Source organism: Pinus tabuliformis, chromosome 2_2 (genome assembly GCF_031772625.1).
Source record: "Pinus tabuliformis cultivar Carrire ecotype Pingquan chromosome 2_2, CPIR1, whole genome shotgun sequence".
Taxonomy (NCBI): domain Eukaryota; kingdom Viridiplantae; phylum Streptophyta; class Pinopsida; order Pinales; family Pinaceae; genus Pinus; species Pinus tabuliformis.
In genome coordinates this window covers 511,840,620-511,912,708 of record NC_142300.1, presented here as the reverse complement: position 1 = coordinate 511,912,708, position 72,089 = coordinate 511,840,620, and positions in this window count along the sequence as shown.

Genomic DNA, 72,089 nt, shown 5'->3' with positions numbered 1-72,089 from the left:
ATTCATTTTACATTCATAATATCCCGTTATTAGCCATCTTTATTGGGCATATATTAGAAGATTTGGCTATATATGATCTTATCAAATCAAAACTTTTTACTAACTAATGGAGATCCAATGGCACATTCGGTCAAAATTTATGATACATGTATTGGTTGTACCCAATGCGTACGAGCTTGTCCCACAGATGTATTGGAAATGATACCTTGGGAAGGATGTAAAGCTAAGCAAATTGCTTCTGCTCCAAGAACAGAAGACTGCGCAGGTTGTAAGCGGTGTGAATCCGCTTGTCCAACAGATTTCTTGAGTGTACGTGTTTATTTATGGCATGAGACAATGCGCAGTATGGGTCTAGCTTACTGATCAATATGCACAATAAAAAAGGTTAAATCCATTTCATATTAATATTTTTTTTTATCCACTGATAAAAACCCATACTTGATCCAAGATCTCAAGTATGGGTTTTTATCAGTGGAGATGCAAAGTATCTTCTATAATGAGCGAATTACCTTGGCTCGCTCAACTATAATTGTTGGTTTGCCTATATCTGGGGTTCCTTAGTCCCATTATTTCCCACCCATAGAAGGAGGGAATGATCTGATTCGATGGTATACTCTAGGTATTTGTTTACTCTAACTCCTTTTCATTATATATACATTCCGTCCATTACCATTTCCAATTTGATAAATTATTGATCCAATTGAAATAATAAAGAGTATAATTGGACTTATTGATTTTTATTGGAGAATGGGAATGGATAGATTTTCCATCGGACCTATTTGACAGGATTTGTTACCACTTTGGCCATTTCAGTTGCTTGGCCAATTACTCAAAATCCTCGATTGTTGCATTTACTGATGTTAGCAATATATAGTAGCCAATTATCCTCGATATATTATACCTTTATTTCCTATACGGGAACTGGAATAAATTTTCATTCATCCACTTCTATCCGTACGGAGGGAGGGGGGGGGAAGACGTTTCTATTTGGCCACAATACACTGCGAGTAATTCTATCTTTCCGCCAATCGGAGCTTTAAGTATAGGTCTCTAGAGATCTGATAGACCAACATTAGGTTCAGGAATATTGGATAATAAATTGTATTCTATTTAGGGTTCGTCATCGCTTATACAATGAAATCGCCAATTTTTTCACATACCCAGTTACCCTACATGGGTAAGTGCATTATTATAATACACGTATGCTTCAGTAGCCGGAGTTCCATTGAAAAAAGGGAATGGGTTAATTCAAACATGGAATTGCTACCTCATACTCATTTTATATTTCTTTTCGCTGTGGTTGGTAATGATAGGAATGGTTCAAATCGTCTTTCTTTTATTTGAATCTATTTTATTTGAATCTATTTTATTTGAATCTAATATAGTTCAAGTTATTTCAAGTAGTGATTCCATCATTCTATAATCACTACTTGAAATAACTTGTACCAGTTATTGATGTCACTTATCAATCACATAAAAGAACTGGATCGAATCTATCCTTCCTTTTCCTTCCAGGAATTCGGTCCATTTATGGTTCCAACCATCCATAGCTGTGTAACCCCATTCCTAATAGATTGACCCCCAAATAATGGATCCAAACTATAAAAAATCCTAAAGAAGCCACAATTGCCGATTCCTCACCCTGCCAACCCTTATTCATTCTAGTATGCAGATAGATTGTGAATATGGTCCAAGTAATTAATGCCCAAGTATCTTTTGGATCCCAGCTCCAATAAGATCCCCATGCTTCATTGGCCCATATTGCTCCAGAAAGAGTACCTATGGTTGAAAGAGAAAAACCGAGACCAATCGCACGATAACTCCAATGATCTAATTGTTTAATCAATTGACATTTACGATAATTCATTGATGAAAAATAAACAGTGTATTGCAAATCACTTTTTTGCTTTTCATGTGAATACAAATTTTCATTGGCAAGAATGGCTCAGGAAAATAAATTGTGCATCGCACCAAAAATAACCTGTCTATTTACTCCGGACATAATCACTAGAAGAGCTATGGATGCTAGGGATCCACATAAAAGGGTTGCATAGCTGAACAATATCATACTTACATGCATCATTGACCAATGAGATTGTAGTGTGGGTACTAACATTTCGGATCGTTGCATTTCCTCCGAAAGACCTAAAGTAGAAAAACCATGAGTTAACATAGCACTTGGTGCAGTGATTGCACCTAACCACCGATCATCTCGATTCCGTACTTCTAGAAGTATATGGAACACGGATGAACTCCAGGAAAGGAACATGAATGATTCATATGAATTACTCAACGGTAAATGTCCTGAATAAAGCCAACGATTAATTAATAATCTCGTTGTACAAAGAAAAGTAACTATCATGCCCTTTCCTCCCGAACTACTTAGTCCTTCAATTCGATAAACTAAGGTTCCCCAATAAATGAGAGTGACAACCAAAATGAGAGAAAAAGAGATGTGAGCCAATATATGTTCTAAAGTTATGAATATCATAATAAACTCATTTATTCGTTTTATTCCCCAATGAGATCTATGATGGAAAGATAGGATTGATCCATCACAATGAAAATATATTGAACATATATTGTTACATAGGAAGAAGTGATTGATGAGATCTTCCTGGAAAAATACCGCCACTCGGATTTGAACCGAGATGCTCTCGCACTGCTTCCTAAGAGCAGCGTGTCTACCAATTTCACCATGGCGGCTTCGTAGGGACCATACTAGATTATTTACACCAGATCGTCAATGTTATGGAACGTGTCTAGCAGAGGGAGTGATCTGTGAATATAATATAACTCCAAATAAGATCTAAGTTCGGGCATTAACATTTGAATCAATTTTATGTTGGTTGATAGTTATAACGGAGCATGGTGCAGCTTGGTAGCGCACCATCTTGGGGTGATGGAGGTCGTGGGTTCAGATCACGCTGTTCTGAAAGAGAATTAGAAATAGTCACATGCGTTATCGTACAAATAATATATGTAAATTTTCGCTTTTTTCGCTTACGATGGGAAGAATCGGAACAGCTAGATTCCAAACAATAAATGGTTATACCATCACTTTACAATTTTTTTGATTGGATGGTTTGATTATATACATATCTAGAATGAAACCATGTTTCTGATCCATGATCTCCCATATGATTATTATTTAGGCTTTCCAATTTTAGGGGAGACATCCAAATACATTTATAGCTCCCAATAATATTACATACAGGCTAATATTACCATATATAAGTTGTTAATGAATGAATTGATCCTATTTTGAGCTACTAAGATGTAGAAGGGGCTTTCATCAATAGGATCAAATTGCACTAGATTAGTCAGCTCTTTTTATGTATCTCTATCACAATGGTTTGGGAATTACGCATTATAAATGGTAGAGATACGAAGAAAGATGATTACTTTTAGTTCTCCTAAAGGATTGAGCACTTCTTTTTATCCAACCATAAAGGAGGGAAAAAATGGGACCCAATAGGGGGATGAATCATTGGGAGGAGCAGAAACAGAAGAAGAATGAATCAAGATATCTGAAACTATAGTAATTATTCACCATAAAGCAATAACGCGCATCTATTATGAAATGCACGAGCAATTCCATAATGAAATAATATCATCCCCATGCATGATTCCATAGGTTCTCTTTATTTATAAATAATAATCAATTAATCCTAGTTTTGGATCGGAATGGATGGATTGGGATGTTGATAAGATTATGCTACATTTTCGGTAGCATAATGGTAATGCTGAAGTTCATTCGGGATCCTTAAAGAAAAAGGATTAACTCTAATCCCTTTCTAGTGGGAAGGCAGAATGGATAGAAGAATGGTTTATAAATTCATCATTTATCAAGATTGGCTGAAGGAAAGTACTGTAGTGGAACTAATTAATGACCGTGTCCTTTTCATATGACCACCCTTGGGAGTACCCGAATAAAATGATTTTGCATCACTGTTCTCCAGTGTCCTCGAGGGTGGTGTCGTATATTTGCTCATGTTGTGCTATGGGTCATCCAAATCAATTGCTGTCAATTTTGATTCAGATGATCCAGAGGAATCATCATTGACTATGCAATAAAAACTTTTCGAATGACCAGTGGAGATAGATTTAGCTAAATAAAAAGCTTTTATTGCGGCCCGATATGCTTTTCCCTTCTGAACATTTTTACGAATTTTTTTTTTTGATCTAGAAGTACGCTTTTTTGGAACTGCCATAAGGAACAATGGGGTTAATTCATATATTGTGATGTGAAAGACATCTTATGTATTTCATTTATTCATTTCTCTCGTAGATAGATAACTTTGCATATTCTTTATCTAAATATGCTGCAAATTGAATCAATCCATTCTCTCGACAAAAACGTTAAAATAATAATGGAATCTACCAATTTAAATTGAAAGGTCAATTTTCATGATATATTTTCATATATTTTATATGATATATTCATATAATAATCGATCTTCAAATTGATATCTTTCTCATCATTTTCCGAATGAGTTTCGCTCGGTCCTTGATTCTTCGAGATAATATCATCCTTCTTGTTCGTGTTCTTGCCATATCTTGAATTTAAACTAATGGGATCAAAATCCCGATTGTAATATCTTTTCAATTGGAAAGATAGTAAAAGATGCGGAGATCTCAACCAATTTTGAGTGAAAGGCTTTAAATATTCTTCCGGTGTTTCATTTCCAAGTTCCATAAAGTTATGGATAGGAAAGAGTTTAATCGAATAGAAATTTTTTCTATCAATCATACTACTTTGATGATTGAAGCGATACATGAGGATCGATAATTTAAGTACTACTATACCTTTGACCAAAAAATATGGAAGGGGTTACATTAGGTTTAGGGATAACTAGGCTCGAACTGATGACCTCCACCATGTTAGATTTCAAGCTACTGTGGAAGTTTTTTGTAGCATGATCCGGATTACCCACAGTTTCTAGTTCATTCTGCTAACATTTCAAACCCCAAAGGGGGTCCACCATGTCAAGATGACACTCTACCACTGAGTTATATCCCTTCCCTACTCTCATCTGGAAGGAGAACTGACTTATGAATAATAACTTACCAAAGGGTCGAGAGACTCAACACAACTATCCCACTATTTTATCTCGAACAACTTGAAGCCAGACCTTCCTTCTTTTCACACTACTACGAAAAAAAATTGGAGCCTATTCTGAGTGAATCCTGTCGAAAGTAGCATTTCCTACTGATTCGAATCATAACATATGGTCCCATAAAATCAGTAATATTTTACCTATCTTGATCAAGCAAGTTTTACATGAACTTGAATCAGCATGTTTGATCTGATCTAGCACTAGTGCGTACGGAAAGAACTCAATATTGTTTGGAAGAACAAGGAGAACAAGATCAAGTCAAGATTATACAGAGATGATATAGATCAAATTGTTCTTCTTGCACCAAGGAGAAGACCCTATGCAACCGTTAACTACTTTATAGAAATAAAGTGAAATCCTACTGGAACAGAATTTGTAACTAGCACTGCTATCCTCTCGTCTAGGGAGAAAATATTTACCCCCGTGGATGGAAATACTTCTTGATCTGGATCGATGTAAGAGTACAGCTACATTTCCAAAATCCATGTTGTCTATTCGGAACAGGTTGACCCCTTCACTCTCTCGTGGTACAATCCTCTTCCCACTAAGCCCTCACTTTTCCACCGGTCCACAGAAACAAGATATAGGACTGATGTTGTTCATCAGTTCATCATATCAGATCAAAAATCACTTTCTTTTCCGTATACTCTCCCTGGTATCGGTTGCTATTCGTGTGGACTTACGCAATCGATCATATCATATATCAGATAGATATGGATATATATCTCCCTCAACATAGGTCATTGAAATGATCTTGGACAACCCCAAGAAAAGCACGAAAGCCAGGATCTTTCATTAAATTGATTCCTGTTCAAATTCGAATAGTGTATAACCACATGGATAAGCTCACATGAACCTGTCAATTTTGAATCCAATTTGTGATTTGGAGAAATGATATATCGAGATATCAAGAAGGAATTAGCATGTAATAATGTCGATTCATACAAAAAGAGTATTTCTTCAGGCACTGTACTTATAGGATGGGAATAGAGAAGCAAGAGGGAATCCTGAAGATTTTGCATAATATTTTTGACCGAAAAGGACAAATAGGATTCATTAGTGTTTGGTTAGAATACGAAAATGTGTTTGACTTAATTGGTTCCAGTTACTCTTTGAGACATAATGTATAAAGGAAGGGAATATTAATATTATCGAACAACGAGAATAATCCAATTTATCTTACTTCGAAACAAAAATAAATTGAACGAGAAGCCGTATGAGGTGCAAATCTCATGTACGGTTTTGTAGAGTGACAGTGAAGAAAACTTATCTGTCAACTTTTCCACTATCACCCCCAAAAAAACCAAACTCTGCCTTACGTAAAGTTGCCAGAGTACGATTAACCTCTGGATTTGAAATCACTGCTTATATACCTGGTATTGACCATAATTTACAAGAACATTATGTAGTATTAGTAAGAGGAGGAATGGTTAAAGATTTACCCGGTGTGAGATATCACATTGTTCGAGGAACCCTAGATGTTGCCGAAGTAAAAGATCGTCAACAAGGGCATTCTAGTGCGTTGTATATTCTTACTTATCTAATACTTGTATCATTTCATGATGATGCCGTGTGAATTGCTAGGAACATGTTAAGTATATAGCTAACCTAATAAGGAACGTTTTGTAAGGGGACTAGAGCAGGCTACCGTGAAAAAAAAAAAACACGATCTTATTTATCATTGGAACTATTATATGTCCAAGGTTCAATATTGAAATCATTTTCGAAGTTTTCCCTGATTGTTTCAACAGAAAATTCAAAAATACCTTGACCTTATTAGAACGGGTTCAAGTCAAATAGTAATGATTTGAAACACTTTTTTATACACTATTTTGTAAACCTAAGGACTTGATCGTATAGATATGTAAAATACAGGATTTCCAATCATAGAAAGAGAAAGAAAGGGAACAGATACTCAATTGAGAGTGAGTAAACGGAATTATATGCATAAAGAATATATCTCATCTATGCAAATATAATAATGTGGAAAGCTGTATTCGACGAAAGTCATATGTACGGTTTGGAGGGAGATATTTCATACCTTTAGAGATCCACCCTACAATATGGAGCAAAAAAGCAAAAATAAATGATTTTCAGCCTTTATGAAATAGATTCTTGAACCTTTTTCACACTCATGTCACGGCGAAGTACTGTAGAAAAAAAAAACTGCAAAATCCGATCCTATTTATCATAATTGATTAGTTAACATGGTGGTTAACCGTATTCTTAAAAATGGAAAAAAATCATTGGCTTATCGAATTCTTTATCGAGCCATCAAAAAGATTCAAAAAAAGATGGATAAAAATCCACTATCTGTTCTACGCCAAGCAATACGTAGAGTAACTCCCAATGTAACAGTAAAAGCAAGACGTGTGGGTGGATCGACTTATCGAGTTCCCACTGAGATAAGATCAACCCAAGGAAAAGTACTTGCCATTCGTTGGTTATTAGGGGCATCTCGAAAACGTCCAGGTCGAAATATGAATTTCAAATTGAGTCACGAATTAATGGATGCTGCTAGAGGGAATGGAAATGCTATACACAAAAAAGAAGAGACTCATAGAATGGCAGAAGCCAATAGAGCTTTTGCACATTTTCGTTAACTCATAAACAAGATCGAGATCTACATATCTATATAGTGGATTTATATATTCTGATAAATTAGAAATTGATTCCCGTTCAGATCGGACAATATGTTTATCGGAACAAAAGAGAAAAAAGAAAAAGAAAAAAGCATAAATCATAGATAGATCTAAGTCCTCTTGGGAAGGCTTCCTTAAGGAAAAAGGAGATAGATTATGGAGGAATATTCGATCCTATTCATGAGATTATGTAAATCTCCTAAACTTGGAAGTTAGAAACTTTTTCTACTCTTTCGGAGATTGAAATAAATTACTAATTCATGATCTGACATGTACAAAGTGAAAACTTCATTTTCAATTATACCCTGAGATCGTTTGAAAGAGTTTCATTTACTTTTCTTCCATTCTGGTTTATGGTCTTTCTGGCTATATGGTCTATCCAGGGGAAAGATTTAGCTTCAAGAAATAGTAAATGATCTCATAGATACACAAATGTATAACTCTTTGGGAATTTGGATTGTGCTTATATCCATAACTGTAGGAATTGGGTCCGAACTTTACTTTTTCCAGTCTCTTTTCATCAAGGGAATAAGTGCGATTAATTTTACAAATTATTACCTCTCTAATAAAATAAATTGAATAGATATCTATCTTTCTTTTTTATAAATGTTTCTATGGACATGTGGGAAAGAGAAAGAAAAGGACTGTTACCCCTACCTCCACTCGGACCAAGACATCACTTTTACCGAAAAAGTTAAAGTTTTTGAAAATATTTTTTATTTTGTACCATATTCAATTCTTTAGGTTTCTATTGAATTGAAAAAGAAAGGATGTTAATTCAGTCGTCTTGTTTTATTGGAAATCTCCTCCAGATAATTTTTTTTTCATGATGAACCTATATGACCAATTGTATATCAATACTCGAATACGCTATCTCTAACATATGTTCATTCATAGATCAGGATATTTTTCATATATATATATGAATGGAATAGAATTTCCTTTTGTGATGCCTTGATGGTGAAATGGTAGACACGCGAGACTCAAAATCTCGTTCTTAAGAGCGTGGAGGTTCGAGTCCTCTTCAAGGCATAATATTGCTCATGCTTATTGAATGAGCAATATTATGGCAAATCTCGTAGAGTATCTCAATAGATTGAGATAGATTCTATGATGATACGAGGTATTCCGACGATCGATTACCTACAAGTTAACGTTGTTGGAATAGGACAGTGGATCACAGGTAGGATCAGATCTTCTCTACCTAATGAGGAGTCCATTCCGAATACACCCTCGTATTATGAGGTATATTTCATTAAGGACACAGATTGAGAAGATCGATACATAGATTGACCAGATACCACCTCTATCAAGATATTGCAATATACGGGAGTTACGACCGAACCTCACCAACTATATCCATGTCGAATCTTGTGACTCTATCCTTTCCTCTCTTCAAATAGTGTGGAAAAAAATAATGCTAGAACCGAAATCGACGAAATAAGGAGTAAGCATAGTCTAGTTAACTTAATGAGATATTATTAGACTATGCTTACTCTTACATGGTCGAGATCTTGGAGTGAGGAACCTCAAATTAAAGATTTATCAAGTCTTTATAGGATCTTAAATTGGAGCATATGTAGAACCTCCCGTTGATTCCCACGACCCTACTGCCCGGTCAATTTTCTTTTACTTCATTCCATATTCTCCCAGCTAATATAAAATCTTAATCCTGTTGTATGAATTGAGTGTTCAATTTCATTGGGAAAAAGCCATTTATTCTCCAACAATGTCTTTGTAATTTGATCCAATAACATTCTGTTAGATAGGAATAGATTTGATAAATATTGATAACTCTCGAATAGAGTATTATAAAAAAAATATTCGTTAGATAATAACCTATTGGATCTGAGCCATCTTTGGCGATGAATTAACGAATGGAAGCGGTCAACCCTTTCTCTCGAATTTTCGGTCAACCAACGGTTATATGAATATATAGGAAAATATGGTTGCATACGTTCCAATTGGATACCAATCGCTTGAATGCGTTTGAAATGCTCGACATGTCTATGTCTAAGAGACAATGGTTTCCACCAATTCATGACCAAAACCGAATTGATCGTGGATTTTGAATCATATCTACGAAAAAAACTTTGGATACTTTTTTTAGGGAAAAAATCAGGTTATGCTATTAATCTTCTTGCACCATAAGTAATATAAAGCCTTTTCAGCAGTTCTTCATTTGCAAAAAATTCTCGGTGTGAAAACACAGGGCGCTGCTGTTGAAATAGGAAGGAATCCCAAAGAAATCGTCTTGCTATAAAGAACAATGGTTTCTTAGAGTATTTATATTGCTTCGGATATTGTATAGGAAATAAAGATCTGTCCATCCGCTGTTTTCTTAACGATCTGAACTGATACGAAGATCCCAATGAATTGGGTGTTTTTATATGATCGAATCTATTACTGCGAAGAAAACTAAGACGCCAGATCCTAGGAGTCCAAACTACATTCTTTATTAATTCTTCATCCATATCCCTTTGTTTTGCGTCGGGAGTAAACTTCAATTCATATTCTTTCATAAATCGTATCAAATCTAGATTATCTCTCATTTTGAGTTGAGGAGCAAATGTGATCTAATCCTTATCGGACTTACCCCGACATATTCCTAACCTAGAAAATGGAAACTCCACCAGAATACTTTCTAAAAGACTAGAAGCTATATCAAGATCATGCTCAGCTAATTTATCGAAAGGAATCCAATTCTCTCTATTTCGTTCTAATATAGACCAAGAATCTTGAGCCGCTGATCTGACCAAGCAATCCAAAATATGGGGAATTATGGTCAATTCATTCATAGTTGTTTCGACAATTGAAGGTTCTAAATACCATTCGGACAAATAACAAAACCTTTTCTTCCATAATTCCTTTTTGGTAGATAGAGGATTCATGGGGGAATTTCTTCTAAGCGTATTTTGTATAAAAGCCTTTCCTACTTTGTAGATAATTCTTTCGTCATTTTGACTGGATCCAACCTGATTATCCATAGATTGTAAATGAAAAATTTTCCTATAAATAGCGGATCAAATTGTATTAGTGTCTATAACTGATTTATTTCAGGTAATACTAAGTACTAAGGCTTCATCGGCCAGTGCTGCTAGATCTCGTGCAGCATAATCTATGGTTATAGATCCAAATTCATCAGGAAATTTTCCCGAGTATAATCCTTTGCTACATAAAAGAATAGGAAATTCCCTTTGTCGTTGTGGGATAACAAGCATTCGAATATTGATCGATCTATCTAATCGATTTGGAGCTATTAGAGCTGGATCCACTCTTTGGGGGATATGAGTCGAAGCAATAACAAGAATATTTCTCATAGAATCTTTTTCACCATCTCTAAATCTAAAGAGATTGTTCATTAATACACTAAGGAACAAGTCAGTGAAGCCAAAACCAAATAAATAGTTAGTTGCATCATTTAAATTCAGTTCATGAATGTTTGGAATCCATATTATGCAAGGAGACATGATTTTCACCAATTCTAAGGTAATATGGAAATCTTCCATTTTGTCTTTCACAAAAGGATCAAACTCAGTAGGAATACGTTCAACAAGGTAATCTAAATACTCACCATACCAGAGCTTCTTCAGAGATATTCTTATTAAAGGAACATATGAGTCTGCTGCTAGACTTTTGACCAAATAGGATTGGCTAGTTCCCATAGGACCTATCAGTAAAATCCCTTTGGAAAGTAATGATCCTGAGTGGAGTGAGAAAGGTTTTCCATGAAATGCGGGGTTGGTTTGACACAATATTTGTGAAGAGATAATTTTCTGACAAAAAGCAAGGAATACCCATCTTTCTGCTAAACAAAATGGATTGAACCTGTAATTAATTAGACCTTTTTGATAAGTGTAGGCCAAATATCGTAAGTGAATAAGCCCTAGTTGTCTAATGATTTGATCTCCAAATTCATTCTTGAATAAATTATGACTGTAAGTAAAAATTGATTCAAATTTAAAAATGGTTTTTTCCATCATTAGAAACTGAACTAGTAAGTTCATCTCTTTTTCGGATAATGACTAATCCAATTCACTCTATTAGCATAAATATAATCAAAAACATGCAATAAACTAATGAGAATGGTGGATTAAGTCAAATTAGGAGGTTGAATGAGCCCAAATAATTATCCATTTTTGGGGCTCATCACATATGATGTTTCTTCGTCCCCAACTCTTCTAAACCAAGAGACACCCATAATTTTAGGGGAAGAAAATGTTATTCCTTTGGTTCCTGTTCTCCTCCTCTTCTAGGTCCAATGTGGTTGCGTCCTTGCAATCATCGTAAAGTTGGGAAATCTACACATCAAATTCTAAATCCATCTTCTCATCCTCCTTCTTCTTTTCATGATTCAAATCCAATAGAGGAAATCCAGGAATGACTTATGAAGACTACGTTGAAAGCTATTTTTTCTATACCTCAAGATGGTATTAACACTCATAACTCTAGTCTTGACTCTGATTCAAATTTTTGTCATCCTCTATCATTTACATGTCATGACTCTTTGTATCGTGATTTGCTTGATCAATCTACTCCATCAACTACTTTTTCACTCTCCTAATTTTCAAGTTGTTCCAAATTGTGGTCGTGTTCAAGATAGTGACATTAAATAGCTAGAGGAGAAGGAAGGTGAATACTATTTCAATATTTCATCTATTTTCTGAAATCCTCCTTGTGAAGTTGATGTTTCCTCATTCTTGGATGATATGGAATCTATAAATCTTAGTAGTGAATCTAACGAAATCAATTTGTTTAGATTTTTAGTCTTGGGCAGTAATCATTCTGATTATGATGATTTTGTTGATATATGCGATGATGAATTCCCAAGTACAACAACTAATCTTTTTTTTTCTCATGAAGATTTTAATTTATATCTAGAATCCAATTATTTCAAAGAAGAATTTCTTATCGAAACTTCCCCTTCATCTCACTATCCCTTGTGCTCTACTATTTTTGTTGCATCTACTTGCGATGAAGGTATTCCATGCTCTTCAATTTATTCATCCAATGAGTTAACGTCTCAATTGACATAAGGTGGTGATATTATCGATGATGAGAATGAAAACAATCAAATCCTTAAGTATTATTTCCATCCATCATCATATATTCTCTTGCATGAAGACGACTCTTTAAATCAACTTGCTCATTAAATTTCTTCGATTCATACATCTTCAGATTTGTGATGAGAAGAATCTTTCGGTTTGAGTAATCTAGTTGTCTAAATTGTAGAATCTAATCAACTCAGTCACATAGATGGTTGACATCCAGTTAAGAATGATATCATTGAAATCAATTGTCCTAACACCATGCATGATCTGGTTCAATCTTCAAAATGCAAGTTTACAATCCTTGAAATTTTTAGGACTTGTGAGAGAGTCGAGGCACTTCAACTTCCATTCATGGTTACGTCAGGATCTCGCAACTCTAGTGAAGACCCCGAAACTAAGTTAGGTTTGGTTTTCTTCGTAAAAATATTCTTTCTACATGGTTTCGTCTAATGTAAGTTCTTTCTTGGAATATATGTGGCACTTCAGATATGATATTTCAAACTTTCAGGATTTGATTTTTTATTGGATTCAAATGTTGGGTTCTATTATATTCTTCCCATGACTAGCCCACGTAGTTAACCAGGGAGGTAGAGGGGGGGTGAAGCCCCCCCTTCGTTGCACCGATTGTGTAGCAGGCGGTTCACAGGGCGTTTCAGGTATACCCATAACCCCACTTTATGGGGTCCGGGGCAGCGCCCCAGAAAATTTTGGTTTTGGACCCTATGTTAGGTTCAGCGGGCCCACCTATGGTTTTGTGCATGATTTTCACACGTTTTTGGATGGGATGGTTTTCGGTCCATGGTATTGGACGTGATGGTTTTCGGCCCATGGTATTGGATGCTTCAGCATGTATAAATATTTATTGTAACATTGAAAGGAACATAATGAAAAATCAAGCTGGTAGTCCTAGTTTTGGGATCCAAGGGAAAATCTCTGTGTATATGTGTTTTATGTGTTATGCTATCACATTGTTTATTTTCTATGTTTTAGAATTCGTATGCAGGTAATTTCTATACGGGGTTAAAACCTACATCAAAATGATTCATCTTCATGCAAACCTTCTATATCAAACTGGAGTTAAAATATGTATCTCTCATAGAATCATGGAACTATGAAGCTGATTATTCTAAAGGTTATGTTTGGCCAAAGGAGTTATACATGCCACACTCTTTTTTAAAGAATCAACTCCTGATCATTCTTGTGAATATTATGATGCTAATATTTTTCTTCATCACACTTGAAATTGTCTTGACCGTCAGTGAATGCATGGATTATTTGACGAATTGATTTATTCTTTACTTATTTTACCCTATCTCAATCCATGTGTCTACTATACTAGCACTCCTTTTGACTTCTTTCGATGATTACGATGCTAGTGGAGTGTGTAGCCAGTTACAAGAAAATGGTGTGTTACATTGGTCACGTGAGGAAGATGATTCTCTTATGCAAAGCATTTGAGATACTATTCAAATTGATTTATCTTTGGTAATTACAAACTACGAATATGATGCCTTAATCATCCTGTCTGGTCATGATTATGTCTCTAATGAATATCATTCAAATTATGATTTTCCCATCAATATATTCAATGACAGTTGTTTTACCTCCTTTCGATTTTCATCATTCAACATCTCACTATTCGGATTTTTTTCGAGTGGTTGAGGAACTTCATCCTTCACTGATGGTTATGTCAGGTCCTCGCTATCTCGACATGACTTTTAAATATGACCAAATCTATTTTCCCTCACAATATTCCTATCTTAATATCTTGCCTCTAATTGAAAATTCATGTTTTCAAATATTTTGTCGTTTTCAAGAGAGTTATCATGAATTTTACAATTCAATCGCTAAATGGTTGGAACAATATAACCTAATAAGCTTCATCAAAATAACAAGTTTTGATCTTTCCTCATGCTTTATAAGGATTTTGATGTAGATGGAGACACATTCGCAAGAAGCTTCAGAGGTTTGTTGAACAATGGTTCTCATAAAAAAGGTAAGAATATAAACTAGTTAGAAGCGGTGGATATGGCCTATCTTTCTATTGAAAAGCAATACCTTCAAATTTTTGTGTAATCTATTCAAGTTCATGTCTTTTCTATTGCACATTGTTTTATATTTGTTTCAATCAATCACATCTTTGTGATTCCAGGTTGGGAATAATTATGGTGGCTACATTGGCAATTCCATCATACATGACCCCAAACTTCTAGCTGGTTGGGTTAGGAGTAGGTCTAGTTGCATTTTAGTTTACCTGCACATCCAACCAACATTGATTTCCTATATTTTTCCTTGTGCTTTATGGTTTTGGTTTCATATCATATTTTGCTTAAGCCATTTTTTGTCTTGTCTTCTGGTTTTGTTTCCTTGTTGTGTGTTGTCTTTCTTTCTTTTGGAGAGAACGTGCATGAAGATTCTTTGTTGTCTCAAATTAATGTGGAAAAATAGAAAAGGACTTTGCAACACTACAACATTTGGCTAACTCTCTATCCTTCTTCCTTGTCTTGATTACATCTTTTGGTTGACGATGTTCCAACAGAAATATGATCCTTATGTTAATAAATCATTGTGTTGAACCATGACCTCCATGTTTATTCTAGAAACTTCATGCTTATAGTCAGGTTTTTGATGTTTTTAGTGCTTCCAGGATGATCCAATCAAGAAGAGAAGGACAAGGGGAATATCTAAATGATTAAATGAATACCAAAGTCCTTATATATGCTACTCTATAGAGACAACCTCTCCTGCTCTCAGTAAGTTGGGAACCCTCTTCTTCCCATGAAATAAATAGGTGTCGATGCATAGTCCTATATAAATAAATAAATTAAGGTGAAATAAGAGAAAGGCTTCCTGTGTAGAGAGGTGAAGCAAGAAACTCCATCGGAGTATTGTCTAGGCTCGGTAGAAGTGGAACAATGTTTTTGTCCATGAAGTGACTCCGTCGGGGTGCTGTTCACACCTGCTAGTAGCGGAGACACACCAGAGGTGAAAATCTATACTCTGAAAATATGAATCTCACAAACTTGATTACCCTATCCTAATTCGAAACATTTTGTGATCATTGATATTATTTTTGTGTTTAACTGATTAAAGGAATGAAGGGGATTATGTTTATGCATAGGATAATTGCGTAAACCATGGTAATCTCAATGTTGAATCATTACTTCTGGAAGAACTAGGCCCTGCACAAAAGAATTAACCAAGCTAGAGAAGCTGGAGTTCTACCAATGTGTTGGCAAGTGTTGTCGTTTTGACAAACACCCTCCAAAATTTTGCGTAGACTCAAATTTTGGAACCTACTGTGGATCTTACAATTGGACATTGCATAGTCACTTCTTGGTCATCTAATTCTTTGAGCTTCCTTCTTGGATCAAAAGTGTCGAAGTCACTTGCTCACACATGCTCAATCTGCAACAAGTTCATGAGCGAATTATTTTATGCAAGATTGGAAAAGCATAGCATGTTCAATTAAGATTTGGCATGTGCAATGTACCATCCATTTCAACAATCAATATGCACTGACAACGATAATTTATCACATTCTAGCTATGTTTATACTTCCATTTCGGTGAGTCTTTCAAACTTTCACCTTCGCGCACCTTTGTTTTCATGAGTGTCATTTTCATGTTTTTGTTTGTCTCCTTAAATTTCCTTCACTCTAATTAGTGTCATTTTCATGTTATCTTTTCTATGGCATGTGTTACTTTCACTGTTGCCCACATATTGCAAGAGTCATTCACACTTTAGCAATTGGCTTCTTTTTGCATGTTAGTTGTCGCACAATGTATGTATTCTTGTTTTGGTGGTTTCAATGGGTTATCTTTGTGTTAATGATTTCTTATAACCATGTAAATATCAGTCACATTCATTCCCAAAGTTTTAAGAACTGTTTCACAATTTTTGTAATGGTCATCGCATAGTGTACCTTTAGTGTTACACTTATCGTAAAGTCATCGAAAAGTTTTCACATTGAGGAAAATAGGTTTTTAAAATGTTCTGGATGATCTATGCTATTGTGTCACCAAATTGTTTCAAGTGTGTGATCATGGTCAAGTCGTATCACTCTTCACATCAGTCCCTTCGTTCCCACACTTAGCTGGTTTTCATAAATTACCCAGCAAACTAGCTGTTGGCATTATGATACAAGTGTTGTCCTTGATGGCAACTCACTCAGAGACAGGTACAAGTGATGGCAACTTGATCAGAGGACAGATCTCAGTACAACAAGACAAGAAAGAGATATACGTAGGTTCATTAAGGAGAATCAGCGTGTACACATAGGTTGGCTTCAGTAAAAGCGCGTACATGTGAAAACGTACCTTTGGTCCGTGGCGGTTAGTCCTTGGAAGTTGTGCCTATGGTTTTGGACCATGGTGTCTCGACGGGCGTGTTGATCCCTAGTTTTGAAGTTGATGGTATTGTGTTACTATGGTTTTGGACCGTGGTATTGTGAATGGCCTAAGGCTATATAAGGAGAAGATCATTAGGCAAAGAGATGAGTGCAAGGGTTGAGTGTGTGTGTGTGATGAAGATCTGAGGAAGTGTGAGATCCAAATGCAGGTTATGGGTTGGTGATCTGAACCAAGGTTTCACTCATGTGGAGGATGATGAATGATGGAATGAGATCTCAAGGCTTGAATGATTATCTTCCTATGGTATGACTGTGGATACACTAGATCTATTGACGCATGTTTATTGTTATGATCTGGGTATGTTTTGATGTCTGATATAGCTGCGGAGTTATAAGTTAGAATTTGCAGATCTGTACGCGGGTTGGTTTTGGTAAAAGAGTGTATACACGTAGGTTGGGCTCGTCGAAGTAGCGTATACAATGTGAAGTATGATATTTGTAGATGGAGTTGGATTTGGTTGTTGTCATGATGTTGACAGGGTTTCAGTATTTCAGTATTGGGTGTTTTAGTGATTGATGATGCAGGTTGTACTACAATTGTGATTGTCTTATGGATCTAGTATGAAAATGTATGAAACATGGTCCCGGGAAGATCGTAGGTCGGCACCTACGTACTGGTAAACATATCAGCCAGTACAAGAGCCAGGGGGTTGTAGCTCCCTTCCAGGAGCAGCTGGAAAACGAGTGAAGGTTGTAGCCTTCTGTAGGGTTGGCACCTACGTACTAGTAAATGGATCGGCTAGTACAAGAGCTATGAGGGTTGTAGCCCTCTGCAGGTTGTAGCTTGCGTGCTGGTAAAGGACTGCACCAGTACATTGTAAAAGAAGTTTCTTATTAAAGAAGAAAGAGACGAATTGCAGCAGGTGGTTTTCACCCACATTGGGTTTCCACCTTATATCATGGTGTTCATGTGTGTGGCTTTTGTGTGATGATCTGTTCTGTTATACTGCACCTGTTTACTGTTAATATGGTTAATAATGTTCTGATGCATTTACTGAAGATAAGCTAACTGAATCATAAGATCTCTGGATATACGCTAGTTGCTTTAGACACAGTAGCGTGTACACGCGGGTTCACTTAACCAAAGTAGCGTATATGTTTCTGAGTATGAAATTGGAAAGGTTTTACTGATCTGATAATACTGATTCTGCCCCCCCTCTCAGTATTATTTCCAACACTAGCCTCATCTAGCCTTCCCCGACTGCGCACTGTGTAGTTCAAATCCTTAAGCTAGATCCTTATCCGTTGACACTAAGCAATGTGTAGTTCCCTCTTCCTAGAATAGTTGCACTACGCAATTCAAGTGCTCAAGCCTGACCTTGCCTCCCACAATTGCGCAATTCATCTTCTTAGTCTGGCCCTAAGTGTGCATTGCATAATCTCTAGCCTCAATCTCATCCCTTGCTCTCCTGAGCTACACAATTTTTCAATGGCCTGACCTCCTCTACCTCCCAGAACTATGCAGTTCTCCAAAGAAGTGTAAACTCTTGTAGCTAAGCATAATGAGTTCAGAAACTGCACAATTTGTCTCCCTAGTCCTTCCTGAACTGCACTCAGCACATTCTTAAGGATTAAGCTTCACCCCCTGTCTTCCTGAGCTTTTCAATTACGTAGTTACTAAGCCTCTTTCCCATCTTGTCACCCAGTTCTAGCTCATTCAGTGGATCAGTATACACCATTTTAGACTATGGTTTTAGTGGAATGATATCGTCTTACCATGAGTGGATTGTGAGTGCGGGTACTCTATCATGTTATGGCAAGATGATGAAGAAGGAGATGAATAATGAGGACATCCTATAAGACACATATTGAGCTGAAGAGATAAGATGATCTTTAGGTGAGAAGACAAAGGGACATCGAACTGTAACAGAAGATGAGATCAAGATCACATGGAAGATTCCTCATCTTCAAGTCATAAGGAAGAGGAAGAAGAAGAGCATGTACCATCTTTTGAATAATACACAAAGAAAGAAGCAGAAAGAAGGACAACATTCCATTGTCACACCATCATGTAGTTCATGTCATCAGTTCCATGTAATGTCCTATCACAGGTCATCATATGCCACATCATTGTTGTGGATTATGTAATTACCTATTCAAAATGTATTGTAAAGTAGATGTCCAAAGGAAACATTCAGAATATGAAGAGTCATGTAAGGTTGAAAAATCATAGGAATTCAAACAGTCATAGGGGTAGTCCAAGAGTCACAAGGAAAGTGAAGCACCACCTCTTTGTTATATACACACACTCATTGTATGAGTAAAGGAATTTCCACCTTGGCTCCTCCTGTAAGGCACTAGAAAGATAAACTAGTTCTTTTCTGGAGAAAGGAGTGGCTCCAATGCTCTAGTATTGGAGCTAGTGATGTTCATTGTATACATTTGTCTTAAAAATTTGACTTAATAACAATAGCCTTCATGGCCAGCATGCTCTTCATGCATGGATTATGAATATTTCAAAGAATATTTTGCAGATGTTTGTATTTCATGTTTACTTTCATATGTGCTAAAGTAATTGAACTATTTCAGTTATTTTAGTACTTATCATATTGATAATGTGTTGTAATGATTTTTGTTTCTGTCCCATCCTTGTGGACTATTGGGAAGGATACTAGATATATCTTTCTCATTCGGTGGTTGTAATGACCATCGCATCTTTTGTGGACTATTCCATTGGATTCCAGACAGATCCTTCTTGTTTTCATGTGTCTCTACTTGGGTGGTACTATTACCTCTATCTTAGAGGCTTACTTTACGATTTTACTCTGTAGTAGAAGAAATTTGACACACTTACAACTGAACACTCACTAGGCACACTTTTTCGAAGGAACCCACACATTCCTGTCTCTTTCTGATAATTAGAGCCAAGGAAAATCTATAAGAATACATGGCAACTGGGATGATACTCTAGATGGGGCTCCTAATCGCAATGATGTGAGGTCTAATTAGGACTTCATATCTAGGAGACCCCTTGGTTGACGGATTTACAACATCATCAACACAGTCTTTTCCTTACAATTTATAAGAGACCAGTGAGCCTCCATTCTGTCCATACCAATTAAGACATCATACGTTTTGAGGGGAAAAACATTCGAATTTACCTTTACAAGTTGATATGATAACTCAATTAAGAAATTATCTACCTTAGCCATCACTCATCCTTTTTTCCTTGTGGCTAATTGGACCAGCCATGGGATTTTAAATTTATGAACTTGCAACTCAAACTGCTCTACCACCTTAGGACTTATGAAACTTAAACTAAATTTGAGGTATATTAAAATAGAAACAATATGTTTGAAGAGCTTACCCTTAAATTCGATCATGCTGGGTTAATATTCTGCCTGATGATCCTCGAGAACAACATTAAGTTTAGGTATGCTTTTTTCCACATCACCCACTATTGAAGCTTTGTGTATATTGGTCAATGGTTCAAGTCTTCCATGATAGGGTATTTCTTGACATAACGTGGTCCTTCGCAACCCCAACATTGTAGGGGTGGCTTTTATATCTAACTACCTTTAGGTCTAGTGGGTTGTTCTACTATTTTTTACTCATTCCGCGGTTAGGGTTTCTACTAACCCTTCTCCATAGGTTTCCCTTGCATGGAAATTCTTGAAATTTGGAGTTTTATTATTTGTACTATTCTACACATTTTTCTACACCTTCTTAGCTGCCCAAGTTTTACGATTATATTTATTTTGCATATGTTGATAACAAATCATAGCTTTTCTTACATCAACATCCATAGTTTTGGGGTTATCATATTCTAATCATTCCTTAATGTGAATAGGTAGGTTACTAATGAATATTTGAACTTTCTATTTTTCTTCATGTATATATGGAACATACCGTAATAGGGAGGTCAAATTTTCCATGTATTCATCCATGTTTAACTGGCCTAACCATAGATAATGGAATTATTCACTTTATCATCGTAAAATTGTTGAGTTAGATATTGACCCTTGAAGTGTTTTTGGAAAGTTTCCTAGGTAACTAATTGTTCATCAATTCCATGTAAGGCCTTCACTTCCTCCCACCACAGGGTTTTGTTTCTCTATGGTTAATAAATTAATATTCAAGCTTTAAAATTTTCATCATATTCATAAATATTGAAATATTTAGTCATATTAACTAACCACTACACTACTGCCCCTTCAATTTCACCATCGTCCACTTGGGGCTTTTATCTCTTTGAACTCACCCTGGAGTTCTAGCTTCCTTTCCTGATCTCTCTTTTTCATTTCACTCCTAGAGGTATTTTCATACTCTATCTCATGTGTTTCTCAGTCTCCTTTTGATTCCTACATTTGACTGCTTTCTCGTACATTATCTTCCCTCCTTCTGTGAGACTCTGTCTGATTGTCATTATTAGGACTCAGGATGGAATTTCACTATTTATATCTATCTGTTAGGATTTTCAAAATCTTTTCCGCATTAAACATTCATTATCTACCCTTAGGTTTTCCATTTTAATCCTAATTTATTGCATAGTTTCCATCAATGTTGCATTCATGTTGCGAGATTGATTCTCTAGTTGGATCCATAGCTCTTGATTAGTTCCCCCAAAAGTTGTTGAACCAAATCCTATAGGAGGACTTGATGGTGGTGTAAATTCCATGCCACTTCCTCTCCTCATGATGCTTTCCCTATGGATCACATCATATATTTTATTATTCATCATTATACCCAGTCAGGACACAATGTAAAAACCTTGGCTTTGATACCCCCTGTAATGTACCCTAGTCATTTTTATTTAACTATTTACATCACCTTTTTCATTAAAGTATTCATACATTCCAGGAACTCTGTATACATTTCATGAATTTTATAACACCACACCTATGTAGAGATAACATACAATAAGGAAAGAGAATATATATATATATATATATATATATATATATATATATATATATATATATATATATATATATATATATATATATATATATATATATATATATATATATATATATATATATATATATATATATATATATATATATATATATATATATATATATATATATCACGTGAAAGTACATCTCACTTGATCATATGAATAAATTAATCGCCATGTAGTGTGTTGTTTTGATTTGGTAATATTCCACATTGGTTCTTATGAACCATCACATATACCATAATTTTTGTATCGTAGTTTAATCCATGATGCCTTCTGATGAACAACAATAGTGATAAAATGCCTTAACAGAAATCCTCCTTACCCTACTTGAATGCTTTTTTGATCCAAAATGGATTTTGGATAGACTTCTAAGTCTAAGTGTTCCTCAATGAGGAAAATGAAAGTCTAAGGATGCTCCTAGAAATAGTCCCACTGCGTAGATATTTTCATTCTGAACCTACTGCAATTTGAATGGGCTAAAATAGACCTCAGATGCAGAGGTTATCGCAAAAAGAAGTTGCCCCTTTGTCCTTTGAAAAAGAGGCAAAATCTTTAAAAAATGGCCTAAAAGGCTTTATAAAGGAAAATCACATCGGAGTGGTCCAAGAGGTTGACTTAAAGCAGAGGTAGAAGAGACCCTGATTATTCATCCCTGACATATCAGGTCAGAGGCAAGCATATGAAAATAATATAAGGAAAGAACCCTGGGCCAACGCCACATGTCGATCATTGATATCGGCATCGACGATGCTATGAGATAAGGGAAGGAACCCCAGGACTATGTGACATGAGATTGTGACATATCACATCACAACATCGTATTGTAGTGATATAAATGGGGTCGATACCATATGTGACATGCAATTGTCGATCCGCGGCGTTCGATCTCAGCCGTCAGATTAGAAATGAGATCAATGGCTAGGATTAAATCAATAGTTGGGAGATCGACAATCCCTAACACAAAGCGCCGATACGATAGCAATATGTGATGTGATCCAGACTGTCCAATAAGGATCAGATCAATGGTCCATATTAAATCGACGATCGGCAATAGGCGATCCCCGATAGTAGGGCTAATGCAATTGCAAGTGTGATAAGCGACAGGGACCGGACCCGATGGGGATTATAAGCCCGATTACATAATTTTTGAACTCCAAGAATTCATATTTTCTGTGTTATCTCGTGTATTTGGGATTTTGGCCATGCAATGATGTGATAGTGATATTGCGACTAATGGCAGACCCGATAGGATTATAGGGGAAATTTAATGAAATTTCAAGTCCGGAATTCATGCCTGATAATGTAATTTCTGAAAAATCTCTGTGTATTGGATTTTTCTCCATTTTCGGGTTTTTTCCTAGAAGAAGACCTCGATCCCTTTGTAACGAGCCCTGATCACTATGCCATTCTACAAGCGGGCATTTTTGGCAGACAATGATGCATTTGAAGCCACAGAGTTGCAGAGCTAGATGGCCAGTCGAATAGACAACACGCAAAGAAGCCACAGAGCTATAGGAGAGTAATGACATGTAGAGAAATGACTGGGGAAGTCGTAGAGCTAGGAAAATGCCTCAAAAAGCTAGAAGGCCCAATTGACAGAGTTGTTGGCAAGAGCTAGAGGTCGCTGAAGGAGAGCTATTAGCTATGAAAACAAAAAGCCAAATAGCACAATTGACAGGCAACAAAGTTGTAAAAAGGTCGCTAGAAGGTTGAAAGAGGTTGCTTGGAGGTGAAGCGAACCATTGATGCATGAAGAGACCGAGAGACAGAGCTTAGAGAAGCCAGATCTGAAGAGCCAGAGCCAGAGCTGAGAGGTAAGAATCAGAGCTAGGGCCGAGAGCCAGAGCCAGAAAGTCAAGAGCTTCAGAGCCAGGGATAAGATGGTTTTCTAAGCCCATTGTGTTCTGTGTAAACCTGTGGAGTTGAGCATGGACCTTGTAAAAGAACTACTGCCATAATCCCAGAGAGCCTAGTCGAGTAGACTAGAGCTCAAGGAGACGTAGCACAAGAGTTTTGGGTGAACTCCATATTAAACTTGTTGTCTTATGGTTTGTTTACTTGCTACATCTTACCGCTTTGTGTATGATGTCTGTTTGCTGCACTATCTCACTGTTACATGTTGCATATCAATTTAAGTAAGATAAAGGCATTTGGTCAGTTAAGAAAAAACACAAGCATACACCTATATTCAAGTATATTTAATTCCGCAATTGGTTAATCATAATATCTTGGGAAAATTTAAGTTTTGGAAGTGGGATAGGTTCTTGTAAGCTAGACAAGAAGCCTTAGTGCCCCATTTTCAGATCAGGTGGTATCAGAGCCTGAGTTTGGTTAACCCCACCTTCAAGAAGTTGATATCAAAGATGGTTATACCAGAGCAAGTGGTATTAGATAAGAATTCTTAATTGACAGAGAAAATATTGCTTGTCTGAAAGGTGTTTGGGCAGTCAAGGATTGATTGTCTGATTGACTGTATGCTTGTTTGCAGACTGGCTATTTTTTGAGTTTACAGAGGTGAAGGGAAAGCTATTGATAGCTCAGTCCAGGAAGGACAGAAAGGAGGAAGGACTAAAGGCATTCCTCTATCCCAAAGGACCTCGAGGCAATCCTTGAAGCATAAGAGGTTTGTTGCAAAAGGTTGCCTAGATAAGCTCTTTTTTAGTCTTGTTTGAATTTCTTTTGTTCATTTTTCATAATGACAACTTCTACAAGTGAGTCCTCAAATTCATCCTTCATCACAAGATCCTTTGATGTAGACATGAAGCAAGACTTGTTCATCATAATGGACAAGGTGAGAGAAATATATGAGGATGAAAGGAAGAGCAGTATACTTAGAGAGAAGTTGAATTCCGTGGAGGAAGAGAAGCAGATGCTTTCTGACAAATTGCAGGAAATGGAGAGGCAACCTCATATTGCAAATATGAACCTAGAAAGGATGCATGAGTTGCAGTCACAACTCTTTGTCACCAAAGAAGCCTTAGTCAAGTATCAACTTTAAGAAGAGGTAAACCATTCCAGTTTGTCTTCAAATTCTTCTAAGAATGCTTATATTAGCATACCAAAGGCATAGGTTCCAAGCTAATGTCCAAGATGGGCTATGAAGGAAAAGGCTTGGGTAAGCATGCACAAGGTATTGTTGAGCCAATAATGGTTGAGGAAAGGCCTAAGTATTTGGGTCCTGACTATGGATAGTCTTATGGAGAAAGTTCCAAAGTTTCCATGAAGACCATTGAAACAGCTCCAAGAGGGAGTTTTATTTCAGGTCTTCCACCTCAAGAGTGTGAAGATTGTATTTAGGAGGAATGCAATAGCTTGAAATATCATTTGCCGGATGCAGGTGTTCAGAAGCACACACTTGAACCAGAGAGTTGTGGAAACTCTCATAGACTTGAATAGATTGATAGTGTTCCAAAGGGAGCCACTTCTTGATTCAATTCACCTCCTCATGAAGGAAACAAAGGTGAAATAGAAAGGTATAAATCTGGTTCTAAACATTTTTCTTTTGATTATGTTCAGCAAGATAAATTCCCATGTAAGCATTGGAAAAGAATTGCATGTTCCTTTTGTGGTTTGGATAACCAAAATGTTTTTAGATGTTGGAAGAGAATGGCCACATACAAGAAAATTTTGAAGGAAAGGAGGAAAGAAGCCAAAGGTCCATTGCATAAGGAAAATCATGTTGTTAAGAGGATGCACATGTGTTGCACTTACTTCCATAAGCAGGGACATCTTGCTACAAAATGTTGGACCCTTAATCCAATAATGCTTCCACAAAAGCTGGAGAAAGTGGAAAGAGAAAATGGCAGAAATGGAAAGGAAGTTTCCATGATTGATGTGTTTTAGAATGATTCACGTGTTGACGCTGATGTGCAGATAAAGGCAAGACCTTTGAAACAAATTGGTAATAAATGGTTAGAGTTCTTATCCAATTAAGATTGCATGTTTATTGTTGCATCTGTTTGCATTTCTTTGTTAACGGAATGCAAGTTGCAGGGTTTACCAAGAAGGTGAATGGAATAAGTTGAGTAGTAGGAGACTCACTTTGTTGCTACAACATTATTTTCATTTCAGCTTCAAAAGTACAGTGTGCTCAAGTGAAAGTTGAAGGATGAAATGAGTGCATAAGCTTGATATGCATGAACACAGGGATGTTGGTGATTGTCCTTGTATTTGAACATGTATGTATAATTAAGTTGAAGGGTTGATTGCTTTGGCATGCATGTAATGCAATATTGACTTGAGAAGAGTTGAATTGGTCTCCAAGATGGAGATGATGATGAATTGTTTCATGTTTTGAAAAAGAGTCCTAATGGTCTTTTTCTACATGCTTGACTTGAAGGGTCATTTGTTTTAAAGGCATGTTTTGTGGGCTTGTTATCTAGTCCATCATTTGTATGCAGATGTAAGACATGGAGGTATTCACAAGATGTGAAATATGTTTCTTTTTTTGAAGCAAGAGTTTAGGCCATCCAGTTGTTGTCTGTATTTCTGTTGTTGTTAAAAGTTGTTGTTGACAGCTTGTCAAATAGGTACAAAAGAAAATTTTGTGAAGCAGATGTAACTTCACGTTTGTTTGAGCCACTTTGGATCAATAATCAAGGTAGAAAAGTTCAAACTACCTTCTGTGACCATCTCAGTAGGAGTTCTGCAAGTAGCAAAGGAGGAAAGCAGTTATTCCGAGGAGGACCAACACATCCAGGAAGGAAGGTGGTCAAAGGCTTTAGTTCAGAGGCACTATGCAAGGAAAGTGTGTGGAGGCTGAGACAGGAGGGTGTTGTTACTCTCATTTACTGTTAAGATCAATATATCAGTCTTCTAGAGACCAAAAGTTCTTTAGTGGGAAGGCGTGATCCAAAATGGATTTTGGATAGACTTCTAAGTGTAACTTTTCCTCAAAGAGGAAAATGAAAGTCTAAGGATTCTCCTAGAAATAGTCTCATTGCATAGATCTTTTCATTCTGAATCTACTGCAATTTGAATGGGCTAAAACGGACCTCGGATGCAAAAGTTATCGCTGAAAGAAGTTGCCCCTTTGTCCTTTGAAAAAGAGGCAAAATCTCCAAAAAATGGCCTAAAAGGCTTTATAAAGGAAAATCGCATCGGAGTGGTCCAAGAGGCGGACTTCAAGAGGAGGCAGAGGAGACCCCGATTACTAATACCTGACATATCGGCTCAAAGGCAAGCATATGCAAATAATATAAGGAAAGGACATTGTGATCGCTGATATCGGTGTCGATGGATCATCGTCAGCGATGTTATGAGATAAGGGAAGGAACCCCGGGATTATGCGACATGCGATTGCGATATATCGCATCGCAACATCGTATCACAACGATATAAAATGGGCTGATACCATATGCAACATGTGATTGCCGATTCGCAACGTGAGATCTCAGCTGTCAGATTGGAAATGAGATCAACGACCAACATTAAATCGGTGGTTGGGAGATTGGCGATTCCTGACACAAAGGACCGATGTGATCTAGACCATCCGATCGGGGATCAGATCAACGGTCCAGATTAAATCAGTGATCGGTGATCGGCGATCCCCGATAGCACGGCTAATGCAATTTCGAGTGTGATAAGTGACAAGGGCCGGACCCGATGACGATTATAAGCCCGATTACATAATTTTTTAAGTCTGGGAATTCATATTTCCTGTGTTATCCTGTGTATTTGGGATTTTGGCCATGCAATGATGCGATAGTGATATTCTGACTAATGGCGAACCTGATAGGGTTATAGGGGTGATTTAATGAAATTTCAAGTCCGGAATTCATGCTTGATAGTGTAATTTCGTAGAAATCTCTATGTATTGGATTTTCCTCCATTTTTAGGTTTTTGCCTAGAAGAAGGCCCAGATCCCTCTATAATGGCCCCTAATCATTGTGCCATGCTGCAAGCGGGCATTTTGGCAAACAATGATGTGTTTGAAGCCACAGAGCCATATGGCCGGTCGAACAGACAACACAGAGAGAAGCCACAGAGCCGAAGGGGAGTAATGACATGCAAAGAAACAACTGGGGAAGCTGCAGAGCTAGGAAATACCTCAGAGGAGCTAGAAGGCCCAATTGATAGAGTTGTTGGTGGGAGTTGCAGGTCGCTGAAGGAGAGTTATTAGCTATGAGTGAAAAGCCAGAGGGCACGATTGACAGGCAACAAAGCTGCAAAAAGGTCACTGGAAGGTTGCAAGAGGTCGCTTGGAGGTGAAACGAACCGTTGATGCATGCAGAGGCTGAGAAAGAGAGCTCAGAGAAGCTAGATCCGAAGAGCCAGAGCCAAAGCCAAGAGCCAAGAGTTAGAGCCAGAGCCGAGAGCCAGAGCCAGATCTAGAGCCAACACCAGAAAGCCAAGAGATTCAGAGCCAGGGATAAGATGGTGTTCTAAGCCCATTGTGTTCTGTGTAAACTAGTGGAGTTGAGCATGGAGCTTGTAAAAGAACGACTACCATAATCCTAGAGAGCCTAGTCGAGTTGACTAGAGCTCAAGGAGTCATAGCCGAAGAGTTTTGGGTGAAATCCATATTAAACTTGTTGTCATATGGTTTTTTTACTTGCTGCATCTTATCACTTTGTATATGATGTCTATTTGCTACACTATCTCACTGTTACATGCTACATATCAGTTTAAGTAAAATAAAGGCATTCGTTCAGTTAAGAAAAAACACAAGCATACACCTATATTTAAGCATATTTAGTTCCGCAATTAGTTAATCATAATATATTGGGAACATTTAAGCTTTGGAAGTGGGAGAGGTTCTTGTAAGCTAGACAAGAAGCCTTAGTGCCCCATTTTCAGATCATTTTTGAAGAATCCATAAACTGCTCCTAGTCATCTTCCATCTTGTAGCTCTTTTATTGGGATTTGGAAACAGATCTATGGTGAAGACTGCTATGAGTAACTAACCTCTCCTCCCAAGCATTGGGTTAGACTCATTCACCTTTGTCACTATTACGAAAAACTTCTCTGCAATTTCTTATGGTTTTCACTATTTCCTACCAGATTCAATTTAATGATGGTCACAGTCTTTTCAGCTTGTCATCAGGAATTGTTACTTTGGTTTGGGGTTACAGTGTAGCTTGAATTCTATGGTAAGCTTTTAGACTCACCCATTTTTTAAAATTTGTATGTGATTTTCATTCTTTTGAATTTAAAACTAATGGCCTTTATTAAATTTTGTAAGGGATTCTTCATTGATCATTTCATCATCATTTCTTAGGATTTGAATGGAACCCTCCTACCAGCGAGCTATAACTATGTCTCTGCTTTTACTAGTTTTCCCTATCTACATTAGTTTCCCAACAAATGATAAGTAGTTTCTTGTTTATTTGTTTAGGGTCATTTGGAGCTTGTTTGGCCTTCTCTTTAATGATTCACGTAGATTTAGTTGGTTTCTTGGCTAGGCTTTCTTTGTGACTAATACTATCCTCTGAGCTCTGCTTGTTCTAAAACTAACCTTTTATAATCTGGGTTTTCATTTGTATTGGAATACGCTTCCACAAATTCATGGTTTCCGACCTTGCATGAGACCTTATAAATTTTATCACTAACTGAAGTTCTCCTCTTCAACCCCTAGGTGTGACTCTTAACTGTTAGGGTTTTGGTTTGTAATGCATGGTGCTTGTCACCAAAATCCTCCAATACGGCCGCCACTCTTTCGAATTTTTGTTCACCGATTTTTATTTCTTAAATTATTTTAATTATAACTATGCTTATATATTGTTACAAGCAAAAGAATGTATTAGTTGAATCAAGGATTATATCTACCTAGTGGGGTTAGTGTTTTACCCATAAGGGATAAAACCTCATTGGTCACAGTATTTTGGGTGTATACTTCTCAATTCTTAATATTAGATTTGAATACTAGGTCAAGTACCTAGTTTTAGGAAACAACTTCGTCCCTTTAATTTTCTATTTTATTACCTTCCTAGCTCATGTATGATGTGTTGTATTTGTACTGTTATGTATCGCTAAGGGTTTCTATCTTTTTTTCTGTGAAACCAAAAGATGTTGTTTGTGATTTAGAATGCATTTTAGATATATATATATATATATATATATATATATATATATATATATATATATATATATATATATATATATATATAGATATATATATATATATATATATATATATATATATATATATATATTCTTTTGAAACTATTATTATTATTTGTACAAATATGAGGAACCATGTTAGTACATTTATTATGGGTGTTTCTGTAGCTCAATTCAAAATTTACTATAGTAATTAAAACAAATAAATTATTTGTTTATTTATTTTCTTTTTTATATAGTTATTTTAGGTTGTAGAAACTATTGTTTGAGTTTTTAGAACTACACTTTCTTGTTATATTAATGTTTAAATACACACATGCACGGACGCACACACACACATATATAGTTAATACAGTTCTTTCTAAAAGGATACAGGGTTTTCCGCAGATTGTTGTATCCGCATGTTGGCCTAAGGACTAACCTATGTGTCGTTAACTGGTTCCCTCTATTATTCATTAATCATTGTTATTAATTTTTCTCGAAAACCTAGGTTTGATTCCTATTATTTCCATGTTGAAATATCATGCCTGAGTCTAAGCATACAAGTTTTATGCAATCCACCTATATTACCCAACTTCCTTCAGACAATAAATACATTAATAGACTTGTCTTTTCCATTTATCAGAGACCTTATACTCATAAATACGTAACAATTCATCGTCTTTCAATAATAAAAAGGTTGTGTAGATACCTATATGTATTCTTTTACTGTCAACAACACAATTTTAGGGACTACGATGTTCCTCCCAACCTATGAGAACCGGTAACACTATCAGTATTTCCCTCCAACCAATTTCATATTCAGAAAAAGTTTCAGATTCAAAACCTAAACATGTTTTCCTTAAGACCACCTTGTCCAAACCAACTCCAATTAGGGGTACTTAAACAAATTCTAGTAGCCAACCAACTCAAGAACTCTCGATTTAGCAACATCCCACCTCCCTCTGTAGCATCCTGTCAGAGGTTCCTTAACAGTCTCTTCCTTTATCCTCTCTAGTTTCCTCAAGTCCCTCATACCATATTAGCTTTTTTCCTTCTGAGAAGTTTTGTCTCAAGGAGAGTTTGGGTAGGAATTCGCCTCAGCCCATAACTGTATTCAACCATATTTGAATGTGAAATTTGCTTTTACATCCTTTTCCCTATAAATTGTAACTAACCCATTTTCTTTTTAAAAAAAGAAGAATACTTTGCAATTAATTTTAAACACGTACATTCACATTCATAATACATCCAAGTAATTTTTTTTTTAATCCAACTTTATAGTAAAACAAAGTGATTCCAAAGTTACCGTATTTACTAAGGAATATTACATATGTGATTTAGTAAATTGATAGTGGCGTAGATACATATATTGTGATTCAACTTATAAAGTGTAAATAATGTTTTATTTAGGAAATAAGAAGATAAATGTATATTTTATAGTATGGGAAGTAAAATTAAATAACATATTAGAATTATAAATTTGATAGTGTAACATTGTATTTGTGATGAAAGTATGAGTAATGATGGTCACACTTATGATAATTTTACCCTTCTTGTTTTGTTGAAAGTGGAATTGCTACTATTAAATAAATCACATAACATCAATCATCATCTTCGGGTCTTTGAAAGTCTTTCCTAATGTAATCATTGATATATATATATATATATATATATATATATATGATATGTATATATGCTTGCACACACAAATAATTGTTTTTCCTTATCAAAATAAAACATACTTAATTAACATTTGACATGGAGTCCAAATCCAAAGAAAACTCAAACTCAACATCACATGAAAACAAACCAAACAACAACATAAAACTAGATAACATAAATATTAAATTGATGTACAGTTAATGTCACTAAGAACCCTTGTACAAGACTTAAAAATTACTATAAAAAACTCATCTTTTTCACTAGCCACATCCATAGATATCATTGTTACTTCTAGTATTACAAATTCCCAAGGTTATCTCACCCATATTTCTAATTATATTGCTAGAATGTTTGAATATTTTTAGGATGGATGCAGATAAAAAGTTATGTTAGATGCCTTACAGTTTTTAAGGAAGAGAAGATGACAATATTGGTTGACCTATCAATTAGAATACAACCTCCATTCATTAAAAAAAGGAAAAAAAATAAGACATGATGATAATATCTATTGACCTATGAATTAGAGCGCAACCTCTAATCGTGTGAAATGTATCTTTATATATTTGTGCACCCAACAATTCACAAATAAAAGGACAGGTAAGTGGTTTTTGTAATTTCACAAACCTCCAACAATAACAATGAGATGTTTCTATATTTTGGATTTGTGGAATACAAAAGAGATTCCACTGCAACACTTCATTACAATATATATAATAATAAAATTATTGAAATCTTAACTATTAATTTTTATTTTAAATTTAAGCTTTTTTAGTTATTAATTTTCTCCTTAATTAATTTAAATATCTAAAATGCAAGAAATATAGAACAAATATAAACACCCCACCCATTATAGACACAAAGTTTTCCTTGGTAAACCCTCATGAGAGAAAACCCAACTAGAAGGTGATGCTTCTCTTCTCTCTTTCCTATGGTATGGAAAAGGGCTAAGTACAAATAGAGATAAATTCTCTATAGATTTACATAAGAGCTATGGCATGTAAGGATGCCAAAAACTATTGACCCCTTTTGTTTTTACTTCTATCCTCCCCCTCCTCGTTTCTCTAATCAACTACCGAATATAAGAATACAACATAGAATGGAAATTATACTACTCCTAGTGGCTCAATATTTAACACAACCATATAGCCAAAATTTGGAAATGTTCGAATTCCTCAGTCCTCAACTAGAATTGTAGGTTTGAACCTTCTAGAATATTATTCAATGTCCACACATGGATAACCATGTATGTATTAGTAATAGGGGATAATTCAATGTCCACTTATATAATGGTGTTTAGAACAGTAGGTCAACTTGTAAGAGGCATAAATTTTTCATATAAACTTTGTTTGACAGCATTCTTACACTATTTGAAATGTATTTGAGTGTATAACAACAAGGAGCCAAAGAAAATTATTAAACTAGTAACTGAGATGATAAGAGATTCCCTCTCATAGTTATGGCTACATTGCTTGTTCACAAAGCTTCGGAATTCTGTTGGGCTTCTCTAAGGAATCTAGTTAACATATTACATGTTTATTTTGTTGTATCAAACTCAACTAAGTGTTCAAGTAAATTAGTGTATTCATCTATATGAAAAAATAATTTCATATAATTACACATGCATGCATAAATATTAATTTGAAACTTAATTTCTTTCCTATACTTGATCACATCCAGGTTCAGTGTTGAACCTTAGCTCTGATATAACTTTGTCACATAATATCATAGCCCCCATTTCATCTTTTCCTGAGCCCATCCAGGGCTAGTTTTTAACCATTCTCTTATACTACTTTGTAACATACCCATTTCCCTCAATGAATTACAAAGGTTATAGGGTTCCCAAAATTTTATTTTTCTTTTTACTATATTAAAAATAATATTTGATACCACTGTGTCACATACTGAATTTATCCTAACCACACTTGCAAAAATATTGGTTTTCATCTCTCATAAAACTAATCAAATACCTTCTATAAAACTAATCAAGTAGTTTTTTTCTTGAAGAATTTTTTTTAAACATTTTGTACAAAATCAAATAAGAAAATTTACTCTGATTCGGCTTGTAAAATACTAACGGAAATGTACCACTAAATCATGCAACTTTTGATTTTTGTATTTGAGGCATTTTATCAAATATATTGTATGAAAATTGTAATAAAACACCTTTAACACAATTCTTTAAATGATTTACATCCAAATAGGTATATATCCACTACAATAATACTATCATACAACAATGCTAACATACAAGAATACTATCCCCATCTACAAAAGAACATTTTCATTGGAACATTTTATCAAACAATTTGTATGTGATGAATCATTAAACCATTTAGGAATTTATTCAAATTCCTTTCATTCAAACTAATATAACAACTTCCTCAAGTTATATCTCCTAAATTGTAATATTCAAAATTATAAAAAATGAATCAAAAGATCAACTGGAGTTCCCCTCACTATGGTATAAGTTCCAACCTCTAGAACTTCACACATGAAAATTTAAAGCAAAAATTCCAACATGACCAATTTGATGCATGAGTTTAGGAGCATCTAGGAAGTTCAAATTCTAATTATCATATCTCCTAAAATTTCATGACCCAATATGTGAAATTTATATTAGATAATTAGCAATATTTCCCCTCACTATTGTCCAAGTTTAAACTTCTATAACCACCCAGAAGAAAAGTTATAACAAAAATTCCAACATGACCTATTTGATGCATGGTATTTGGAACATCGAAGAAGCTAGAATTAGTCTAATCATATCTCCAAAAATACTGTGACACAAGATATAAAATTTGGATGACATGATAAGCATATTCTAATTTTCATCTTCTTGAACCTACCAAAAGAAAGCTTATAACAGAAATGCCAACATAAATTATTTAACTAAGAATTTAGGAAGCCCAACTTCTTCTAATCATATTCCCTAAAAATTCACATCCAAAATTTGAAAATTGGACCAAAGGGTTAGTAAAATTTTCCCTCAATATGGTCCAAGTTTCAACTTCTAGAACATCCGAGAAGAAAAATTATAGAAACAAATGCCAACATGACCTCCTTAGAGAATAATTTAGGAATCCTATCTTCTTCAACCATTGTTAATACGAAATTTAATACATATAAAAATTTATAGCCTAGTAGTATAAAAACTACAACCATGATAAATTTAATGAATGAAAAGTGCATGTACATACAAAATCACTGAAAACATCAATTAAATAATCATGTGCATCACTAAACCATCTATGCAAAAAATATTATTAACACATAAATAAGTATTTATTAATATTTCACCTAGAAAAATATTCGAAACTAAAATAGGGCGAGCCACATTCCACCCCACCATAAGCTCAGTTGTGTTGCAATTTTTCTAACAATTGGCAACCCCTATGCCATATCTTGATTCCTTGAGGAGAACTTAACTCAAAGGAATTTCACACAATCACATCTAGAGTAGGTTTTAACACCATAAGTGAAGGCCATTCTCCTTTACACACATATATAAAAAATCAATGATAAACCTCAACATATTTGACTAGGCCCACATTCATAAAACTACCATGTAGGTCTGCAAAACACAAGGGAGTCCTTCTATAATCTCTATAGTCCCTTGGACCTCCCCTCTATATTACTCTATGTGCTAGACACAACCACCACAATTCCCATTCCTTTGAGCCATCTAATCCAAAGAAAACATGTTACAACACATTGATTTCATGTCGCATAAGTTTTTATTACGAAAATTTACAGGCGAAATTTTGCAAGTCGGTTATTTTTTAGACATTTTCTAAAACAAATATTTTCCAATTTGGTTAAAAGTTCACCTATTTTTACATTTATCTGTTTAAATTGATGATATTCGCCAAAAATTTACCAATATTAATGGTAAATAACATGTTTTTTTATTAATTATTCTCCTACATTCTATAAGTATGTATTTTAAAACCATTATAGTCACCTACAATACTATACATAGAAAAAATATATAATCCTTAAAAAATCCCGTAGTTGTTACTCACAACTCTTATCTAATCATAAGGGTTGAACCTCTTTTTGTTCTATCACCAATATTTTTTCCAATTCAAATTTTCTAAGTGAGAGAGAGGGGGAGATGTATGAAAGAGTAATAGAAGAGAAATATTAGAAGCTTAAGAATCGATAATAAGAACCCCTTGATTACTCATTCCTCCTATTTTTATAATCACACCTTTACCGTTCATCTTCCTAACCTTTCAGCTTCTTGGGAAGACTAACCATCAGATCAAAGGAAAATATTTGACCAAGGTATACTTTTCCTTTTAAGTCAAGTTTTCCAGCTCATAAGGCATCATAATATGTTGGTTATACCCTTTATTCAGCTCTAGTATTTTGATTAATAAAAATAATCATTACTTCATATAATAGATTTTGACATCATAACATCAATGTTGATACCCAAGTATTATTTGTTATAAATTACATTACAAAATTTTGAGGTAATGGAAAGGGGTGTCATAGTTGGGGGAAGTGGAGTGTTTTTCTCTTAGAGGATTTAAAACACATAAGAATACCAGTGTTATGATATTTCATTTGGTTGTGTGAATGGATAATTAAGATCTCCATCCTATAAGGAATACCATGTTTTCCAAAATAGATAATAGTTTGAAATAATTATGAAACAATGATTCACTTGTTCATTTAGTTTCCATTCTTTCAACAAATCTAGGAGAATATTGGTAAGTGGATCAAGTAAAGAGATCTATGGATTAAAATTGAGCTTGATGTTTTCTTCAAAGACTAGTTTGATAAGGTATATCTAAAGTAGTTTAGAACCTAACCATTCTGTCTCTCCTTCCTCAGGTATGGAAAATGTATAAGTACAAATACATATATATCATCTATAGACTTACTTAAGAGTTATGGCATGTAAGGATGCTACAAAGTATTGACCCTTTTTTATCAGCTATCGAACATAAGAATACAACATAGGATGGAAATTATAATCCTAGTGGATCAATATTTAACACAACCTTATAGCTAACAATGGGAAAGGTTAGAATCCTTCAACCCTCAACTATAGTTGTAGGTTTGAAACTTCTAGAATATTCTTCAAATTCCACACATGACTAATGATGTATGTATCAATAATAGGGGTTGGCCCAACATCCACTTATATAATGGTGGTTAGAATGGTACGTCTACTTGTAAGAGGCATACATTTTTAATATAAACTTTGTTTAACATGATCCTACAATATGTTAAAGGTCTTTAGGTGTATAACACCAAGGGGTCGAAGAAAATTATTAAAGTTGAAAAGTGATATGTTAAGAGATTCCTCTCGTAGTTGTGGATATATCAATCAACCATAAAATTTTGCAATTATGTTGCGTTGCTCTAGGAAATCTAGTCAACGTATTGCATGTTTATTTTGCTGCAACAAACTCAATTCAGTATTTAAGTAAAATTAGTGTATTCATCTATAAAACAAAATTATTTGACATAATTACACATGCATGCATAGATATTAATTTAAAACTTAAATTCTTTTGAGTACTCGAGCCAATCCAGGTTGAATTTTGAACCTTAGCTCGGATACTACTTTGTCACATATTATAAGAGTTCCCATTTCATCTGTTCTTGAGTCCATCTAGGTCTAGTTTTGTACCATGATTTGATACCACTTTGTAACATACCTAGTTCCCTCAATGACTTATAGAGGTTACAGGGTACCCAAAAAATTCTTTTCTTTTAACTATCTAAACAATAAGCTTTGATACCACTTTGTCACATAGCCCTACCAAAATTTATCCTAAGCACACTTGCAAAATATTGATTTTCAAATCTCATATGTTTTGTCAAACACTTTACATCTAAATATTTCCTTAAATACTTTTATACAATCAATTAGGTAGTCTTTTTATTGTAGAAATTTTGTCAAAATTTTTGTATGAAATCAAATAAGAAACATTTCTTTGATTCGTCTTGCAACATAGTAACTCAAATGTACCACTCATACATGCAAGTTTTGATTTATATATTTGAGGTATTTTATCAAATAGTTTGTATGCAAATTGTAATAAAACACCTTTAACACATTTCTTCAAAATATTTTCATACAAATAGGAATATATCATTACAACAATACTATCATATAACAATGCTAGCATACAACAATACTATCCCCATATACAAAAGAACAATTTCATTCGGCCATTTTATCAAATAATTTGTATGTGATGAATGATTAAACCATTTAGGGATTTCTTCAAACACTTTGCATTCTAAATAATATAACAACTTCTTCAAGGTATATCTCCTAAATTATAATATTTAAAGTTATAAAAAATTAATTAGATGATCAGTGGGTGATCCATGTGTCTCCAAAGAAACTCAAAGGTCAAAGAGGGCTCAAAATAGCTCAAAATTCAAAGTGGTCATATTTTTTCTTGAAATTGGACTAGATCAAAGTTCTCATCTCCCTAATTACAATGGTGTGAATGAAACTCCAATCCAAGTTCGTATGAAGAAGATAGAGTTTGTCTCAATTTTTTGGTCAAAGTGGGCATGTGGGTCAGGTCTAATGATACTACAAGTTGATCGAGACCCGGCACACAGAATCTCGTGACTGAGTGGGAGAAATTGTTACCTACTTAATTTTCCCAATGTCCCTTATTTTCGGTAAATTAAAAAAGTCAATGTTTATTAAAAAATACCATATTAAAAAAGGGGGGTAGGTTTTCACCCCCGCCACCCCTGCTCTATTGTTATAATATAATATGGTATGTAATAGATTGGGTCGAGGCCGCGTGGTGCGGACCCCACCCACCATATCACCACTCAACAAAGACCAAGGGTCGAGACCAGCAAGACTTGAACCTGCCTGGCCCATGTGGTCAGACCCCACCAAGCTATCTCACAACAAACCACAATGGTACACAGGCGACTGCCACATATGTTACAAACCATTGCCAAAATAATAACGCAACATTAACCGCTCCATGCCAAAACTTATAACATGCCAAAAGTTGTTGTATGGCGGGCAGGGTGTTCAAACTCAGAACGTCCCCCGAGCCAGTTGTGGCCTGACAGCAATGGCCCATGGGGCCTTATCTTGAATTCTTTGCCATAACACTTATATATGCCTTGATTTCCATTTGAAACGGTAGAGTGGTAAATGGAAAAGAACGAGTGCAGGCAGATTAGAGTGCTACATCCGATGAAACCATGCCCGAAGGAACCTTTTCCAGTCAAAGGAGCAGAACCATGACGTAGGAGAATCTCAAGATGCCGAAAATATTCATTGGGAGGTAAAATTTTACAGTGGAAAAATTTGACGTGTTTATAGTCATTTTTGCATGTTTTCTCGCCAAGATTCCAACCGTGCAGTCAGAATATCCATCTGAGAAGCAGAAATGAAGGTGCCAAATAGCAGAGAATCTTTGAAGAATATTGTGGAATGTTAGAGATCCCCTTGAGGCTTAATTTTCCTACTGTTGGAATGTAGTTGAATTTATACTCATTCTTCACATAATTTTATAGGCAGCGTAGTGGTGTGCTCAGAATCTCCATCTAAGTAGTGGATTTTCTAGCAATCTTCAAAAATGAATCTTTGGGGGAATCTTACAGCATACAAGTTTACAATTAATTTTACAACATACATCACCAGGAATTCAGTGATGATGTCCATTTCAACAGCTGAGGCTTTCATATTTTGGCCACCTTTGAAAGTGGAGGTATATGATGTAGTTATGTTATGCATCCTTATGTTTTTCTGAGATAAAGTGTTATTGATTAGATCCTTGTGAACAACTATGTTGAGGGATACTTGTTGCTACAATATTGTGAGAATAGCTTTTCATGTTGAAGGAAGACCCATTTTGAGTGAGAGTTCCTATAGGGAGCGTCTTGTGTGGAGAGACACACCACTCTTGTTGAGGGTATTTGTCCTGTTATGATGAAGAACATGCCATGTACATTATCATCATTTGCAGCATTCTATGAAGCAGCCTCCACACTCTTAACACCGAGCCCGAAGATGTAACCCACACTAGGTGAACTCCATTATCAATGTGTTTTGTGTCCATTAGTTTGATGATTGTTGTTATGATTCATCTTCTCTAAATCATGCACATGTGGTCGTTTTATGATCTTTTATATGAGATTCTGCACATCATAGAAGTAAAGGATCTCGGATAATTCGGTAGCTAAAGAGATCAAAATCAAGTTTGGTATCAAAGCGGTGTTCTCGCTGCTGTGAATTGCGAGTGTGAACAATTAAATGTGCAACAATGGAGGACGAGAGAGATATGTACAAGGCCTTCATAAGGATGTCCAAAATGGTGCACATAATGTATGGAGCTTATGAGAAGAGAATAGAGGAAGAGGAGAAAGAAAGAGAACAAGACAATGCTCCATCTACCCCCTCAAGTGAACATTCATCTCCTTCATCGTCTTCTCATCATTCGAATGAGGAGATCAACTAGATCCTTCAAGAAGATAACATTGAATTGAAGAGGTTTCTACAAAAAGAGAAAGAGAAGAATCAGAGATTGCAGCTTCAGTTGCGAGCCATGGAAGAGGCATTGGAAGAATTGAAGTGCAACAACTAGAGCCTTCAAGCAGGGAATGCCAAATCAAGGAGGCTCCTACAAGAAGATAAAGAGGATAAACTAAGACTGTAGCTTCAACTACGAGCCAAAGAATAGGCCTTAGAGGAGTTGAAGCTCAATGAAGGCTTAAAGAAGCCCTCATCACATGTTTTAGAATCAACAGTTGAAGTAAACAATGTTGATCGTTCTTCAGTTTCATCTTCACATGATGTTATTTCTTTTGGAAATGTGGAGGTACCAATTACAGGGACTGGCATGAGACTGCTAACCAATATGGGGTATAAAGGAGGAGGACTTGGTGTTAATGGCCAAGGCATGACTCAGCGATTGGAGGTTGTGTAAATACCTTTATTTGCAAGTTTGGGATACACGGAAGGAGAATCCTCAAAGGTGTCAGAAGCTTCCAAGAGATTACTGAAACCATCAAAGAAAGATAAATCACCTTCCTCCCATGCAAGTGCACATTGTAGGGAAAGAGCCGAGGCAAACTCTCATTGCCATAATTGCACCAGAGATAGCGAGGAAAGGTATAAAAAGTCTCAGTATTCTAAAGTTAATTTCTATTACAATGATATTGCTAATGGTGAACATAAATCATGGCATCGAAAACCATGTAGTTGTTCTGATTTACAAAACCATGTGATTGCTCAGTGCTAGATGAAATGGCAGGACAAAAGAGGATGAGGCGTGAAAGGCCTTCTCCATAGCAAGGAAAGAAGAAGGTTAAGAAGTTTTGGAGGAAGAAGACTTTTTGTAGTCATTCCAATAGAGGTGGTCATCAAAGAGCCACATGGTGGAGGTTCCATCCAGAGCAACATCTAAAGGACAAAGCACCCATGCATGAACCAGTTGGAAATGTTTTTCGACAAGTGAATCTGCCACAGGGAGATGATCCATTCACTTTGATAAGTGAGAGATGGATTTTATAGATGCGTTAGATTGTCATGGCCATATTTTGTATTTCATGTGTTGTGACTTAAAATGTAAAATTATTGATTTGTTTTCCATCACTTGTTGAATCAACAATGATGTTTTAGCCTTGTATTGATAATTGGGGTGTTGTTTCGATTTTGATGTTCAAAACATGACCAGAGAGTATGTTTTATAAACTTGTGGCAAGTATGGGATGCTTGGGTCATTGTTGGTGATGTAATTGAGCATGTAATTTGAAGATATTGTACCACAGTTTTGTAGAGGATGTAGCTGTTGGCTCATCACTTATGGCTTCGAAGAAAAAATGTGAAGGAGAAGGAAGGGTGACCTATCAGGACACTTGTGGTGCAAACAATGTACATAGCATATCCAAATTATGTTCATTCTTTTGGTAGACCAAAATATCCTAAGTGGGGAGGAATGATCCAGGTGGCTGCAAAGACACTGAAATGTCAAAGAGGGCTCAAAATAGCTCAAAATTCAAAGTGGTCAGAGTAATCGAAGTTCTGGTTGCACTGGTTCCAACGATGTGAATAAGATTCCAATCTGAGTTCTTATGAAGAAGATAGAACTAGTCAAAGTTTTGGTCAAAGTGGGCATATGGGCCAGGTTTAATGATCCTAGAAATTGACCGAGACCTGGTGTATGGAATCCACACACTGGGTTGGAGAAATTGTTGCCTACTTAATTTCCCCAATGTCCTTTAGTTTTGGTAAATTAAAAAAATATCCAATGTTCTAAAAAACAAAAACCATATAAAAAAAGGGGGGCGGGCTGTCACTCCCTCGTCGCCCCCACTTTATTGTTATAATATAATATGGTATGTAATGGATTGGGTCGGGGCCATGTGATGTGAACCCCGCCCACCATATGGACACTCAACAAAGACCAAAGGATGAGACCAATGGAGCTCAAACCCGCCTGACCCATGTGGTCGACCACGACTGGGCGGTCTCACAATAAACCACAACAGTCGACAATAGACTGCCGCATATGTTACAAACCATTACCAAAAAAATAATGCAACCTTAACCACTTCATGCCAAAACTTATAACATGAAAAACATTGTTGTATGGCGGGTGTGGGGTTCGAACTTGGAACCTTCGCCCAGCTAATTGTGGCCCCACACCAATAGCCCATGGGGCCTTCTCTTGAATTCTTCGCCATAACGTTTATATATGCCTTGATTTCAATTTGCAATAGTAAAGCGGCCGAATGGAGGAGAATGAGCAGAGGCAGATTAGATGCAGCAGTGTTGGGGAAAAATGCCTATGCAGGACGATCCTATCCACCTAAGGTGTGACAGCACCTTAGCAATAAACGAATACAACTATTGTGATTTCTTCCTTTATGAAATGTGAAAGAGGGGAGATAGGTAGACTTACTGTTGTCTTGCGGTTGTCCCTCGAACTAGATCCTCTTCTCTTTGTGTATCCACAACTACTTGCCTCCTCGCTTGATCAAGAGAACAGATACTTGAATCCCACGAGATCACAAGAGAACAACTACCTATGACAAGAGAACAGCTACTTGCGACAAGAGAAGAACACAATACAAAGGCAAATATACATATTCATAAATGATTCAGGATTAGAAGTAAATCAAATATACTAATGCAATCATACAAAATACACCAGCATATAGGAAAGAATCAAGATAACTTTATTGAAAGTAACAGGATTCAGGAAGAGATACAACCCATAGGGCTCCAACCCAGCATCTCCTTCCCAGCAGAATGGAATTCCTTCTTCAGCTCCTTTCAAAGCATAACACACCCAATGTTTCTAGCCACAAACCAACAGTAATTCTTTGCAAATACCAAATTCCAGCCTTCCTTGACCTCATCGAGAGAGATCTATATATAGGGATATTGGAGAGAGGATGAGTCAGCTTGAGACTGGTCTGAGACTGACTAGTGTCCTCTCCCACTTCAGTTCTTGAGTCCACTTGGAGGTTCTTGCTTCCACTTGGATATTTGGAACCTCTTACTCATCACCAGTCGAATTCCCTGATCCAAGTGTCATTTTGGAAGCTTCTTGGGCATTGACACCTTGAGGAATGACTCTGCCACTTGTACAAACTCGCTCAGCGCAGGTAGCCTTCTTTGCAGTTGACATTCAACGCAGGTAGACAGTGGAGTAGTTGACATTCAGCGCAGATGCTCAGTGGAGCAGTTGACATGATCCAGAATTGCCTTGTTTTGAGTGTTTTCAGGTGGAGAACTTTTGTTAAGTGTTGTGGTTTGCTGGCCTTGTTCCTCTAGGGGTAGGAACAACATGTTTAGGGACTTTGGATCCCTTGATTATTGACATTTCATGCTCAGTGATAAGGCACAAAAATGTCTATAACAGTTGCCCCCTAAAGTATGAGGCCGTTTATCGGGTGAAATGCTTTATCCAGGAGGGTCCGAAGTTCATCCATCTGCTGGGAGGAGACCTGTAATAAAATACAATACAATACATTATGATTCATACTGCTTTCATGATCTAGCTGAGGCGGGCATTCCCATGCTCATCTTTATAAATTCATTTTTGTACATAGAACAGATGATCGTCTGATGGTAGACTGATAATTTTAGTGAAATTATCATCCTTTGAGTAGGATGATCATCTGCTGCAATGATGTACATGTCAAATGTCTTTATTTTTCCTGAATATATATATCGCAGCCCAGATGGATGAAACTAGATCCGGGGTCTTCAAACTCGTTCGATCTTCACTCTAAGTACAAGTCGATCCATGTGAGAATTGCGTTGCAGTCGAACATGGAAAGACATCACTTGATTACCGGTCAGTGATGTAAACCGTTAACAAGCGCGAGAGGAATCACCGATAATGATAATGACCCTCAAGGTACTGCAGTACAATTCACGTGGTGTGAATAAAGGACTTGGCGTCGAACACCACGCAAAATCTTCTGGTTGAAGGTCATTGATGTATACCTGTCGCCGGAAGTGAGAAACTTGCCATTGAGGCATGCAAGCTTCAAAGTACTGAAGGGGTTGTTCCTAGATCAACTCCTTGGATAATGAGCTGATGTCAACAAGGAGCGATCCGTCAAAGGAGGGCCTTAATGAATCCCACATCAGTGACACGGAACGGAGCTAATGATTTTAATGGAGGTGAAAACAATTTGTGACATATGATTTAGGGTGGTGGTCATGAATGGATGAAGGATAATGTATGGCAGTGGATGGGACCCGGTTGACTCTTTCTGAACGACTTCTCTTGAACATATGGCGACACTGATGCGATGGATCGGTAGCATTACCCCAAATATGGATGGTATGGCAAGACCATGGTGATGTGATCGGTGAACGAAACAACCCAACCCGAATGTGATACGGAGGAAAAGTGTCATGTTCAAGAGCGACCTGCTACCATCAAAGTTTTCTTGTTTTTTCCCAATTTTTCCCCAGTCATTGCTGACCAGTACCTCTTTATTTTTGTCAAGCTTGAGGAGGATAACATATGCTTGTTCTATAACCTGCCCTTCGGGCAAGCCCATCGCTATGTTTTAACGAGCTTAGCGATAGTGAAACTCGTTCTCGTCTAAAGACAAGTTTGTCGCTATTTAATAATTTTAACGAGTCTAACGACAAGGATAACTCGGTCCTTTTCATTTTTAGAGAGTCTGAAAAGGTACATAAAGTTAACTCCAAAATTCCTTTTTTGTCATCTAATCCCTTAAGTCCGAAAAAGTATAAAACAATACAGAAGGGATGAGTTCTCGATAATTTTAACGAGCCGAATAAAACAAGCGCTCGACCTTTTTGTGCAATAATCCCTCAGGTCCAAAAGGATTAAAATCTAGAGGAGGGATAGCTCTTCCTGTCCTTTTAACGAGCTGGAAGGCCAAAACTCGGCAATCTTTTCATATTTTGCGAGGTAGTTGAAAAGAGCTTAAAGAAGACTCGTCTTTTGAGGAACGAGTGATAAACAGGGATAGCAACTGATTCCAGGTACAGGTTGGAATTTTCCAATCACGGCAGTGTCACAAGGATGGCTAGGTGAAATCACTCTTCGCAGCTGTTCCTCAAAATGGGTAAACAATCATATGGAGGTGAACGATCGGCCAAATGACAAGTGGAGGTGGCAGGTGCAAACACGACCAAGGCTTTTATGGCTAATAAATTTACGATCACAGTGGTTATTTACCGGGATAGGTTATTTTTTAGTTAAAAATGAGCTTAAACTCTAGAGGAAACATTGCTCACTGCTTATATTTATTTTTTAACGAGCATGAAGACCGCGTTAAAAATGCTCGGATCTTGCGTTTATTTTTAACGAGCATGAACTTTATGCTAAAACTACTCGATTTACCCAGTCTTTTGATAAGAGTGTCTCATCAAGATTCTATTTTTTATGGAGCTTCATCTCACTAAGCTTTGTTCCCCATCCTTTATTTATACAAGTTAGGAAACGGCTAACCCAAAAAACAGATAAATAACCGCTCTTTTCTTGCACTCCAAAAGGTTTGCATGCCCCCAGGTATAAAACAGAGTTTCAAGGTTACCTCTACTTACCCCCCGCCAAAACATTTGTTTTAATCGAGAGAGGCTTACCTCTTTCAGGTTACCCAAAGATTGTCTCGTTAATCTTTCAAACAAAACACTTCCTCGGCAATGTCTACCGAAATAGACAAGGGTGAATGACTGGTGTCAAACACGTAACTTTGACAAAAGAATCCTATTCTAGAACAACCCCTCTTCCAACCACGGACGGGGTACGGACTAGTCATATTCTCCCGCAGAAACCTACCCTATACCCAAAGTTTCCCTCCCGAAGCAGGCCAGGATGCATGCCCCCTGGGTTCCAGTCATATCCTCCCGGATTACTCACGCTCATCAGGAGGACGGACCGTGGGTTGAGACACTTCTTGCATGAATAGACCATTTAGGGATGGCACATGACTATTTACGATGTGTGATCCGGGAAACGAAAGTTGGTCCACGAGCTTGACCATTCTTCCTTCATGCGGAAAACACATTACTCTAAAGAGTGAGGAGACTACAGCTCCCATGCAATATATATAGTCTCGTCCAAGGAGTAGGTTATAATCCAAGGGTCCTTGAACGACCATCACGTTCATATGAACGATCTTCCCTTTTAATGTTATGGGCACATTGGGGAGGATCCCTAAAGGTCGACTGGTTCCTTTATCAAAATCTGATAGATTTCTCATCTCAGGTAAAAGTGCTGGCGAACCAAGCGCTTTCCAAGCAATAGAGGAAAGGATACTCACAGATGCCCCCTCATCAATGATAGTGCCAGGCATTACCATTCTGTATGTTTGACAAATAATTCTGAATGGCACACTGGCTGGCAACCGGGGTCTGCCTATTTGGTTCCAATCAAAGGACACAACCAGGTTGCTTGGTGGTGGGACCGAATATACGGCCGGATAGCGCTCTGATGAACTTCCTTCCTGCGACAAAGGAATGGTGGCATTGCCCCCTTGATTATCAGAGTCAGTGCTGATGAAGAGAACCTGGACGGTGTCGTCTGTATTCTCCTCTGTGATGGTGTCATTCGAAGATGGAGCCTCTTAAAGAAAAACTGGGTCAACTGCCGTATCAACCTTTTGACTTTCGTCAGGTATGGATCCAGACGGTTCTTCTTCAATGACAGGTGTTTCGGCTGACCATCTAAGTGGCTCAGCCAGATTCTCAACTAGTGAGGGACTTGGCAGGAGTCTTTGATATCCAGGAGGAAGATTCGCTCGTAAAATCGGGCGCTCTTCCAGAACTCTTTTTGCCTCATCTAAGAAGGGACAACGGTGGATGGCGTGATCGCCTTCACACAGTCTGCAGGGAAATTTAACTCTCCCATTTTGTCCTGGAGCTTCACTCCCACTAGTTGACGGTGAGCAGTCGACATGGCTATCAGAGGTCGATGCTCCCGAATTGTGCAAATGGGGGGACCAGTCTCTTAGTATCCGTGGGATACAGGGACAATCTCTATGGAAATGGTCTCCCCTGCATATGACGCATGGCGATTTAGGCCTTACGAGTGCAGTGTGTGGATTTTTGTTAGATGACACTTGTTTGCCCCCAGTCGCCTTAGGCTCCTTCTTCTTCTTTTCTTTCTTCTTCTTCTCCTTCTTCTCCTTAGGAACCCGATTTTTTGATCGACCAGTTCCGTCAAGCGAAGAGGAAGGAGGGGAGGAAGATGAAGTGGAAGGCTGGGAGGCAACTCTTGTCTGATCTAACTGTTGACTCGACTGTTCAGGAGTGGTGGTATTCTGAACAACATTGGTCGAAAAGAGCCAAACTGGTAGGCCAATTGTCAGTCCTGGAAGCGACAATGTGGCCATGTGGGGCGCACCAACATCTCCCCAAGAGGATAAGGGACTAGGATTTCCACCCAAGGGAACTCCTTGGTTGGTGTGCTCCATCTTTTCAACCTAAAGATCAACGCAGGATTAAAGGGTGATTGTTCCGTTTAAAATAAATTGTTAACGACACTTTTTAGACACAACTTGCTTTTTCAGTTTTAAAGAGTCGAGAAAAAGCTAAAGATGACTCTAGTCTCCTTCGATGTTTTAACGAGCCCGAAGTGACAAATGCTTGGATGGACTTTTTCCATTATAGAGTCTGAAAAAGGCCAAAAGAAACTGCTCTGGAGATCTAGGCAGAGGGTGTGCCAAACTTTTCGCAAAACCACAGAATACGTTTTACGGTACGGGTGGTCGATCTTCGTGAATGCTGTGTTCACTGCATTGCGATCAGTAGGGCGGCCGACACGGTTTCCTAAGGATAAAAGATATATGCTTATAGGGGTCTCCTAATATATACGCGACGGTATGTGGGAGCACAAATCCGTACTAGCGCTACCGTCTCTCAGGAGGAATCACCCACCTTCTTAGAGATCGACAGTCACTAGGCTTAATGACGCCGGAACACGTCTCTAGCCTAGACCTCTATGTTGTGCGTTATGTTACAAAGCGTTGTTAGGTTCATTCAGTTTATTTTAGGTTGATCTTTTTAAATTTTTCCTTTCAAGGTTCACCACGAGATGTATGATACAAATTCCTAAATGTAGTCTAAGATGATAAGCAAGCTTTACAATCTTTCAACTTTGAAAATCCTAGCTACTAAGGGAAAAGAGAGCGACTATCTTTCCTCAAAGAGCAATCAGCACACTCTAATGCACTTCCCCTAAATCCAACATGCAAACTATCAAATGCAAAATGCACAATGCAGGTGTTTGTTTTCACTTTCTTAGTATAAATGCCTACAAAGAAAGCTTTTTGCACAACTTTGAATTTGCTTTTACAATGATCAAAATAAACAAGTTCACTTTCTTCGAAATCAACAAGGGTAGAAGAGATTACAATCACTTTGCGATTTTCGAAATAAAGACTTGTTTTGATACTTTGAAAGAGACAAATTCAAACCAATAAGCAAAAGTAAAACTATAATCAATCTGAACAAACAACCAATGAACTCTCTTCTAAGATCACTCTCAATCAAATCCGAATCAAAGGCTACAGAAAGACTACTTTACTCATGCAAAGGAAGACTGTAAATGACGCCACAAACACATAAAATCATTCACAATCTTTTTGTACAAAAATGGGGCGGAATTCAGGCAAAGAAAATGGTTATCAAGCTAGTACCTATGCTGGTTAAAGGCTGCAAAAAACAGAGATCAAAACAGGGCAACAAAGGACAAAGAACCCCAGCTGCTCAAGGCCACACTGGTTCAGCGCAGGTCCAACACTGTCAGTTTGACATTCAGCGCAGGTAGCCCCTTCGGGACCTGCGTTGAAATGCAGACTGCCTTCACAGTGCCTGCGCTGAAGAGAGAAACTCTCGTTTCTCTTGGTTTCTGGGTCACAAAATGCTCAAAAATCAACTGTTTCAGGCCAAATCAGAAACACAAGCAAGGTATAAACAGAGGGATGCTTTGATAGGGTACTAAAGACTATCACAAGGATCAATCAAATCGTTTGTGGATCTAGTTTAGATCATAGACAAGTCCAACATACTGGATCAAAGCAGCAACTTTTACTTTGCATCCGGGAAAGATGCAGTTCAAGAATTGTTGTCAAGTCTATGAAGTAAACAAATGACAGAAACACAAATGAAATGAATAAACAAGTTCTTCCCCAGCGCAGTCGCCAATTTGTTGTGGGGAAAAATCCCTATGCAGGACGATCCTATCCACCTAAGGTGTGACAGCGCCTTAGCAACAAACGAATATAGCTATTGTGATTTATTCCTTTATGAAATGTGAAAGAGGGGAGATCGGCAGACTTACCGTTGTCTTGCGGTTGTCCCTCGAACTAGATCCTCTTCTCTTTGTGTATCCACAGCTACTTACCTCCTCGCTTGATCAAGAGAACAGCTACTTGAATCCCACGAGATCACAAGAGAACAACTACCTGTGACAAGAGAACAGCTACTTGCGATAAGAGAAGAACACAATACAAAGGCAAATATACATATTCATAAATGATTCAGGATTAGAAGTAAATCAAATATACTAATGCAATCATACAAAATACACCAGCATATAGGAAAGAATCAAGATAGCTTTATTGAAAGTAACAGGATTCAGGAAGAGATACAACCCATAGGGCTCCAACCCAGCATCTCCTTCCCAGCAGAATGGAATTCCTTCTTCAGCTCCTTCCAAAGCATAACACACCTAATGTTTCTAGCCACAAACCAACAACAATTCTTTGCAAATACCAAATTCCAGCCTTCCTTGACCTCATGGAGAGAGATCTATATATAGGGATATTGGAGAGAGGATGAGTCAGCTTGAGACTGGTCTGAGACTGACTAGTGTCCTCTCCCACTTTAGTTCTTGAGTCCACTTGGAGGTTCTTGCTTCCCCTTGGAGATTTGGAACCTCTTACTCATCACCAGTCGAATTCCCTGATCCAAGTGTCATTTTGGAAGCTTCCTGGGCATTGACACCTTGAGGAATGACTCTGCCACTTGTCCAAACTCGCTCAGCGCAGGTAGCCTTCTTTGCAGTTGACATTCAACGCAGGTAGACAGTGGAGTAGTTGACATTCAGCGCAGATGCTCAGTGGAGCAGTTGACATGATCCAGAATTGCCTTGTTTTGAGTGTTTTCAGGTGGAGAACTTTTGTTAAGTGTTGTGGTTTGCTGGCCTTGTTCCTCTAGGGGTAGGAACAACATGTTTAGGGACTTTGGATCCCTTGATTATTGACATTTCATGCTCAGTGATAAGGCACAAAAATGTCTATAACAAGCAGCCAACAGAACCATGCATGATGAAACCTATCCAAATTAGAGGAGCAGAACCCTAATGCAAAATAATTTCAAGATGCTTAAAAGATTCATTGGGGGGTAAATTTTTATAGTAACATAATTTGATGTGTTTATATTCATACTTTCACGTTTTATCACCAGGAGTCCAACCATGCAATCAGAATCTCCACTTGAGTAGCGAAAATTCACGTGCCTAGTACCATAGAATCTTTGAAGAATATTATGGAATCTTAAAGATTCTCTTGGAGGCTCAATTGTGCCAATGTTGGAATGTAGCCGAATTTATACTCATTATTCACAAAATTTTGTAGGGAGTGCAATGGTGTGCTCAGAATCTGCATCCGAGTGAGGGATTTTCCAGCAATCTTTAGAAAGGAATCTTTGGGGGCTTCTTCAAGATTCCTGAGGGCCCAAATTTTGATGGCATTAGAACTTGACAAGTTTACAGTCGATTTTACGCCACTCATTGCCAGGAATACAATTGTGCAATCCATTTCAATAGCTGATCTTTTCATTTTTCAGCCATCTTCGAAAGTGGAGGTATATGATGCAGTTATGTTATGCTTCATTTTGTTTTCACGACATGATGTCTTATTCTTGAGATCAATGTGAAACACTATGTTTCGTGATACTTGTTGCCACATTATTGTGAGAATGTATTAGCTTGTCATGATGAAGGAAGACCCATTTTGAGTGAGAGTTCCTGTAGGGAGAACGTCTCGTGGAGAGATACATCACTATTATAGAGGGTATTTGTCCTTTTTATGACAAAGAACATGCCATGTACATCATCATCATTTGGAGCATTCAATGAAGCGACCTCTACACTCTTGACACCAGGCTTGAAGACGTAGCCCAATCTCGGTAAACTTTGTTATCAATGTGTTTTGTGTCCATTGATTTGATGAATGTTGTTATGTTTCATATTCTTTAAAGCATGCACATGTGGTCATTTTATGCTCTTTTATATGAGATTCTACTAACATAACAAAAGTAAAAGATCTTGGATAATTCCAATAGCTGAAGAGATCCAGATAAGTGGGAGTCCCCCTCACTATGGTCCAAGTTCCAACCTCTAGAACCTCACAGAAGAAAAATTAAAGTAGAATTTCCAACATGGCATGTTTATCCATGATTTTAGGAGCATCCAGGAAGATCAACATCTTATGATCATATCTCCTAAAATGTCATGACCCAAGATCTGAAAGTTGTACCAAATAATTAGCATGATTTTTGGAGCATAAAGGAAGTTTGAATTACTATGATAGTATCTATGAGAATATAGTGACCCAACATCGGAAAGTTGGACCAGCTAACAAGCATGATTTCCCCTCACTCTAGTCTAATTTTCATCTTCCTGAACCTCCCAAAAAAAATTTTATAGTATAAATGCCAACATGACCTATTTTAATATGCCTTTAGAAAGCCCAACTTCCTCTAATCATATTTACTAAACTTTCACAACCCAACATTTGAAAATTGAACCAAAGGATTAGTAGTATTTCCGCTCACTATAGTCCAAGTTTCAGCTTCTGGAACCTCACAAAATAAAAATTATAGAAAAAATTCCAACATGAGCTCCTTAAAGAAGAATTTAGGAATCCTATCTTCACCACTAGTGCTACTACCAGATTTAATACATATAAAAAGGTATATCCAAGTAGTATAGCGACTACAACCATGATAAATTTGCTAAATGGAAAATGCATGCCTATATAAACCTTCTGAAAAAAATAAATTAAATAATCATGCATATCACTAAACCATCTATGCCAAAAATTATTATTAACATATAAATAATTACTTATCTATTGTAGCTATAAAAATATGTTAGAAAATTATATATTACAGAGCAATTGAACACATAAAATATTGCAGAAATATAAACACATAAAACAAGAGAGACACAGATATACATGGTTCACCCAGTTTGGGCTACATCCACGAAGAAATGGCCTATCCTTCTTTATTATATTATCCAGCAAACTAAAGAGATACAATCTCTTCGCTCTTCGCTCTTCGCTCTCAATCTCCTCTCTCTTCCTCACTCAGAATACAGATATACATAAACGCAATACAATTACCTCATATATAGTGAGGGGTTGCCTTCTAGGGTAAAAAAAAAAACCCTAAATTAGACATAACTTCTACTGTCAGATCATCTGCCTAATGAATGACCCAGATTGACTAGAAATTACTAGACTTTTACAAGGAAATTTTACATCTATTTTTAGCTTTGGGGGTGCTGCCCCTGAACCCCCACTAAGACATTTGAACACAGAAGATAATCAAGCTCCACATCCAACAATCTCCCACTTGGAAACTGATTATAGAAACTCCATCGCTTCTTCATTTGCTAGACAACGACTCCACTTTGGACTTGGTTGTTTCTCACCTTCTTCATCATACATGAAGACCAACTAAAACTGAGTAGATTCTCAGTTTCTCCCTGGTTACAACTTTTGTTAGCATATCTACAGGATTCTGGCTAATGTGTATCTTTTCTAGCTTCAACTATCCATCTTCCAATGTTGATCGTATGAAATGGTACTTGAGTTGTATATGTTTAGTCTTGGAATGAAATGCAGAGTTCTTTGCAAGATGTATGGCACTGTGGCTGTCACTGTATAACCTGCCCAACTCCTGCTTCTTACCCAATTCATCCAGAAACCTTTGTAACCAAATCATTTCTTTACTAGCCTCTGTAGTAGCAACATACTCGGCTTTTGTTGTTGAAAGTGCAACAACACTTTGGATTTTCGAAACCCAACTAACAGTTGTTCCACCTACAGTAAATACATATCCTATAGTGCTCCTCCTGTTATATCTATCAACTACCATATCTGCATCAACATATCCCCGTAGAGAAATGTTTGAACCACCAAAGCATAATGCTTGATTTGTGGTACCTCTCAAATACCTGAGAATCCACTTCACTGCCATGCAATGTTCTTTTCCTAGATTGTTCATGTACCTACTTAGAATTCCCACTGCATGTGCAATATTAGGCCTTGTGCAGACCATTGCATACATTAAGCTTCCAACTGCTAATGCATATGGAACTTTAGACATATGAGCCATTTCTTCCTGAGTCTTGGGACACACTTCCTTACTTAATTTGAAATGACTAGCCAAAGATATACTAACTGGTTTTGCATTCTGCATATTAAACCTTTTCAACACCTTTTCTATATACTCACTTTGAGACAATGTAAATTTGCGATTCTTCTTGTCTCTAGTCATTCTCATACCAAGGATTTGTTTTGCAGCACCCAAATCCTTCATTGCAAATGTGTTTGCCAATTTCGTTTTGAGCACATTTATTTCCTGCATGTTAGAACCTGTAACAAGCATGTCATCTACATACAACAACAATATAATATAGTTGCCATCATTTTGCCTTTTGAGATAAACACAATGATTAGAGTGACATCTAGTATAGCCTTGTTCACCATCAACCTGTCAAATTTTAGATACCACTACCTTGGAGCATGTTTTAAGCCATACAAGCTCTTCTTCAACCTGCACACCAGTTTCTCCTTCCCTTTTACCTCATATCCTTGTGGCGGCTGCATATATATCTCTTCCTCCAAATACCCATGGCGAAAGGTTGTCTTTACATCTAACTACTCAAGATGAAAATCTTCAACTGCTACTAGACTTAAAATAGTTCTAATTGAAGTCATTTTAACAACAGGAGAAACTATTTCGTCAAAATCAATACCTTTCCTCTATGCAAACCCCTTCAGCACAAGTCTAGCTTTATACCTCTGTTTTCCTCCATCTTCTTCGTTCAGCCTGTAAACCCATTTATTATGCAATGTTGTTTTACCTGCAGGAAACCTGACTAAGTCCCAAGTCTAGTTCTGTGCTAAGGTGTCCATCTCTTCTTTCATGGCTTGCTCCCACTTCTTCCTGGTTTCTACCTACACTGCTTCTTCATAACATTCTGGTTCACCAGAATCAGTCAACAATACATAATATAATGAAGGAGAGCATTGTTCAGGGGGTCTACTTATCCTGGTAGGTCTTCTAACACCACTTTCCGGTGTTTGAGGTGCTTGTTGCTGTTGTGGTTGTTGTTCTAGTTGTTGATCATTATGATTTTCAGGCATCGTCACTTTTCTTGTGATATCATCAAGCACTGTGTATTCTTTGTTTTCTTTTTCTTGTTTCTTTTCCTGCAACTGATTCTTATACAAGACCTTTTCATTGAATATTACATATTTTCTCCTAATGACTTTGTGATTTTCATAATCATATAAGTGATAACCAAAATCATTAACACCATATCCAATAAAGGTACATTTCTTTGATTTTGCCTCAAGCTTTGTTCTATTTTCTTTATTAATGTGGACAAAGGCTTCACAACCAAAGGTCTTTAAAAATGAGTAGTTTACCTTTTTATCTCTCCATGCCTCCTCTGGAACACCACCATCCAAGGAACTTGAAGGCCCTTTGTTTATTAGATAAACAACAATATCTACAACATCTTCCCAAAATTGTAAAGGCAATCCTACATGCAATCTCATGCACCTTGCATGCTCCATGATTGTCATGTTCATCCTTTCTGACACACCATTTTATTGTGGTGTTCCTAGAAATGTCTTCTCTCTGTGAATTCCATTCTCTAAACAGTACCTATCAAACTCTTTGCTGCAATATTCACCTCCATTATCTGATTTGAGACACTTCAACCTTTTCCCTATCTCATTTTCAACCAAAGCTTTCCATTTCTTGAAAGTACCAAATACATCAAATTTATTTCGAATACAATAAATCCAGGTTTTTCTGGTTGCATCATCAATAAAAGTAACATAATAATGAGAGCCACCAAGAGATGATACCTGAGCAGGTCCCCATACATCAGTATGCACAAGCTCTATTTTTCCACTCTTCTTTTCTTTCCCAACTCTAAGGAATCTGACTCTCTTCTGTTTTCCATAAACACAATTCTCATAGAATTTTATTTCAACATGCTTCAAACCTGGCAACAAATTTCTTGAGTGAAGAATCTGCATCCCCTTCTCACTCATGTGCCCAAGCCTATGATGCCACAATGCCATATCTTCTCTTGTAGAGGTTAAAGCATTAACAGAATTAGAAATACCATTGCATAAATACAATGTACCAACCTTTCCTCCTTTCGCTATTACCAAGGATCCTTTAGTGACCTTCTAGGTTTTATCTGTGAAAGTACTTACGTAGCCTTCACTTCCCAACTGCCCTATTGAAATTAGATTTTTCTTCAGATCTAGAACATGCCTTGCCTCCTTCAATAGCCATTGTTTTCCATTCTACTATTTTATGAAAACTGTACCCATTCCAACGATTTTACAGGGTTTATCATCACCCAATCGAACCTGTCCAAAATCTCCTTGAACATAATCATTAAAATGTTTCTTATCAGGTGTGGCATGGAATGAGGCCCCTGAATCTACCACCAAAGCATCAATAATATCTTCTAATGAAAGAATCAAAGCATCTTGCAACACATCGCCTTTCACATTCGCTTCATGATTAGTTTCTTGCTGCGCATCTCCTTCTTTTCCCTTTCGAGACTTGCAGTCTCTATTCAGGTGTCCTTTCCTCCCACATTTCCAGCACACTATCCCTGATCTGGACTTGGATCTTCCTTTTCTTGACTTACTGTGATATCTTGGGCTATTTCCTCTTTCCATTTTTCTTCCCTTAGTCTCTACAGTCAAAGCATTACTTGATGTCTCACCAGATCTTTTTTGTCGCATTTCCTCGCTAAGGATTGCACTGACAACATCATCAAACTTTAAAGTACTAGATCCAAAGACAGAGTTACTAATGGCCATAACTAAACCATTCCAACTTTTTCACAATGAGCACAGAAATAACAGAGCCCTAACTTCATCATCAAAATTTACCCCTAGAGAACTTAACTGACTTGTAACTGTATTAAATCATTTAAATGATCAGCAACAGATCCACCCTCTGACATCTTCATATTAAATAAACGCTTCATAAAAGATACCTTATTTGACACCAAGGGTTTTTCATATAGTTTGGCTAATGCTGACATTAAACCCTATGTTGTCGTTTCGTTTGAAATATTGAATGTTATCGATGCCTCTAGGCACAACCGTATTGTTCCAAGTGCCTTTCTGTCGAGAATATCCCATTCTGTGTCTATCATACTTGTCAGCTTCTTTGTCTTTCCACTCAATGGTAGGTACAGATCTCTCTGATACAGATAATCTTCCATCTGCATCTTCCACAGCTGGTAGTTTTGGCCATTGAAATTTTTCGACCCTAAACCTACCATCTTCCACCATTGCTCCCACTCGAACCAGGAACCCTTCTCTCCTATGAGTTAATCAGCCAAATAGACCTTCGGATCTGATACCAATTGTTAGAAAATTATATATTACAAAGCAATGGAACACATAAAATATTGCAGAAATATAAACACAGAAAACACATAAAACAAGAGAGACACAGATATATGTGGTTCACCCAGTTTGGGCTACATCCAAGGAGAAACGGCCAGTCCTTCTTTATTATATTATCAAGTAAAATGAAGAGATACAACCTACAGTAGATCCGTTGTAACACCCTCTTCGCTCTCAATCTCCTCTCTCTTCCTCACTCAGAATACAAATATACATAGACGTAATAAAATTCCCTCATATATAGTGAGGGGTTTCCTTCTAGGGCAAAAAAAAAACCCTAAATTAAACATAACTTATACCGTTGGATCATCTGCCTAAAGAACGACCCAGATTGACTAAAAATTACTAGACTTTTACAAGGCAATTTTACATCCATTTTTAGCTTCGGGGGCGCTTCCCCCAAACCCCCCAGTCGGGGGGGATTAGCCCTCCCAGACCCCCGTGGGGGGGACAAGTCCCCCTAGTACCCCCCGCTGCATGGAGCGGTGTACAGTCTTCCTGGGGTATACATCCGGCTGAGACATTTGAATACAAAAGATAATCAAGCTCCACACCCAACAAAATATTGAAAAATAAAATAGGGTGAGCCACGTTCCACCCCAACATAGGCTCAGTTGTCTTACAAATTTTATAACAAGTGGCCACCCCTATGCCATATCTTGATGCCTTGAGGAGAACTTTACTCAAGGGTATTTTACACAGTCCGGTATTGACTACATTTTAACACTAGAATTGAAGGTCATTCTCCTACACACACATATAGAAAAATTCAATGATCAAGCTCTACATCTTTAACTTTAATCACATTAAAAAAATACCAATGTAGGTCTACAGGATGTAAGGGAGTCCTTATTTGATCTCTGTAGTTCCTTAGCCCTCCCCTTTTTAGTGCTCTATGGGCTAGACACAAACATGACCATTCTTAGTCCTCAAAGCCATCTAAGGAACGTGCTAGTCTACTAGCCAATGCTTGATGAAGTCTATAATATCATTGATCCAAGTGGATGTTGGGGGCCACCCACCTATCCCATTTGGACCCCCACAACTATATCTTTCAGTCTTTTCAGTTTCCTAAATTGTAGCACAGTTTACTATTTTTAGCAGTTTTTCGGGTCTTGAACTTCCAGAGCCTGTTGGGACTCACAATTGACCTATTTTTGACCTTATCTTTTGATGTATTATTATCCTTTTGCAGTCATAAGTTGAAAGCTTTTATTTTATAATGACATAATGACCCCAAGGTACGAAGTAACCTCCCGCATATCTATGTTTAATTGTTTATTTCATATTCGTGAATATCTTTATACTTATCCTTGGAAACGCTGACTAAATTGTCAAGTAATTGCCTTAAGCTTGCAGGAATTATAATGTATAGTTGCTGTAACACCAAAAACAGCAACTACGCAGTTGCTGTAACACCAGAAACAGCAACTACGCAGTTGCTGCAACACCAGAAGCAGCAACTCCGTAGTTGCTACAGTCAGCAACAGCAATTACCTAAAGCAAGCTATTTTGTAAGAGCCACGAATAACAGATGGCAACTATTTAAAGAACCTTGATGTGGCATAATCAAGCGGAGGTCTAAAGCAAGAAGAACATAGTCAGCATTGCCTAAATCAGGAACAGCATGGGGAAATGGCAAAGGAATATGAAGATCCCGAGAAGACGGTCGAAGTCAGTTACTCGCTGTGTAACAGCTAGAACTCAAGAAAGAATGTATTATCATACTGTTGTAACAACGTTCTGAATTGCTTATTTTTGATACGATGGGTTAAATGAATGGGCTGTAATACTTTATTGTAATAGATGTCTCCTCTATAAAGAGGAGACATCTACATGAAAAAGGGATTAGTCAGTGTCTATGGTCAGTTTGTAAAGAGAGATCCTGAGAACATCAGCAAGTCTGAACTCTATTGTATTTAAATCTTTTGGCAGATGAATATACAACTGTTTTGAGAACTTAATCCAGTCTTCATTTTCCTGGGGAATCTTGTGAGAGGGACTGGGCCCACCTTCCTCACAAGATTCGCCCATTTACTTTCTTGTCAAGTGTGTAAGTGTGCAATAGTTTCTTTCTGGTACTCTGCTTGGATTTGATAGTATTACCTCTGGTATTTTCTGTTTTGCTAGTACTCTGTTTCATTAATCACTTGAGTTTGTTTCTCACCAGTGAATGAGAGTGCAGTGTGCATTAGTAAATCTAATTACAGGGGCAGGTGCTGAACGTCCCCATCTGGAGGATAGGGTCCTGATCCTCTGCCAACAGAGCATGCATCATTTCGTTTCCCAGATTTGTAGTTTCAATTAATTGCTTTTATTTTAACAAGTACTGTAATGACATAGCGTAAGAATCACGTATACTACAGCTTTTCAATGCTTTTAGATTTTGAGTACATATAGTACGCAGTAGCCTTTGGAATAAAAAGACTTTCCCTGGTTGACAATTAATGTGGTACTTGAATGTTTAATTCATAAACAATTCAACTAGCCAACATTTTGGCGCCGTTGCCGGGGAAGGCAACTAAAAAATTCTAAAAGCATTAATGGTTTCTTTGTGAAAATAACAGGTGTATGAGAGGACGCAAGAAACCTAATTTTACAGGCGGCAAAGGAGGAAGGAAGACTTACATTGACGAAATCATCTCTAAGGCCGAAGCATCACAGAGGACGAGTTCCCGGAGACCCCAGATCCAATACTCCTCACAAACAGACCAACAGACGGAGGAAGTAATAGGACCTGAAAGGAAGCAGGAAGCACCAGAGTACACTGAGGAACCGGTAGAGGAACCTGAGGAAACAGAAGACACAGAAGATAAAGCGAGTGATTCAGGGAAAAGACCAATGGAGGATAACAGAACAGAAGGGAGAGGGGAAAACTCGCTCTCTACCCTGGAATTCCCTATTGGGGAGCTCCCGAGAGGAACAACCCCCATGAAAAATATTCCACTCTCGGCATTACCCAATTTTCATGGGTTATCCTCTGAAGACCCGGACGAATTCCTCTTTGAATTCGACATACTGTGTAGAAGCTATGATTACATAAGTCCTAATCAGAAGCTGAAATTGTTTCCAGCAACACTAAAAGGGAACGCATTGAGGTGGTTTATGAGCTTAGGAGCTCAGGCAATCACCACCTGGGACCAGATGAAAGAGGGATTTCTGGCTAAGTATCAAGACTACTGCCGGACAAGAGAAAGAAAGGAAGAATTGTTTAAAATGGTCCAGAAAGAGGACGAAAATTTGGAAGATTTAGTGGAAAGATTACAGTGTAATCTGCAGCGGTCTGATCATCCTAATATGAGCAAAGACATTTTGAAGACCATACTGCTGAAAGGGGTAAGAGATGATTGCCTGGACATGCTGAACATGCTTGGGAAAGGGGACATTTCTAAAGAACCCTTTGATGAAATTATTAGGCTCTGTATGTGGTGTTCAAGGGGAGCGGCAGCCAGATCAAAAAGCAGAGATAATGTGTATTCAAGGGTTTAGAAGTCAGCCAGTGGAGGAGCAACAAGAGCTGAGATAGGTAACTTATCAGAAGAATTTAAAACTAAAATGCTAAGTTCTTTTGCATCACAAATTGATGCTCTGCAGGTCAAGAAGAAACAGGCAGAAGCAGAAGCTGCTCTGGCAATTTTCTGTTCAAAATGCAGAGAAAAACATCCACTTAGAGAATGCCCACTGGATAGGATGCCTATATGCACAATCTGCGAGAAGGATCATGAAACACAGCAATGCCCCTCTCTGCCTGGAATCAAAGCAGCACTGCAGACAACTGAAGAAGAAGCTGAAGCAATGTACCTAATGACACAAAGGAGGCAATGGCCACAGATACAAGGTACGAGCTCTAATACAACATACAATCGTTGGAATAATAATTCTCCTTTTTACCCATCAATGAATCAAATGCAATACCCACCCTTCAACACAATGAACTTTCCACTCATGCAGCAAGCAAATATTCCTTTTCCTGACCCTACTATGTGGAATCCTTGGGCTCCCCAGCAACCATATTTTAATCAATGGAACCCAAACTGGGCAGCCCAACAGATACCTTTTCCTCAACAACAAAAATCTCTTTCCTTACCATCTAATAATCCTCCGAATAATCAGGCAATGAGACCACAGCTGCCTGTACAACCTAACCCCAATCCAAATAATAATAAAGCCCTGCAAGTTATTGACATTCAAAATCAGCCTATCTCTCCCCTGCAATGTAATGATATTCACCTTCGCTCAGGGAGAATAGTCGAACCTATTATAGATGATATTACGGAATCTGACAAAGAATAGGCTAGAAAAGAGAAACCAGCTAACCATAGTGCTGACACAGCAGAATCAGCACCTAACAAGAATGACCAAACAATAGATCCACCATTCCCTGAAAGGCTGACTCTCACTAAAACACCTGAACAACCTACTTTCAATCTTTTAGGAGAGCTACAGAACTTGTATGTCAAAATCCCATTATTGCAAGCACTAAGGGATGTTCCTATATATGCTAGAACTATTAGAGACATTTGTGTAAAGAAACCTCGAAGGAAGGCTAAAGACCCCCTCACAGTTCATGTGATGGGGGAATTAACCGCCTTAATGACTGAAAAAGATTATCCTGTGAAGTATGGTGACCCTGGTCACCCTACAGTAACAGTCCAGGTCGGAAAAACCTTTATCTCTAAGGTCTTAGTAGACTTAGGAGCTGCAATAAATATCATGACACTCAAAACAGCTCAACTGCTCCAGCTAAACAACTTTATCAGGGAAACTCCTACTATCTTAGAATTAGCTGACCGTTCTACAATCAAACTTGAAGGGGTCATTGAAGACCTTATAATCTCTGTAGAATCCTGGAATTACCCGGTCGACTTTGTGGTATTACAAACTAAAACAAAGTTGGGGGGTCATCCGTTGATTCTAGGAAGACCTTGGTTGGCTACAGCTGATGCTTTCATCAGCTGTAGATCTGGATCAATGACCATCTCCAATGGAAAAGAAACTAAACAGCTGACTCTCTATCCTCATGCCACTCCCATGATTAACAGTGACAATTCCATATGGGTAGACTATGAGGATGAGGAAACCCAACCGATATTAACTATTGGGCAAGCTTTGACTTTTAAAGACTCCACCGAAGATGAACTAATTAGCAGTTTTATTTCTGAGCCCTCTTCGGTTAATCCAGAAACATTTAACCACTTCACTGCAATCCTAGAACCTGAATCCCAGCAGAATATGAAAGATGAAAACTTATGCCAGACATCATTAGGCAACCGTTCCAAAAGCACAACAGTTGAAATTGAACCTGGCAAAACACTGAATATAAATCCTGATCTGACTAATGATGAAAAACAGAAATTAATAAAGTTACTCCAAGCAAACAAAGAGGCATTTGCATGGGACTACACAAACATGAAAGGGATCTCCCCTAAATTATGTACTCACCGTATATATATTAAGGAGGGATCCCAGCCAGTCTGTCAACCCCAGCGAAGAATGAACCCTAACCTTAGAGAAATTGTGAAGGAGGAACACCAAAAACTTTTAAATGCAGGATTTATATATCCAATATCTGACAGTGAGTGGGTTTCTCCACTCGTAATTGTACCAAAGAAGAATGGGAAATGGCGAGTATGTGTAGACTATAGATCATTAAATAAAGCAACCCAGAAAGATCATTTCCCTTTACCTTTTATTGATCAAGTATTGGACAATTTAGCAGGTAAGAAATTCTTCTCATTCTTGAATGGGTTTAGTGGATACAACCAAATTAGGATTGCACCCCAGGATCAGGACAAGACCACATTTACCAGCCCATGGGGAACCTTTGCCTATAGAGTACTTCCATTTGGGTTGTGTAACACTCCAACAACGTTTCAGAGAGCGGTGATAGGAATCTTTTCTGATATGTTAAACGATTCATTAGAAATATTCATGGACGACTTTACTCCTTATGGAGTGACCTTTGAAGATGCTCTGCAAAACCTTGAAAAAGTACTTAAGCGGTGCATAGAAGCACACCTTGCTTTAAGCACTGAAAAGTGCCACATGATGATGAATCAGGGTATTGTACTAGGTCATTTCATTTCATTTTTAGGAATTCAAGTCGACCCAGCTAAGATTCAGGTCATTCAGAACCTTCCTATCCCCAAGACACAAACTGAGGTGAGAAGTTTTTTAGGACATGCCGGATATTACAGAAGATTCATTAAGGATTTTTCTAAAATAGCTTCTCCTTTGTTTGTGTTATTAATGAAAAATGTTGAATTCAAGTGGACTGATGACTGTGAGAATGCATTCAATAAACTTAAGCATCAGTTGTCCACAGCTCCTATTTTGAGAGGACCTGATTGGGCATTACCCTTTCATATTTCCTCTGATGCCTCAGACACGGCAATTGGAGCTGTCCTGGGTCAGGAAGAAAATAATCTCCCCTATGCTATCTATTTCATCAGCAAAAACATGAAACCAGCTGAGTTAAATTATACAATAACTGAGAAAGAATTTTTAGCAGTTATTTATGCTATTAATAAATTTCGGCATTATATTACTGGCTATACTACCTTTGTGCATACTGACCACTCGGCCATCAAGGATTTAATGAACAAATCAATTACAAATGCTCGAGTCACCAGGTGGTTATTACTATTACACGAATTTGATATCACAATTGTAGATAGGCCGGGAAAAGAAAATGTAGTTGCTGATTTTCTTTCTCGTTTAAAAACTGATGAAAATGTTCCAGTAGATGATTCTTTTCCTGATGAGTATCTATTTGCAGTATCTGCTCACTCACCTTGGTATGCAGACATTGCCAATTATCTAGTTGCAGGAAAATTACCATCACACCTATCACACAAGGAAAGAAGGAAGATCATCCAGCAAAGTGCTAGGTACAGCTGGATAAGCGGGTGTCTGTTCCACACAGGAATAGATCAAGAAATCAGGAGATGCGTTGGGGAAGACGAGATTTATGACATATTGAAAGCTTGTCACGATGGTCCTTGTGGAGGACATTTTGCAGATAAAAGAACAGCTCACAAGGTACTTAGAATGGGTTATTACTGGCCATCACTTTTTAAAGATGCTAGAAAATATGTGAAGGCTTGTGACAGCTGTCAAAGAATGGGCCAGCCCAACCATAGGGATGAAATGCCACTCAACCCCCAGGTAACTCTTGAACCCTTTGAGAAATGGGCATTAGATTTCGTAGGTCCCATTAATCCTCCATCTAATCAAAGAGTTTATATTTTAGTATGCACAGATTACATGACTAAATGGGTAGAGGCCAAAGCACTCATTAAAGCTAATGAAGAAGCAGTACTAACATTTTTATTTGAGGAAATCTTTGTTAGATTTGGACTACCCAGAGAATTAGTCACTGATGGAGGACCTCCTTTTAATTCTCATGGTTTCAAAGATACACTCCAAAAATATCATATCAAGCATAAGATGACCACACCTTACCACCCCCAAGCAAATGGGCAGGTGAAAAGCACAAATAAGGTCATAGAAGCTATCTTAACAAAAACAATAAAGGAGAATAGAAGGGACTGGTTTCAGCGCTTGCCGGAGGCTCTTTGGGCCTACAGAACCACTTGGAGAAACACAACAGGATTTTCACCCTATGAATTGGTTTTTGGAAAGAATGCTATTTTTCCTGTAGAGTTTGAAATTAAAACCTTAAGAATTGCCTTAGCTGTTAACCTTGATTTAACTGATGCACAGACAGCCAGGTTGCAGCAGTTGCAGGAATTGGATGAGAAAAGACTGGATGTCGTCCATCAAACAACTATGATACAGCAACAAAGGAGTAGATGGCATGACAGAACCATTAAGCAAAAGCAGTTCCAGAAAGGTAACTGGGCTCTACTTTATGATTCACGTTTCGAGAACTTTCAAGGGAAGCTGAGAACAAGATGGCTAGGGCCGTACGAAGTGGATACTGTTTTCCCAAATGGAACGGTTAGACTATTAACAATTGATGGAAGCAGAACACCACTGTTAGTGAATGGCTACCGACTTCGGTTATATCACCGGCCGGTTTCCAAAGAGGACTTTAAAGCCACTTGCATGGCAATAAAACAGTATTCTTTTCCAGGGGAACTTGTTGTCCCTCAAAACACTTGAATTTCTATTATTTATGTAATATCTAGGATTAGACATTTTTTTTTAGAAACTAATAAATCCTGCCAAGGATTGCGATATTACATTTCGGTATTTTGCAGATGTTAGCATGGAGAAGTAGCTGAGAACAAAAGTCTCGATAGGATTTACTGTGTGGACTCCGAATTCCTGTTGCTGCAACACCATTTCCCGTTGCTGCAACACCATTCCCCGTTGCTGCAACACCATTTCCCCTTGCTGCAACACCATTTTCCATTGCTGCAACACCATCTTTGTTACCGCAACACCATTCCTGTTGCTGCAACACCATTTCCCGTTGCTGCAACACCATTCCCCGTTGTTGCAACACCATTTCGCATTGCTGCAACACCATTTCCCATCGCCACAACACTATTCCTGTTGCTGTAACACTAGTCCCATTACTCCAGCACATTCCCTGTTTTTTTACAAACGTTTTCCCCTAATCCCTGTTGCCCAAATGGTAATTTTCTGTTGCTGCAACACTAGTCCCGGTGCCACGATATTGCTTCCCGATCACGAAATATCCTTCCCTCACAAAATATACCACTTCTCGTGATGATTACAGCACCTTACTGTCACTTCCCGTCACTATCATTACAAATCACCCATATTCCCGTGCTTTCAGATCCGTGGTAATTATTATAATTTGACAGCGGACGAGAAAAGACTTTTTGACGCAGCGATCAAAAAGGTAAAGTACGAAGGTACGCACGTTTATGAATGAGCATTAAATAATAGATAAGCGGAAAAGGTTGATAGGTCCATCAAATGATTGCATTCCCAATCATATCATTTACACGTAGGAAGGGGAGGGGGATTACCGGAGCAATTCCCATAATGACAAACCACGCCAACCACTGCCACCCTTAATTCTCTCGGCTGTATGTAAAAACTATGGCATGTTACCATTTGTGATGTATACTCTGAGTTGAAATTGGTAGCTCGGCTCTGAATTCTGAAGATTTACCGAGACAACAGCCATGGGAGGAACCCTCATTACTCATGAACCAGCCACGACAGCAGTCCTGGAACTCTTTCTGGAAATTTACCAAATTTTCTTGCAAGCTGGATGGATAGAGTATTTCAGGAGACTTCCGGACTTTGACGAGCAGCAAGTCCTGGAATTCACATGCAATTTGACAGAAGGATTCTCTGTCGTCCAAGGAATTCAAGTCCAAGTCACGGAAGAAATTATAGCTGAAGTCACCGGACTCCCAGCTACTGGTACACGGTGGTTCAGCAGAAAGCACCTGATTCTGAATGCACAACAAGACTTTCTCCGACCAGGAGAGGAAGTAGAAACCAAGGGCAGAGGTGTAGCATTGCAGTCGTTACCTCAACCATGGCCAAAAGTCGCTGAATTCGTCAAGCAATATCTGACATGCGAAGGTCGTTACGAGGTAATCTACCAGCACAACTTCGTCTTGTTAAATCATTTAAGAAATGGTCAATTATTGAACATGCCATATTATTTGCTGGGTTGTCTTAAAAATATGGCACGATATGCTATGAAAGCGAAGCATCCAGTTCTCTCCCTAAAACACCATTGCTTAATCCAATTGCTGATTAACAGAGCTCTTGCTCTAAACATCCCTCCACCCCCCATTAATCCCCATCCGGAGGAAAGAATTCCACAGCCTGTGCAGGAAAGTCCTCATCAAGAAGAGGAAACTTCTCGTCAAGCTGAGGACACACCTCAGCGAGACCAAGAACCTCCTCAACAAACGGACGACATCCCTGAACAAACCTCTTCGGAAAACCCTCAGCTAACAGAGCATATTCCCGAACAACCCCAGCAAACATCCCTGCATGTTACAGAGAATGAACAAGCAGCAGCGGAATTAACCACGTCTCCCAAAAGAACCAATTCTCCCGCTCCCATACTCAGTATTTCTACCGATGATTCCGACGATAATATCCCAATTACGCAGCTTAAACGAAAAATGCAGCAGGTAAAGAAAACCCCAGCAAAAAGAAGAAGAACGAGGGTTTCAACCAAAGCACCCACTACCCCGACTACTGTTCCGACCTTAAAAGCCAGTAGAAAGAAAAAAACACCTCAATTTCCTGCTTCCCTACCAAAACGAAAATCGGTAGTAGTTCAATCCCCTAATTCCTCCAGCTCACCACCCATCGCTTTAAAAATCCGCACTCCAACCACTCCTCGAAACCCCTCCCCCTCACCCACAGAGGCTGAGATGCAGAGCGTTCATAGCTTCGTGGCTTCATATCTTAAGACAGCTGATACACAAGAACCAGCTGCCGACACCCAGAATGATAGTGAGCAAGTGGCTGCAAGACAAGAAACAGCCACTACCCCAGGTGACACACTAGAACCACCTGTGGGGAATACTGATCTTTTTGACGAAGCAGAACCTCTACCCCCACTGGAATCTACTGTTTCACAGGATCAGCCTACTATACCCGCCCTGCAAGAAGAAATTGAGTTTCTGAAATCTCAGATTCAGGACTACCAGGAAGAAATAATAAGGGTCAGGGAAGCATATCAGAAAGAATTTAGCCTGCATGTTTTAGCAAGAGTAGCGTCCGCAGCAGAGAAAAGTAAAGATAACGAATATATGTGTGAAAATTGTGGTGAAATATATACTCAGGCAGGATATAAGGTAGTACAAGAACCAATAAAGGAAGCCTCCGAGGCCGAAAATGAAACAAAGGAGTCTGCTGATGCTGAAGTAGAAATCCCACAATTCTCTGCTGAAATAGAAAGACCTGTTGTTACACAAGAACCAATAGGATCTGCAGAAGAAATGCAGGCAGAGAGACCTGTTGATACATAAGAACCAACAAGATCTTCAGAGGAAGTGCAGACAGAGAAACCTGTTGTCACACAAGAACCAACAGGATCTTCAGAGGAAGTGCAGACAGAGAAACCTGTTGCTACACAAGAACCAATAGGACCTTCAGAAGAAGTGCAGTCAGAGAGACCTGTTGTTACACAAGAACCAACAGGTCATCCAGAGAGCATGCAGGACCAAGATCAAGAACTTACTGACACACAAGAACCAATAAGTTCACCTCAAACTGCACAAAATCAAGAACTTACTGACACACAACAACTAGTAAGTTCATCTGAAACTGCACAAGACCAGGAGTTTACTGACACACAAGAACCAGTAAGTTCTTCAGAGACTGCACAGGAACAAACAGAGGAGCTTCCCGGCACTATACAGGAAGAAAAGAAAGAGGGAAACACAGATTCACCCTGGCCTACCCAATCTGCTATGCAAGAAGAAGCTACACAAGAACCAGGAAATGAAGAAAGAAACATTGAAAGTGGTATGGGACAAAAAGAAGATATAGAAGAAAATGAGGAAAAAGGTACAGACTCACCCCGGCATACCCAGAGCATTACGGAGGAGGAAGAAGAAGACACAGAATCATCACGGCCTACCCAGATTATTATGGAAGAAAAAATAATCTCAGGAGAAAATGAAGAAAAACTGGACTCACCTAGCCCTACTCAAGTTGCTAAGGAGCTAGAAGAAGAAGAAAAAGATACAGATTCATTACGGCCTGCCCAGACTATTATGGAGGAAGAGCAAATAGTTTCAGAAGGGAATAAAGAAGAATTGAATTCGCCCAGCAAGAAGCAAGGAGCAGATGAAGAAACAGAAACAGATTCACCCCGGTCCACCAAAACCAATTTGGAGCAAAATGGATTAGTCCAACAGGAGGAAGAAACTCTGGTCAGAGATGAAGAGAGAGATGCTGGATCATCCCAGCCCACTTCAACAGAGCAGATGACCATGATTGATGCCTGTATGCAAACAGAGCTCCCCACTGTTAGTGATGCATGTATAGAAACAGAAAGTTTTCAGGAATTAAAAGGTAGATGGTGGAGAGAATATCAGCAGTCTCAAGGCAAAGCATTTGAACAACAAAAGGGGACCTGGTTCGATCATGCTTATAAGAACTGGGAAGCACTGGAACAGTGTAGGGCCCAGTATAAAGAAATCAAGGAACTGAAACGTAGAATGTCCCAGGTGTTTGAGTTATGTCAACGAATGCTCACCACGAGGAAGCCCTCTTTTAACTATGCTACATTTTTGAGGGAAAGACTTGCATTCATTCAGCTAAAGGCTATCAAAGATGGGAGGCCTCATCAAGTGGTCACAGCAGAACAGTTTATGCAGACCTTTGCAGAGGCACCCAAAAGTGATCAAAACTTGCTATGTGAACTATACCTCCATAATGAGGCCATGTCTGAAGAAACGAACATGAACATGATACCTATAGTGGGTGACATACAATTGAGGGCCTTCATCTCCTTTCTGGCTAATCAACTTACCTGGCAGAATGCCTATGTCTCAGGCCACCAAAACGAACAGAATTGTCTTCTGTGGATTCGAGCTGAACCACAGAACGCTGCCACTTTCATTTCACAACATTTAAAAATGGTAAGCGATTCTGATATGAAGGATCATGTCATGAGACTACAAACAGAAGTTCTAACAGACTGTGAGCGGTATGTAAAGACCAAAGCATCCTTGGCTGTTAAAGCAAATAAATTGTTTTGGGATAACTGCCCCGCAGAAAGGAAGGAATATCACCCGTATAACCCATCAAATCTGCAGGTAGAACTTTCAAGGGTACCTCAGTATGTTGAATGCATGCAACGTTGTGCTGAAAATTGCATGGGTTATAAATTTAAATTCCCACTTTTATGGTTGTCTGGTGATCAGTATAAGGGCCAGTTTGGACTTTCTAACAGAGAAGAAGCAGCAGCATGGAAGCATATACGAACTGTTTGTGGTTTCAGAGACAAGTTTGATGTTACTCCCTACAGCTATTGTCTTAGTAATCTGCATTGTTCGTCCCAGTTTTCCGACTCAGACTCAAAGTAGCCATTGCATGGGGACATGCAATCTCTTCAGTTGGGGGGGATGTTGGGACTCACAATTGACCTATTTTTGACCTTATCTTTTGTCGTATTATTATCCTTTTGTAGTCATAAGTTGAAAGCTTTTATTTTATAATAACATAATGACCCCAAGGTACGAAGTAACCTCCCGCATATCTATGTTTAATTGTTTATTTCATATTCGTGAATATCTTTATACTTATCCTTGGAAACGCTGACTAAATTGTCAAGTAATTGCCTTAAGCTTGCAGGAATTATAATGTATAGTTGCTGTAACACCAAAAACAACAACTACGCAGTTGCTGTAACACCAGAAACAGCAACTACGCAGTTGCTGCAACACCAGAAGCAGCAACTCCGTAGTTGCTACAGTCAACAACAGCAATTACCTAAAGCAAGCTATTTTGTAACAACCACGAATAACAGATGGCAACTATTTAAAGAACCTTGACGTGGCATAATCAAGCGGAGGTCTAAAGCAAGAAGAACACAGTTAGCATGGCCTAAATCAGGAACAGCATGGGGAAATGGCAAAGGAATATGAAGATCCCGAGAAGACGGTCGAAGTCAGTTACCCGCTGTGTAACAGCTAGAACTCAAGAAAGAATGTATTATCATACTGTTGTAACAGCGTTCTGAATTGCTTATTTTTGATACGATGGGTTAACTGAATGGGCTATAATACTTTATTGTAATAGATGTCTCCTCTATAAGAGGAGACATCTACATGAAAAAGGGATTAGTCAGTGTCTATGGTCAGTCTGTAAAGATAGATCCTGAGAACATCAGCAAGTCTGAACTCTATTGTATTTAAATCTTTTGGTAGATGAATATACAACTGTTTTGAGCACTTAATCCAGTCTTCATTTTCCTGGGGAATCTTGTGAGAGGGACTGGGCCCACCTTCCTCACAAGATTCGCCCATTTACTTTCTTGTCAAGTGTGTAAGTGTGCAATAGTTTCTTTCTGGTACTCTGCTTGGATTTGATAGTATTACCTCTGGTATTTTCTGTTTTGCTAGTACTCTGTTTCATTAATCACTTGAGTTTGTTTCTCACCGGTGAATGAGAGTGCAGTGTGCATTAGTAAATCTGATTACAGGGGCAGGTGCTGAACATCCCCATCTGGAGGATAGGGTCCTGATCTTCTGCCAACAGAGCATCCATCATTTCGTTTCCCAGATTTGTAGTTTCAATTAATTGCTTTTATTTTAACAAGTATTGTAATGACATAGCGTAAGAATCACGTATACTACAACTTTTCAATGCTTTTAGATTTTGAGTACATACAGTACGCAGTAGCCTTTGGAATAAAAAGACTTTCCCTGGTTGACAATTAATGTGGTACTTGAATGTTTAATTCATAAACAATTCAACTAGCCAACATTTTGGCGCCGTTGCCGGGGAAGGCAACTAAAAAATTCTAAAACCATTAATGGTTTCTTTGTGAAAATAGCAGGTGTATGAGAGGACGCAAGAAACCTAATTTTACAGGTGGCAAAGGAGGATGGAAGACTTACATTGACGAAATCATCTCTAAGGCCGAAGCATCACAGAGGACGAGTTCCCGGAGACCCCAGATCCAATACTCCTCACAAACAGACCAACAGACGGAGGAAGTAATAGGACCTGAAAGGAAGCTGGAAGCACCAGAGTACACTGAGGAACCGGTAGAGGAACCTGAAGAAAAAGAAGACACAGAAGATAAAGCGAGTGATTCAGGGAAAAGACCAATGGAGGATAACAGAACAGAAGGGAGAGGGGAAAACTCTCTCTCTACCCTGGAATTCCCTATTGGGGAGCTCCCGAGAGGAACAACCCCCATGAAAAATATTCCACTCTCGGCATTACCCAATTTTCATGGGTTATCCTCCGAAGACCCGGACGAATTCCTCTTTGAATTCGACATACTGTGTAGAAGCTATGATTACATAAGTCCTAATCAGAAGCTGAAATTGTTTCCAGCAACACTAAAAGGGAACGCATTGAGGTGGTTTATGAGCTTAGGAGCTCACGCAATCACCACCTGGGACC